At 44.3% G+C, this 71,834-nt stretch overlaps 3 protein-coding genes across 5 annotated transcripts; 2 read left to right on the plus strand and 1 right to left on the minus strand.

The window, feature by feature from the left end:
* Nucleotides 1–24,697: 24,697 nt before the first annotated feature.
* dcun1d4 (DCN1, defective in cullin neddylation 1, domain containing 4 (S. cerevisiae)) lies at nucleotides 24,698–34,974 on the plus strand. 3 transcript variants are annotated; one of them, XM_056276261.1, is made up of 11 exons: nucleotides 24,698–24,833; nucleotides 26,213–26,283; nucleotides 26,433–26,472; nucleotides 26,704–26,791; nucleotides 27,096–27,184; nucleotides 27,732–27,802; nucleotides 31,083–31,174; nucleotides 31,343–31,451; nucleotides 31,920–32,024; nucleotides 32,187–32,289; nucleotides 32,385–34,974. In XM_056276261.1, exons 1-11 carry the CDS (start codon nucleotides 24,815–24,817, stop codon nucleotides 32,438–32,440), a joined length of 843 nt encoding a protein of 280 aa, XP_056132236.1. In that variant the 5' UTR covers nucleotides 24,698–24,814; the 3' UTR covers nucleotides 32,441–34,974. The 3 variants fall into 3 exon arrangements, with proteins under 3 accessions (XP_056132236.1, XP_056132237.1, XP_056132238.1); XM_056276262.1 differs by lacking the exon at nucleotides 24,698–24,833 and adding an exon at nucleotides 25,878–25,944; XM_056276263.1 differs by lacking the exons at nucleotides 24,698–24,833; nucleotides 26,213–26,283 and having other exon boundaries at nucleotides 26,717–26,791.
* Nucleotides 34,975–45,607: 10,633 nt separating this feature from the next.
* On the minus strand, nucleotides 45,608–51,069 carry sgcb (sarcoglycan, beta (dystrophin-associated glycoprotein)). The gene is made up of 6 exons (XM_056277397.1): nucleotides 50,867–51,069; nucleotides 50,026–50,235; nucleotides 49,685–49,870; nucleotides 49,342–49,533; nucleotides 49,099–49,230; nucleotides 45,608–47,032 (listed from the first exon to the last, which is right to left on the minus strand). Exons 1-6 carry the CDS (start codon nucleotides 50,879–50,881, stop codon nucleotides 46,844–46,846), a joined length of 924 nt encoding a protein of 307 aa, XP_056133372.1. The 5' UTR covers nucleotides 50,882–51,069; the 3' UTR covers nucleotides 45,608–46,843.
* Nucleotides 51,070–51,936: 867 nt separating this feature from the next.
* Nucleotides 51,937–60,023, plus strand: spata18 (spermatogenesis associated 18). Its single transcript, XM_056277913.1, has 12 exons — nucleotides 51,937–52,023; nucleotides 53,086–53,191; nucleotides 53,307–53,422; nucleotides 55,174–55,292; nucleotides 57,517–57,612; nucleotides 57,758–57,892; nucleotides 58,001–58,232; nucleotides 58,411–58,569; nucleotides 58,712–58,887; nucleotides 59,381–59,504; nucleotides 59,620–59,691; nucleotides 59,967–60,023. Exons 1-12 carry the CDS (start codon nucleotides 51,937–51,939, stop codon nucleotides 60,021–60,023), a joined length of 1,479 nt encoding a protein of 492 aa, XP_056133888.1.
* Nucleotides 60,024–71,834: the final 11,811 nt, after the last annotated feature.

Here is a 71,834-nt window from a genome sequence, read left to right on the forward strand (position 1 = left end):
TGGTTGGGTCATACTCCCTGATCTCGGGAGATGACAGCTGCACCATCAGTAGATACGAGAGTGTGCCTGAGTTGAGGTTGGACCGCCAATCAGTTTTTTCTTAAATTTATTTCTTATTTTTCCCTTTTTCTCCCAATTTAGTGGCCAATCGATCCCTATTCTAGTTCAAACACCCACTCTCGTACTGCATGCGTTCGCCAACTGCATCTCTCCGGCCGGCCGTCTCGAAGAACACGCCACTTTCGTGACGGGGCTGTGCCTATAGTCCCCGGGTCCTATATTCCCCGGGTCACATAGGACCCTTTCGGAAAACAAAGGGTCCCATATTCCCCGTTTTCTCCTAAAAAGGTCCTATAATCCCGGTTGCAATAGACACCGGGGAACATAGAACCCTCTTTTGGAAAAAGGGTCCTATATTCCCCGCTGTTTCCAGGGGAACATAGGACCTTTTTCCAAATAAAGGGTCCTATATTCCCCGCTATTGCCAATCGAGGAACAAACCGGGGAACTTAGAACCCTTTTTGCAATTATTTCCTTAACGGGTCCAAAATAATAAAAACTGGGGTCATGGCTGAGTTGTAGGCTACGACAATCTATTCCTCCGCTGATTAAATTAGGCCGTATTTGTTGTGGTTACACCGCCCCGAGCTGCCTCCCCGGCACGTTCAAGCCACTCCCCCAGCTCGGACGTGCCGGAAACATCCGAGCGCTCGGCTCGCGCTCTGAGACGAGCGCTGCACTGCACCAGGTGTTTGCCATCATCCATCAGGGACACCTGTGGCAATCAGGCAGCCTTCTACAAAAAGCCTCCCAGAACGTCTCTCAGGGCTTCGACGTACTGAACCCTGCGGTGAAGTTCTGACAAGCCCTCCAGCGTTCCTTGCATTCTGTTTATTCCCCAGTGTCTTATCTTCGTGTCTCTGTTTCCTCCCAAGACTCTCCCTCCGCGATTTCCACGGCTCCCCGCGTCTCCCTCGTCCCCAGCGACCTTCACGTTTCTCCCCGGACCTCTCCTGCGATCTCCCCCCTTGTCCCTCTACCTGGACCCCTCCTTTCGGACTCGACTTCCCGGATCTCGGACCTGGACTTTCTCGGACAACCCCTCTTGGATCACGGACTGGACTTTCTCGCCAGGTGCACGCACATTTCTTCAACACCTCCTGGTCATTTACATACCGCACCACACATTGGCTAAAAACACTCACACATAGTTATACACGCAAACCACGGGACACCACACATAGTTTATTCACACATCCCACTAACAGAACGCCTTTTTTCACCATACATTTCCCTCCCACAATAAAACCTCCCTTTGTAGACTTAGAAGTCATCTCGTGTCTGTCTGTCTTGGGTTTCGCCACACGGGTCAGGTTCTGGTGCGCGAGCATAACAGAACGTCGAAGCCATTATGGACCCAGGCAAACCCAAGGAGCGGACGGTCCCTGTGACGCCCCTGAGCCCCGTCCCCCTAGAGGCAGTAGTAAGAAGTCACAGTTGCCAACTTGCCTCTCTCTGCTCAGAGCTTACTACTGCCTTCACCCGTGTCACCGGAGAGATCAGCGATCTTCGTTCCGGCTCCCAGGCCGCGACGAGTACGGTAGATGCCCTCACCGCGCAGATCGCTGCCCTCTCCACAGCGGTCTCCAGGATGAGCGACCACCCTGCCCTGGCCTCGGTCTCTGCCCCCAGCTCGGCCTCCGGTTTCCCCGTTCCTGGTCCCGACGTTCCCCCTCCGAGTCAACCCCCACTGGACCCCCGGTGCGAGCCTAACCTCCCCTGCCCCAAGGCCTGCGGTGGGGAGTTCGAGCTGTGCAGGGGTTTCCTTGGTCAGTGTGAGCTCCTGTTCAAACACCAGCCAGCTAGGTATAGGACAGGAGAGACCAAGGTAGCCCTTGTCATGTCCCTCCTCACCGGCAAAGCCCTCAGCTGGGCCATAGCGGCGGTAGGCCATACCGAGCAGCTCGCCTCGGACTATGGTGCCTTCCGCCGCGAGTTCAATCTGGTGTTCGACCACCCAGCTGACGGGCAGGACGCTGCCGGCCGCCTCCATTCCATCCAACAGGGAGCCAGGTCGGTGGCAGAGTATTCCCTGGAGGTAAGGATACTCGCGGCAGACAGTGGGTGGGATGACACTGCGCTCAAGAGCGCGTACAGGAGGGGGCTGAGCGAGCCCATCAAAGATCTTATCGTTCGGGACCACCCTGCCTCCTTCAACGAGCTCGTCGCCCTCCAGATGGACGAACGGCTGCGGGAGCGGCGCCAGGAACGCGCCCCGCGCGCTGGCCCCTCCCATAGACCAACCCCCGTCCGTCCTACCGGTGCCTTCCCTGGGTCAGCGTCCCGTGGGCTCTCTCCACCCTCACACTCCACCTCGCAACCCTGGGTGGCTTCTGGATCCAGGCCGGAGGAGGAGCCCATGCAGTTGGGTCGGTCACGGCTCCCGCTGGAAGTTAGGGAGCAGAGGATGCATGGCCACCTCTGCCTCTACTGCGGGAGGTCGGGCCACTATATCAAGGCCTGCCCGACTCGCCCAAAAAGACCCGGCTCACTAGTGAGGGGTGTCCTAGTGAGTCTGACGACCCTTCCTCAGCCCCAGTGTGGGGTACTTGGGATTTAGTAGCCCCCCATCTATTTTTTATTTTATATACTTACCTTCATTGACCACTCACTAATAGTAAAGAGGAGAATTGTCTGCTGTGTTGTTGTGATAGCCGGTTCTCGCCACAGGAGGGCACTGCAGGTTAATTGCTTCTAGCCTGTGTGACGTAGTGCTGGCTCTCGCCGTGCACTCTGGGACATAGAGTCGTCAGATGAGTGTTGCCGTTCGTATAGTGAGCCATGCTCTGAAAACGTGTCCTCTGTAATGTCTATTTGACAGATGGAGTAAAACAACAAAAACACCAGCCCTTGTAAGTGTCATTCTTATCAAGTGTGCTACAAATATTGGTGCCGAAACCCGGGATCAGCGCCATTGCCACCATTGTCAGGAGAAGTGGGGAGCGGAGTGAGAACACGTGACCAACAATGGAACTGGAGCTTGAGCAACTGCAAGACAGGCTGAGTGAGACCCTCCTGCAGTTAGGGCTGGACCAGTTAAAAGAGGTGTGTGTTATTGCTAAAGTCCCCACTGAAAACCAGACAAAGAGGCATGCGCTGATCAGACTTATTAGTGAAACTGTGGATGAAGCAATTGAGAAGGAGGATGAAGAGGTAGCACGTCAGTTTCTGTCCAGACTAGTGGACCTCTCTAGTGAAATGAAGCAGAGAGGGGCGGAGTCACATACTGGTGCAGGTGCAGACAGTACTAACAAGGATGCTGCTGAATTGGCAAGCTTACATGAACAATATCAGGCCTTACAGTCCAGCTTTACTGCATCCACAAAAGCGCTTGAGGAAGAGATATCACGCCTCAGTGAGAAACTAAGTCTTAAAGAACCCAGTAGACCTAGTCAACCTTCAAACCCAATCCCGTCAGTAATCCAACCCCCTGAAGTAACCATACGCAGAGACTTTAAGATAAATGGCCAAATAGGAGAACGGGGGCAGATAGACAAGTTGTCTTATATAAATCTTACGCATCAGATTGATATGGGGGTGAGAAAAGGCCACAGCGAGTTGGAGATAATAGAGGCTGTAATCCGAGCCATCAGCCCTGGGCTGACTCTCCGTGACTTGTTAGAGATCAAAACCGAACTCACCCTCCCTCAGCTGAGGACCATTCTGAAAGGCCATTTCAAAGATGATAGCTCTGTGGACCTATATCACCGACTAATCAACATCACACAGGACAGTCAGGAGTCACCACAGAACTTCCTGTTCCGAGCCATAGCATGTAAAGAGAGACTCTTAGCAGCAGCGAGAGAGCCTGGCTCTGATGAACAATACAGCCCTGAACTGATACAGAAGAAGTTCCTAAGAGCTGTGGGAACTGGGCTAGTGAGTGACCAGGTAAAATATCAGCTCAAGAGCTATCTCGATGATCAAGCAACTACTGATGATGTTCTCATTGTTAAGATGATAGAGGCCGCAAGTTTCGAGTCAGAGAGACAGCGGAAATTCAAGAAGAGCTCCCACAGTAAGGAAACCAGAGTGCGGGAAGTGCGAGCTGAGGCACATCAGTATCTAGGAGCGGAAGCTGCAGTGGTCGGGGGTCAGGAGTCGTCACCATCAACATCCGCGAGTGTGAAAGCCCTTAAGACACAGGCAGGGAACCAAAAGGAGTCTGCGTTCTACGAGATAATCCAACAGCTGAAAGGAGAAATGGAACAGATGAGAAAAGCCATGAACCACTCCTCTGGCCAAAGACCTTCTCGTCAGCAGCAGCCTGTGAGGAAGCGCGGATGCAAAGCCTGTCAAGACAGTGAAAGGGGCGACCAGTGCAACCACTGTTTCAAATGCGGACAGAGTGGCCATCTTTCAAGAGGGTGTAGAGCTCAGAGGCCTGAAAAATCGGAGCAGGTAGACACGTCTAGCTGTACTGTCACCAGCAAGCTCATCGACGACAGTATTCAGCTACTAGAAGCCAGAGTGTCTGCCCGACAGCGAGACGAGGCAGGGCGGGAACAGCAAGCACCCACAGTGAGTCATATCTCCTCAAAACGCCAGTCACAGCTGCTGAACCTAATTGGAAAGAAATACATGATAAACTGTTACATTGATGGTGTAGCCACACAGGCATTGTGGGATACCGGGTCGCAGGTCTGCCTAATCAGTGAAGAATGGAGGAGAAAACATCTCCCACACACCAAGGTGAGAAGCACAGAAGAGATCCTTGGCCCTGGCACCCTGACTGGTAAAGCAGCAAACCAGACAACCATTCCTTTCTCTGGATGGGTGGAAGTGACTGTCCAGTTAGCACCGAATAGCACCACTCAGACTCCACCAATGGAACTCACTGTGCCAATACTAGTAACCACACACCAGGGCACCGCAGAAGAACCGATCATCGGTTACAATGTAATTGAACACCTGTTAGAGTCTGGAGCTGGACAGCCATCAAGTGTAATCACAAAGGCACTAAGCATTGCGTTCGCGGTTGACTACAAGAAGGCTGAAGTCCTCGTGAAGCTGATAAACAGCCAAGATGATATGGAAGGTGAGGGGATGGTTAAAGTGGGCCGAGAAAGCATGACTATTCCGGCGGGCCAGACAAAGATTGTTAAGTGTGGTGTTAGAGCAGGGCCCCTCCAAGCAGACCAGAACGTCCTCTTTGAGCCTAATGTGAACCCAAAGTGGCCAGAGGGCCTGAAGGTGGATGAAAACATTGTATGTTTACAGAAGGGAACCTGGTCACGCATCGCTGTCCCAGTGACTAACGTCACAGCTCATGACATCACACTGCCGCCACGGACTCCCCTGGGGCAGACCCAAAGAACTAGAGCCATCTACCCTGCCGCCGTGAAGCCGTTGGATGTGGATGGGACTAGTACAGTGAACCCAGTCATCCCAGGGACCTCCACAACAGGTACAGAACGAAGACCTGTGATTAGAGACACAACAAAGCTGAAAGGGCCAGGTGATGTCAAGACGGAACACCAGGAGGAAGATCTATGGGACCCGCCTGTCCCTCTGAACCACCTGACACCTGAACAACAACTGCAGGTGAGAGAGCTACTGCGGGAGGAGAGTAGTGTGTTCGCACGCGATGACCATGATGTGGGGACTATTCCATCACTCCAGCTCAAGATCCGCCTGAGTGACACCACACCGGTGAAGCGGACATACACATCAGTCCCAAAGCCTCTTCATAAAGAAGTGAAGGAATACCTCGAGGATTTACTGAACAGAGGCTGGATAACTAAGTCAAAATCACCCTACTCAAGCCCAATCGTGTGTGTGCGGAAAAAGGATGGGAGCCTCCGCCTCTGCTGTGACTACCGTGAGTTGAACAAGAGGTCCATCCCAGACCGCCATCCAATACCACGCATCCAGGATATGCTCGACAGCCTGAAGGGGAGTGCCTGGTTTTCTGTCTTGGATCAGGGGAAGGCATATCACCAGGGGTTTCTTGAGGAGTCCAGCCGTCCACTGACTGCATTCATCACCCCGTGGGGATTATATGAATGGGTGAGAATTCCCTTCGGACTGTCCTCAGCACCAGCAGAGTTCCAGAGGTCCATGGAGGAATGTTTGATTGGGCTGAGGGACAACATTTGTCAGCCGTATTTAGATGACAACCTGGTCCACTCAACCACATTCGACGAACACCTCCAGCACCTGAGAAGAGTACTGCACCGCTACAGAAGCCATGGAATCAAGCTGACGGCAAGAAAATGTGAACTCTTCAAAAACCAAGTAAGGTTCCTGGGAAGGCTTGTGACCAAGGATGGATACACAATGGACCCCGCTGATGTGGCCCCGGTCCAGGCACTGAAGGAGAGAGAACCTACGACCATCGGAGAGCTCAGGAAGATGCTGGGATTCATCTCGTATTACCGGCCCTACATACCTAACTTCTCCCGAATCGCAAGGCCTCTCTATGACCTCACCCCAGAGAAGACAGCAGCGGGGAAGCTCAAACAAAAGAGAAAGGACAAGGGGAGGAAGGGCTCCCGAGACCATCTGCCCTCCTCTCACCCAGTTAAGTGGACAGCTGAACACCAACAGGTCCTCTGTCAGTTGATTGAATTCCTCATCCAGCCACCAGTGTTGGGCTACCCAGACTTTGAACAGCCCTTTATCCTTCACTGCGACGCGTCACGAGAGGGCCTCGGGGCAGTATTGTATCAAAGACAGTCACAGGGTGGGCTGGCAGTCATCGCGTATGGGTCTAGGACACTGACAACTCCTGAGAAGAACTACCATCTCCACTCAGGGAAGTTGGAGTTCCTCGCGATGAAATGGGCCATATGTGAGAGATTTAGAGATTACCTCTACCACGCTCCATCATTCACTGTCTACACAGACAATAATCCCCTCACCTATGTGCTCACGACAGCCAAACTGAATGCGACCACCCACAGGTGGGTAGCAGAGTTAGCCGATTTCCAGTTCTCTATCAAGTACCGGCCTGGACGAGCCAATGGGGACGCAGATGGCCTCTCACGCATGCCGATGGAGCAGTACATGCAGACCTGTTCACAAGAAGTACACCCCGAGGTCATGAACAGTGTGACCCAGGCGCTGTCAGTACAGCTGGAGAGAGCTGAGCCTTGGATGTGTCCGGTAACCATAGCCACAGCACTAGCCGAGTTTGAGAAGGAACATACATCACCTGTGGCAGAGATACCCAGTCAGACGGTGAGAGACGCCCAGAGGGAGGATGCTGTCATTGGAGAGGTGCTGTACATAACCTCCAATCAGTGGCCTCGGGGAAAAACACAGTGTGCGAGCAGGGGTGTTGCGACACTCATGAGAGAGAAGCATCGGCTGTGCCTTGATGATGATGGCATCCTGCGCCGGAAAACAGCTACCCGAACTCAGCTAGTCCTGCCGAAAAAGTTCCATGAGCTGGTATATAAAGAACTGCACAGAGACCTGGGCCATCTAGGCGTGGAGAGGGTGTTGCACCTGTTGAGGGACCGTTTCTATTGGCCTCACATGCAGAAAGATGTGGAACATTACATCACACAGGTGTGTAGCTGCCTGAAGACCAAGCGCCCCAACAAACCAACCAGAGCCCCTCTCACCAACATCGTGACCACACACCCATTTGAGATGGTCTCCATTGACTTCTTACACTTAGAGAAGTGTAAGGGAGGGTACGAGTATATACTGGTGGTTATGGACCACTTTACCCGTTTTGTTCAAGCCTATGTATGCAGAAACAAAGCTGCCAAGACCGCCGCAGAGAAGGTATTCGGGGACTTTGTGCTGAGATTTGGTTTCCCGGCGACGCTGCACCATGACCAAGGGAAGGAGTTTGACAATAAGCTCTTCGCCAAGCTGCAGGAGTACAGTGGAGTCAGGGGTTCTCACACAACACCGTATCACCCGCAAGGAAATGGTCAGGTCGAGCGTTTCAACAGAACGGTTCTGGCGATGCTGAGAAACCTGCCAGCGGTTGCGAAAACGGATTGGAAAGCGTCACTCCCAAAGGTGATACATGCATACAACTGCACCCGAAATGAAGCGACCGGATTTGCACCTTACTATCTGTTGTTCGGCAGAAATCCAAGACTTCCCATTGACCTGATGTTTGGCCTTAGAGCAAAGGACCAGGCACTATCCCCTCAAGAATATGCAGAGAAGTGGAAGGCCCGCATGAATGACGCCTATCGCCTAGCATCAGAGACAGCACGGAAGGAGGGGGCCAGAAACAAAACACTATACGACAAAAAGGCCCACGGGACAGAGCTGTATCCCGGATGCAGGGTTCTCATCCGCAACCTGAACGAGAAAGGAGGACCGGGGAAATTAAGACCATTCTGGGAGGACCAGGTGCATGTAGTAACACAGAGGAAGCACGCCGACAGCCCTGTGTATGAGCTGAAGCCGGAGAATGGAAAAGGACGAACCAGAATCATGCATAGGAACCTTCTTCTGCCATGCGACTTCCTGCCGGTGGAACCAAGAGAAGAGGACTTACCTGTGAAACCTAGACGGGAGAGAAAGAAGACAGACAGACAAATGCAGTGGAACCAGGAACAGGACAGTGACTCAGATGATGAGGATAACTGGAGATGCATCGTGGGACGACCAACAGTCAGAGCCAGTGAGCGGATCCAGAGTCAGCTGAGCCCAGATGCCTTGGAGTTCTATCCGGAGGAAAGAGACGGTCAAGATGAAGAGGATTTTGCGGAGCAGCCTGCAACAATAGAGGACAATGGGACAGTGTCAGAGAATGGCGAGACATCTGGAGCTGAAGAAGAGGATGAGCCCGATGACGACAAGAGCCTGGAAGATGCCTTGCAGCCTCCACCAGAAGATGCCTTGCAGCCTCCTCCAGGGGAAGCTGTGCAGCCTGCCAGAGAAAAAGCATATCCTTTGAGAAATAGAAAACCTACACCAGTGTTTACTTATCACAGACTAGGGCAGCCTAGTGTGTCTGGTAGATAAGCAAATCAGACAACTCAGTATAAATAAATAAATGAAAAAAAAAACAAAAAAAAACACAAAAAAAAAAAAAAACACAAAAAAACTTTTGACATGTTACAATTGTTATAGCTATGTGATTTTAGTTGTCCTGTGATCACCAGACACAGAGTTACTGTAGCATTGGGGTTTTAGAACACACCTGTTACCACCAGGGATATTACTATTACAAAGTTATTTGCTTTTAGTCAGATACTATAGCTCCCCGGCCTCAAGACGGACGAAGCAGTGGATTCAAGTGCACATTATTTACTGCAAACATATACCATTAATAGGAGATGTGTGTTATATGTTATGACTGATTACAGTACAGTATCCAGATTGACTCCTGCTTAGTAATAACCTATCTTTTCAATGAAAAGTTATGCAATGTGAACTGGTAGATTTGTTATGTCGGGACGCCATTATCTTTTTGAGGGGAGAGAGTGGGGTACTTGGGATTTAGTAGCCCCCCATCTATTTTTTATTTTATATACTTACCTTCATTGACCACTCACTAATAGTAAAGAGGAGAATTGTCTGCTGTGTTGTTGTGATAGCCGGTTCTCGCCACAGGAGGGCACTGCAGGTTAATTGCTTCTAGCCTGTGTGACGTAGTGCTGGCTCTCGCCGTGCACTCTGGGACATAGAGTCGTCAGATGAGTGTTGCCGTTCGTATAGTGAGCCATGCTCTGAAAACGTGTCCTCTGTAATGTCTATTTGACAGATGGAGTAAAACAACAAAAACACCAGCCCTTGTAAGTGTCATTCTTATCAAGTGTGCTACACCAGCCCAAGAAGGAGCACAACCACCTCTTTCCGGTCACTCTCACCTGGGGTAACCGCTCACTGTCTGTTGGTGCACTCCTGGATTCGGGGGCGGACTAGTGTTTGATGGACACCTCGCTGGCCCGGCAGGCCGGCATTCCACTCGTCCCCCTAGACACACCCCTCACAGCCCAAGCCCTAGATGGACGTTCACTAGGTAAAATCACACACAGCACTGCTTCCCTCACCCTCACTCTTTCGGGTAATCACGTGGAAGCTATCCGTTTCTTGGTTTTGCGCGCCCCTGGTGTTAGGAAGACCGTGGTTGGAACGGCACGATCCCTACATCTCTTGGTCTACTGGGCGGATTTTGGGTTGGAGCGTTGCGTGTCATGCCAACTGCCTTCGCTCCGCCCACTCCCCGTCCAGCGGCCTCAGACCCGTGCCTCCTCCCACGGATCTCACTGGTGTTCCTTCCATTTATCACGATTTAGCCCTGTTGAATGTTTTATTATAATATAATGTACGCCCTTACTTATTGTGTTCATAGTAATGGATATAACTCCTGTGCCCAGTAGAGGGCAATAATATTATTTGTCCACCAGAGGGCAATGTTTACACTAGGCAGTGCATCAGGATGTGATGTCACTGCCACTTCTTCTGTTGGTAGCCTACCAGTTCCGGTAGACTTGTTGATTCAAGATCATGCGACAACATGGTCGCATGATGAGCCTGATGGAAAATAAATATGCCAAAGACTAAAGATACTAATAGTGTCAAGTTGTATCAATCTCCACCGATACGCCGATACATCTGACAGGTTATGGGCCCAGTCATGCCAGTTTAAAGCAAGGAAAGGTAACAGAAAAACGAACTTTTGTCTGTTAGCCAAGTGAAGCTACTAGCTAGGCTAAAAGGGCTTTTGAAGACGGCGCCGAGAGACTCCGGCTGAAAATGCAGTGAAAAGCGCGCAACGAGAGTTTCTACAAGCCGCAATTCAACGTTTGGAGATTGAACTTGGAAAAGAAAGTGATAATGGCGGCTGCAGCAGGAACGGTCTCCTTGTTACAACAGCAGTTAATGAGGCCCGTGTTCGACGGAGCAGAGGATAAGTACGATCTGTGGGAGACAAGATTTCTTAGCCGGTTACACATTCTGAAATTAAAAGACACTATTTTACAAGCACCAGCCGACGGTGCCGATGCTAACGCTATAGCTACAGACGTAGCAAGAAATGCAGACTGTTATGCACAATTAGTAAATTCACTTGATAAGAGTCTGTCATTAATAAGACACGATGCTGCTGAAGATGGCCGCAAAGCTCTAAAAATATTAAGAGAGCACTATACAGGTAAAAGCAAGCCAAGGATTCTGAATCTGTACACATCCTTGACCACTATAAGTATGGAAGGAACTGAGACTGTTACAGATTACATAAGGGCAGAGAATATAACAGCTCTCCGCGATGCAGGAGAGAATATAAGTGATGGGCTACTTGCAGCCACCATCTTGAATGGACTGCCTGACTCATTCAGACCACTGGCTGTCCATGTAACACAAAATGAGGACAATGTCACATTCCAAGACTTTAAGAGAAGATTGAGGGTGTATGAAGAGTCCGAAAAGATGAGGACGTCTGGATCTGCGGACACTGTGATGAAGACTAACACTAAGCAAAGCAAACAAGGCACCAAGACACAAAGAAAAGATGGGGAAGCCACTCTGACGTGTTACCGATGTGGTGTTAAAGGACATGTCAGGACCAAGTGCACCCAGAAAGTGTGGTGCAGTCACTGCAGGAGCAACTCGCACGCTGACTCAGTGTGCAGGAAGAAGGGAAAAGGAGACGGAGCCCGAAAGATGGCAGAGGACGAAGAGGAGGAGAGCAGGAACGACAGGGACTTCCTCTTCATGACGACGAGCAACGACAGGCCACCAGCCAATGTGAAAAAGAAAGGGATCATGGTGGACGCTGGGGCGACATCTCACATTGTGACTGATATTGCCATGTTCGAGAGCTTCGATAACACTTTCCAGCCCGACGCCCATTCAATCGAGCTGGCAGATGGAACTAAGTGCACGGGGACAGCGCAACGCAGAGGGACGGCGCTGATCTCTCTACTAGACAGCGATGGACGAGAACAAACCGCACAGCTACAGGACGCATTGTATATGCCGACGTACCCGCACGACATCTTTTCAGTGGCAAGAGCAACCAATGCAGGGGCGACAGTGACTTTTAAGAGAGGGGACAGTCACATGCTCACCAAGAAGGGTACCAGGTTTGATTTCCATGAAAGTGGTAATTTGTTCTACCTACCCACTGTTGTGAAAAATGTTGATACTTGCAGTGTGTGCCATGACATGCAAACATGGCATGAGATTTTAGGGCATTGCAACTACGAGGATGTAAGCAAACTAATGGGTGTGGTAAGAGGTATGGAAATACGAGGTAGTGCTGTTAGACCAGCACAGATGTGTGAGATATGTACTAAAGGAAAGTTCACACAAACACGGAATAGAGAGGCAGATAAAAAGGATACAGAGCCTCTTCAGCTAGTCCATACGGATCTTGCTGGTCCCATGAGAACCCCAAGTCTAGAAGGTCACAAGTATGCACAGTCTTTTACAGACGATTATTCGGGTGCGATGACCATATATTTTCTCAAATCCAAAAGTGATGCCTTACAGGCCACAGAGAGGTACTTAGCAGACTCCGCCCCCTTTGGAAAGGTCAAAATAATTCGCTCAGATAATGGGAGCGAATTCACCAGTAAAGAGTTCAGAGCACTGCTAACCAAAAATGGCATAAAACATGAAACATCCGCACCCTATTCACCTCACCAGAACGGTACAGCGGAGAGAGGTTGGCGAACCCTCTTTGAGATGGGTAGGTGTATGCTGCTAGACAGCAAGTTACCAGATACACTGTGGAGTCATGCTGTGCAGACCGCAGCACACGTAAGAAATAGGTGCTATAGTAAACGCACCCAGCAAACACCATATGAGATGCTTACAGGCAAGAAACCAGACATGTCCAGACTTCAGAAATTCGGGTCTGTGTGTTTTACATACACACAAGAGAAAGGGAAGATGGACTCCAGATGTAAAGAGGGTGTTTTTGTGGGCTACGATAAGAATAGTCCTGCTTATCTTATATATTTTCCTGACACACAGAAGGTATCACGACACAGGTTGGTGAAGTTCAACAATAGGACCCCTAAAGAGAAAGAAACACAGACACAGGGACCACACAGTGAATGTCAGGACAGGGAGGTAGAACCCATGGTCTATGACAATGAGATAAATGATGATGAAAATGCATCAGGTCAAAGTGTTGGTGGTGATGTTTCTGAGGTCGAGAGTGAACAGCCAAGCAGTGGGGGAGTTAGAAGGAACCCACCTAGAAATAGGAGAATGCCAGCGCATTTACAGGAATACGACACTGATACAACAGACACACTGGTAATTTGTGTAGATGCTTGTTACAGAGCTGTTTGTGACATACCACAAACTTTTCAGGAAGCTATCAGGTCAACAAAGTCAAAACAGTGGAAAAACGCTATGGATGACGAAATGCAGTCACTGAAAGAGAATGAGACTTTTAAAATCACCCAGTTGCCACCAGGCAAAAAGACAGTGGGGGGCAGGTGGGTGTATTCCCTAAAGAGTGACGCTAATGGGTCAGAAAAATGTAAGGCTAGATATGTAGCTAAGGGCTACAGCCAAAAGGAAGGTATTGACTACGAAGAAACCTTCTCGCCGACAGCTGACATGACTACTGTTAGAGTTGTCATGCAGAAAGCAGTGCAGGACGATTTAGTTTTACATCAGATGGATGTAAAAACTGCATACCTGCATGCAAAAATAGATAAAGAGATATACCTAGAACAACCAGAAGGTTATGAGGAGGTATCAAAAACCGGAGAACGACTAGTATGCAAACTACAGAAGTCCCTTTATGGACTTAAACAGTCCGGCAGGAACTGGTATGCTCTGTTACATGCATACCTCACAGAAAATGGTTTCAAACAAAATCCTGCTGATAACTGTCAATACACAAGGGAAAAGGAAAATGAAAAAGTAATCATTATTGTATGGGTTGATGATCTAATCATTGCCGCTAACAATGAGGATGTTGTGAAAACTGTAAAAATGATGCTCACCGCTAGGTTCAAAATGAAAGACCTGGGGAAACTCAATCATTTTCTAGGGATTGATTTTCACCAGTCAGGGAGCCAAGTCACTATGTCACAAGAGAGGTATGTGAATAAAATCCTCTCCAGGTTTGGGATGCAAGACTGTAAGTCTAGAGAGACCCCATGCGAGGCAAAACTAGAATACACAGAGGATGCAGAAAAAATGGAAGATCCAAGGTTGTATCGAGAGGCAGTTGGGAGTTTGATTTATTTGGCTACTTGCACTAGGCCAGATTTAAGTTTTGTGGTCAGCAAACTTTCCCAACATTTCTCTGATCCAACTGAGGAGCACTGGAACACAGTAAAGCACGTGTTCAGGTATCTCAAGGGTACAAGTCACCGTGGTTTATGTTTTAAAAGGGATTACAAAAGTCAGCTAGGGCTTATAATCCACAGTGATGCTGACTGGGCCTCAGAGGTCTCTGATAGACGTAGCACCACGGGATATTGTGTCAGCCTAAGTGAGAGAAGCTCTCTCATTTCTTGGAAGAGTAGGAAACAACCGACAGTTGCACTATCTACCTGCGAGGCAGAATACATGGCCTTAGCGTCAGCTATTCAGGAGTGTATGTATTTACATCAGCTACTCAAGGGTATGGATAAATACAAATATGCACAAACTAAGGTTTATGATGACAACCAAGGAGCAATTGCTTTAGCAAGAAATCCAGTTAATCGCCAAAGATGTAAACACATTGATATTAAATATCACTTCATACGAGAGACTGTTAGTAGTGGTAAGATATCTCTGGAATACTGTCCTACTGACAGCATGATCGCTGACTTGATGACCAAACCAGCCACAAAGCTACAACTTAAAAAGTTTGCTCAGCACTTGTTTGGTACTTGAACTGCTAAAACGCCATGTATGGTGTGACTCATTGTATTTTTGTTATTTTGGTAACTAATCCCCAAATAGCGGGAATATTTTTGGTTATTGTTTTCTACATTGCACTGTTATACCACAATAACCTATGTGCGAGTGGGGGTGTTGAATGTTTTATTATAATATAATGTACGCCCTTACTTATTGTGTTCATAGTAATGGATATAACTCCTGTGCCCAGTAGAGGGCAATAATATTATTTGTCCACCAGAGGGCAATGTTTACACTAGGCAGTGCATCAGGATGTGATGTCACTGCCACTTCTTCTGTTGGTAGCCTACCAGTTCCGGTAGACTTGTTGATTCAAGATCATGCGACAACATGGTCGCATGATGAGCCTGATGGAAAATAAATATGCCAAAGACTAAAGATACTAATAGTGTCAAGTTGTATCAATCTCCACCGCTACGCCGATACATCTGACAAGCCCCTGTATTTAGTAAAGAAAGTGCACTTTCCCTCCCCCCTCACCGTCCCTATGATTGTGCCATAGATCTCTTTCCCGGGGCCGCCCTTCCCACCGGGCGGTTGTATAACCTCTCCGTCCCAGAGAAGGAGGCTATGCGCAATTATATCACAGAGTCCCTGGCCTCAGGAATCATAAGGCCCTCGTCTTCCCCGGTGGCGGCGGGCTTCTTTTTTGTGGCAAAGAAGGAGGGCAGCCTGAGGCCTTGCATAGATTATCGAATGTTAAATAATATCACGGTGAAAAATAAATACCCACTCCCCCTTATGAGTTCCACGTTCGAGCCACTCACTCACGCCACGGTGTTCACGAAGCTGGACCTGCGCAGCGCGTACCACCTGGTGCGCATCCGGGAAGGGGATGAATGGAAGACGGCCTTCAACACCCACCTAGGGCATTTCGAGTACCTCGTTATGCCCTTCGGCCTCACCAACGCCCCGGCCGTCTTCCAGGCATTGGTCAACGACGTGCTCCGGGACATGCTGAACACGTTCGCGGTGGTGTACCTGGATGACATACTCGTGTTCTCCAGGACTGAGGAGGAACACCACCAGCATGTCCGCCTGGTCCTCCAACGGCTGCTGGAGAACAGGCTCTTCGTGAAAGCCGAGAAGTGCGTGTTCCACTCCGCCTCCGTGGAGTTCCTTGGCCACATCGTGGAGAAGGGGCTCGTCCGCACTGACCCCAGGAAGACCCGAGCGGTGGAGGAGTGGGCACGGCCCACCAACAGGACGCAACTCCAGCGCTTCCTGGGGTTTGCAAACTTCTACCGGCGCTTCATCAGGGGGTTCAGCCGTGTGGCCGCCCCCCTCACTGCACTCACCTCCAACCTCCGCCCCTTCTCCTGGACCTCGGAGGTGGAAGCCGCCTTCTTGGCCCTGAAGAGGCTGTTCACAACGGCTCCGGTGCTCGCCCACCCGGACCCGTGCAGACAGTTCATCGTGGAGGTGGACGCATCGGACACGGGCATCGGAGCCGTCCTCTCCCAGCGGTCGGAGGAGGACCAGAAGATCCACCCGTGCGCCTTCTTCTCCCGGCGTTTCAGTCCTGCGGAGAAGAATTATGACATCGGCAACAGGGAGTTGCTGGCCGTCCACGCCGCCCTAGAGGAGTGGAGACACTGGCTGGAGGGAGCAGGGCAGCCGTTCATCGTATGGTCCGATCACAAAAATCTGACCTACGTACGGACGGCTAAGAGGCTCAACCCCAGGCAGGCGCGCTGGGCTCTCTTCTTCAGCCGGTTCGACTTCACCCTCACCTACCGCCCGGGCACCAAGAACGTCAGGGCAGACGCCCTCCCCCGTCTGTTTCCCGAGGGGTCCGCTGACGCCCCAGACACCATCCTTCCCCCGGCCCGGGTGGTGGGCGCCGTCACCTGGGCCATCGAATCAGTGGTGAGAAGGGCCCAGCGCGCCCATCCCGACCCAGGCAATGGACCCCGGAACCGGCTATTTGTGCCTCCCTCTGTCCGGCCCCAGGTGCTGGAGTGGGGCCACTCCAGCCATCTTGCCTGCCACCCCGGTGTCTACCGAACGGCGGCCTTCATCCGCAGGGGTTTCTGGTGGCCCACCATGGAGGCAGACACCAGAGAGTTCGTGGCAGCCTGCACCACCTGCGCCCGCAGCAAGGCTCTCCATCGCCCTCCAGCAGGTCTCCTGCGCCCCCTTCCTGTCCCCGGCCGACCTTGGTCCCACATTGCCTTGGACTTTGTAACTGGCCTCCCCGTGTCCCAAGGCAATGACACCATCCTGACCATTGTCGACCGGTTTTCCAAGGCCGTCCATTTTGTTGCCCTCACCAAACTCCCCTCTGCAGCCGAGACGGCAGACCTTCTCGTCTCCCACGTCGTCCGACCTCATGGGATTCCCCTGGACATTGTCTCTGACCGTGGTCCCCAGTTCACTTCGAAGGTATGGCAGGCCTTCTGTAAGGGGATTGGGGCCACGGTCAGCCTCTCCTCCGGGTATCACCCCCAGACCAATGGGCAGGCAGAGCGGGCCAATCAAGCCCTGGAGGCAGCTTTGCGTTGCGTTACCACCAGCAACCCCGCCTCCTGGAGCAAGTACCTGCCCTGGGTGGAGTACTCGCTCAACTCCATGGAGAGTTCGGCTACCGGTTTGTCCCCCTTCGAGTGTTCCCTGGGCTATCAACCCCCTCTGTTCCCCCATCAGGAGTTGGAGGTAGCGGTCCCGTCCACGAGGGCCCATCTCCGCCGATGCCGGCGCGTTTGGAAGACCGCCCGGGCCGCTATGTTGCAAGCTACAGAGCGGGCCCGGCGCAGCGCCAACCGGCGGAGAGTGCCGGCCCCAGCTTATCGACCTGGCCAGAGGGTATGGCTCCTGGCCCGGGACCTGCCCCTCCCTACCCTCAACCGGAAGCTGGCTCCCCGCTACGTCGGTCCCTACACCATCGACCGCATCGTCAACCCTTCGGCGGTGCGTCTCCATCTCCCTACCTCACTCAAGATCCATCCCGTCTTCCATGTCTCCGGCCTCAAACCGGTAGCCACCAGCCCCCTGTCTCCCCCTGTCCAAGCTCCTCCACCCCCCAGGGTCCTCGACGGTGGTGACATGGTCTGGGATGTCGACCAGCTGCTCGCCGTACGCCGCCGGGGGCGTGGGTACCAATACCTGGTGGACTGGGTTGGCTATGGGCCCGAGGACCGCAGCTGGGTTCCCCGGTCCTACCTGGCCGACCCCGCACTCCTGGAGGAGTTCTATCGGGCCCACCCCAACGCCATCGGACGGTCGCCCGGTGTCTCCCGTAGGAGGGGGGGTCCTGTTGTGGTTACACCGCCCCGAGCTGCCTCCCCGGCACGTTCAAGCCACTCCCCCAGCTCGGGCGTGCCGGAAACATCCGAGCGCTCGGCTCGCGCTCTGAGACGAGCGCTGCACTGCACCAGGTGTTTGCCATCATCCATCAGGGACACCTGTGGCAATCAGGCAGCCTTCTACAAAAAGCCCCCCAGAACGTCTCTCAGGGCTTCGACGTACTGAACCCTGCGGTGAAGTTCTGACAAGCCCTCCAGCGTTCCTTGCATTCTGTTTATTCCCCAGTGTCTTATCTTCGTGTCTCTGTTTCCTCCCAAGACTCTCCCTCCGCGATTTCCACGGCTCCCCGCGTCTCCCTCGTCCCCAGCGACCTTCACGTTTCTCCCCGGACCTCTCCTGCGATCTCCCCCCTTGTCCCTCTACCTGGACCCCTCCTTTCGGACTCGACTTCCCGGATCTCGGACCTGGACTTTCTCGGACAACCCCTCTTGGATCACGGACTGGACTTTCTCGCCAGGTGCACGCACATTTCTTCAACACCTCCTGGTCATTTACATACCGCACCACACATTGGCTAAAAACACTCACACATAGTTATACACGCAAACCACGGGACATCACACATAGTTTATTCACACATCCCACTAACAGAACGCCTTTTTTCACCATACATTTCCCTCCCACAATAAAACCTCCCTTTGTAGACTTAGAAGTCCTCTCGTGTCTGTCTGTCTTGGGTTTCGCCACACGGGTCAGGTTCTAGTGCGCGAGCATAACAGTATTACCATTGTTGGCTGTTGTATATCGCAGGCCACCTTGAGTGCGTATCCAAATTCAGCCTAGAGGAGGCTGTAATTTGCTTTATTATTTCTTACCAATATTTACTGCAGTAGGCCTAGTTAGTTGGCTCTCCGGCTCAGCATGGACAGTAGGCAATCAACGCAAGTTTGTCTTGCAGTAGGCCCACCTACCAGTATAACCTAGCCATTTCCACCTTCGCTCAAATTTCAATTTGCACAGCACTGGACACTTCAGCCACTTTCTTGTTACTTTGCAGTTCGTTTTCCATATTAAATCATTTGGCAGACTTTCTTTCAAAAAGACTTTAATGATGAACTTTTTAGGCAGAGAACTTAGACCAGGACTTGGAATTTAGGACCAGCACAAAGTATCCATCAACGGGGGCCGCCTACCTTACACAATAGGCTAATTGCCTAATAATAATATGTGCTTCTCAAAAAACTAAAGGCTTGTGGAGGTGCTAACCCAAAAACATGAATCGACGAACATCAAAGGATGTAAGGTAACACTCACCAAATGGTAAAAAAATAACAGAGGCAGTCCTCTATTTCACCATTTTGTTTGGCATCAGTCATTAAGGTTTCTGAAGAAGACCACCCGGCCAAGTTAATGACTGATGCCAAACAATGAAATGGTAAAATAGAGAATTGTGTCTTTTTTTCATTTGATGAGTGCTACCTTACATCCTTTGATGTTCTTCTTTAATAATAATAATAGTAATAATATCAATAATAATAACAGCCTAATAATAATAATTAATTATAAAAGAGGCCTAATAACAAAACAATTACAGGCATAATACTATCAATAGTAACACTGATAATAGGCTATTAATAACAAAATGCTTCTAGTAAAAGCTTGGCTGAAAAAGGGTTGGTCTATAGCAGAAGCCCCCCAGAAAAGGCATGGTCTAAAACAAAAATCTCCAAGGCCTAACTAGCCTAACGTTAAGGCTTTTTTATTCTTCAAAAAAGTAAAATGAGTAGTCCTAGTCCATTAGGCTACTCAACAAAGAGGGGCTAAAACCTCTAACGAGTTATCACCGATAACAACCGATTGTTGCAAATTGTTTCAAGTTGGCGGGCGGTTTAGACATTGGTGAATTTTGATCATATGGTTTAGAACGCCAGGAAACTTGCGTGCAGATGACCACACATCCACGACAAGTTTTAAATATTTCCAAACTCGAAATCATGTGTGCATTTGGCTATTTATAAATTATTTTTCGAGCAATATGTGTTTTGTGATTCAGCTTTAGCGTTGTTGATTAGCCTTTCATTCATATTTTGTCAAAAAGGCGTATTCATTAGCCTAGGCCTATGTCCCGTTATTTCTGTAGCATACAGCATCTTAGAATCTTAAGAGACCAGGCAGATATTATTATTTTATTGTTATGACCATGCTATATTAGCCTACTTTATAATTATAAATATTTAAATTATCCGATTTTTAGCATTTCTAATGTAAACTACTAATAAGACACGTTAGCCCCTAGCTAACGGGTCTGACCCTTTAGCCGAGCGGTTAGCGATGTCGCCTTGTGGTGCAGTACAGCCCGTTCGAATCCCGCACCGGGCAAGAAAATAACCGGTTACCCTAATATAAGCCTATATTATTATTATTATTATCATCATCATCATTATTAGGCTATTATTATTGTCATTATTATGTTGTTGTTGTTGTTATTATTATTATTACAATTATGATGCTTAAAGGGCCTTACTGAGCAGATGGGTTCTATCTAATATCTGTCAGATGCTTTTCCCAATAAGCTGGTGTGGTTATGATGGGAACGACGGCTTTCTAGGGAACATAGAAGAAGTGGGTCGGAATTGGCCTATTGTCGGTATCAGCCAGTTCACGCAAGAGTTTATCACTGGTACAATGCGCTAGACCTCTGGGAGATGGACTGCTGAGGACGGAACACAACACCTATACTCAGCTCCCAGCACTTCTCGCACAGTGTGCTACTCATACGCTGAGCTGGCGGCACCCGGGATCGAACTCACGACCTTGCGATCCATAGGTGAGGGCTCTACCGACTGAGCTATGCCCGGGTACAATTACCCAAGGAACATAGGCTTACTATATTACATTCAGACACAGACGAGCCAGCTCACCTACTCGTTGAGGCGCATTTTCCTCGATAAGTGACACATTTCACGCACAAATATCAGAGAACTCCCGTGTGGGTTATGCGCCCAAATATAGGCTATAGCCTAATAAGTTGAAATTGGTTTAGTGTCGAAAGTTTCCACATACATTAGCCAACCTGGACTTTGGGAATTCGTTTTTGTGATATAAAAATAGAAATCGTATGATTCATTGTCTTCTTAATAATCTGCCCTAAATAATGCATTATTGAAAATGCACTTTTTGCGCCAAACAGCGTCAAACCTGCTGACCGGGGAACATAGGACCCTATTTATAAAGAAAGGTCCCATGTTTCCCTGCACATACAAAACGGGGAACATAGGACCCTTTTGGGGAAAAGTGGGGAATATAGGGCCCTCTGTATACAAAAAGGTCCGATATTCCCCGGTCTCATACAAAGCGGGGAACATAGGACCCGGGGATTATAGGACCCGGGGACTGTACGGAGGACCCCTTCGTGACAAGGCGAATCCAGGCCGAACCAGTGCTTTTTCTGACACACACAGAGACGCATTCATGTGACGAACACAAGCCGACTCCGCCCCCCTCCCGAAGACAGCGTTGCCAATTATCGCTACTTCAGCGAGTCCGGACATAGTCGGATCTGACGAGACAGAGCGCGAACCCCGGTCCCAAGTGGGCAACTGCATCGACACAAAGCCGATGCTTAGACCGCTACACCACCGCGCACCCTGACCGCCAATCAGTTTTAACCTGTTTCATGGTGTTGAAGGTAGCACTCAGCTAACGTTAGTGCAAGCTAGGTGTCACATACTAGTGCTAGCTGGCTAACGTTAGCTACAGCCAGCACGTTGTTTACGCTGTACAAGGATATTTTGAGATAACTAAATTCACTTACTCGCACATCCATTCGAAGTCAGAGAGTGGTCTTGCCTTTTTGCCAATGGCATGCACAGTCCTAAACATGTTCTGCATTTGCATGCTGGTCTGCTCGGACATGGCTATTAGCGCATTTACGGAGGATGTTGCGAGGACAGGTTCCGACGGAACCCGACAGGCATGGATACAGGTAATGTGACATCTGGAGGTCTCGTGTTCCTTGATGTTTTCTACTTTTATTATCTTGTTACCGATGACAGATGAATTGCTACGGTTTTAGGCATACTGGCGACAGACGGAACAACTCATTATCACGGTCTGTGCATTATACTCCAGCCAGCCTCTCGCAGCTCTTTTATCGTCATACCTTCACTTTTCACTAAACGTTCTTTTTTCGGTTTGGTGGTGATGGTGGCTTCTTCCTCCTCTTTGGGGCATGGTTGTCTTTTTGATGGTGGTTTTGCGCCTTCCAAATATCGCCACTTAACTGGTGTTGCTCGCTAACGTTAGTTAAAAGAATAGAGTAGGCTAGTACCGAGTTGGACGGGTGCTGCTGTCGTTGTTCCTCTCGAGTGTGTGTGTAATGTTACCCGCCCGTAGCGTCTAGCCACATTCTAATGCACTTTGATTGGTTAGTTTCTGTTATTGCTATGTTATTGTTCTAATGCACTTTGGTTGGTTAATTTCTGTTATTGTTGTCGCTGTGTTATTGCTGTTGCTGAGCGAGAGAGAGATGGGGGGGATTAAGTGGTTGGATTTCACTTTTTTTGTTACTCGCCATGTGGCGGGTAGGCTTCTGAGATTTACTCGCCAGTCAGAAAATCTACTCGCATTTGGCGGGTGGCGAGTGTTAATTTCGGGCCCTGGCTACACCCCTTTCCGGAAGCACGCCCCCGCGCTTCAGCATATCAGCTCACGCCTCTGGTAGTGTAACGTGCATGGATAAGGGCTAACGTATCTACCTATCCAATGCAGCTAATACGGGGGGTACTCGGGAGCACCGCCACAGCCGGGACGCGAACCCCTATCTCCCACATCGCAAGCAACAACGTTAACCAGTCGACTAAAGGGTCCGACCCGTTAGCCAAGGGCTGACGTGTCTACTTATCCATGCACGTTACAATATACAGCTATACACGGAATAGTTGCATACCCTACATTTGCATGTAGCGCTTTCACCTCTGTGCGGATGGTGGTGATCATTTTGTCCCGAGTGTTCAGCTCCGCCAATTTAACTGTTATTTGGCTAGAACACATCCTCACTCGGTCGTCAAAACCGGAAGTCACGGCTGGTGTTTTCAGACGCAACGTGTTTACGGCCGCTAAAACAGTCCACTCCCCGGCAACACGGTGGGTAAACTGCTTATATTAAAGTTAACCGGACAAACAAGACAAAACAACTAACAAAATAATTAAAGCAGTCGTTTCAAAGACTTTGCTTGCCCGAGGTTTGAGACCCCCTCCCTTGGAGGTCTGAGCTTTAGCGCTAGTCCGGCCCCCTGTCAAAGTTAGAAGGGGGGGCACGTCGGTCCAGCGCTGAGAGGCCTCCACATGTGACAGGAGGACCCCTGAGAAGCGGCTCTCGCACTCCTAATACCCCGCTTTAATGAACCCGTCCCTGGTCCACTCAGGAACCTCGCCCGGAAACCTATGTTCACCGTCGGCGGCCCTGAACCGCACCCACCCCCAGCAATAAGTGTTGTTGGGCTTGGCTGCCAGCACCAAGCCGCTCCTCAGCACCACCTGCCCGCAACTAGCTTCCTCCCTTTTAACAGTCCCCCCCCCCCCCCCAAGTCCTCACCAGGTACAGGTGCAGCAACTTATTCCAATTAGTATCCGCAGCAGCTCCCCTCTCTGACCAGTCACTCCCTTGCAAAAGATTCAGACCAGAGCCCCATGATTCCAATCAATCTGCATGGATTTCCAAGTAGATCTACCAGCATATCTAAAAACTTAATTCTTCAATTGTATTTGTGCATCCAGGGCGGTCATCACGTTATGAGTTGTCATCTGATGTCACATTGGTAAAAAGGGAGTAGTAAAACTGCCAGTGAGTCTACGATTAGACAGCGCAAGGCCAACCACCTCGGTCAAAAGGGAAACAGTGTTGAGTAAAGACCTTATAATTTGTTGATGAACCCGAATTTATATATTAGGCGATATTTCACAAAAGATACGTGCGGAAATAAACAAATCCTGAAATACCACTCAGGGCTAAAAATGAATTACAGCAACTACAATAACTTCTATCAGCTATTTGTTCTGAACATCTCTGCTGTACAGTCTCAAAATGCAGTAGGGCCTGTTGCTTCTAAAACAGAACCAAGACAGTAAACAAAATCAAATCACGCCTAACCATTAGACAGTAAACAATCATAATTTACGACTAACGACAACGCTTTGAGCGAAGGGACCAGATTCGTTCGTTTTCTCCAATCAGAGTTTTCTCCAAGCACCTGACCGTCGCTGCTAATTTCCCGAAAGGGGGGGGGTAAAATTGTGACCCGAGTTTAAGGACGTTGCAAAGAGGTTCGGGACCGGATACGAGGAGGCGGGGGGGGGCAATGATGACCTAAATGGACCAATAGGATTCCGTCGTGGGCTGGAATCGCGCTTGCACGAGGATTTTTATGTGATTGACAGGAGTATAACAAGTTTATCAACCAATCATTTGCCGCAGAGAGAGAGCCTGTTTGGGTATTCTGACCTGTCACATTCGTCCGTGGGAGGGCCGTGTTTCTTTGTCTGCCTCTTCGGTACGTGACACTTTAGCTCGTCAATCAGCGCGGGGCTGGGGCGGGGCCACCGCGCCAGTCCTCAATCTAAAATCACCCGTAGGCATGGTCTGTGTTGAGATGTCCCGCCCACTGGCCGGTCTGCGGACTTCCCATAGACAGTTGTGTGTTTCATAAAAATGCACTCTGATGCGGCAAGTAAGTAGTAACGTTACACTGGTTTTTCCACGACAATTTCCACGCACATCGGCGATACTGCGTTTATCCGAGATAGTCAGCCAGGCGCTTTGTTTCCCCCCCCCCGTTAACGTTTGGCCCGTGGACCTGTTTAAGTTGATAACGCATGAATTCCGTACTATTGCCCGTCCTCTTTGTATTTTCCAGCGTTATCTTGGGCGACAACAAAGGAGGAATAGAGTTATTTCAGCTGCAGCGGACATAATAGGGGGTACTTATGGCTTGGCAGTTCTCCCGAAGTCCATGTTTCATGTAACGTTACCATTGTTCAGTTGAATACAGCTTACACGAGTTAAAATTGACCATATTTTCGTCCGTAATCACTGGCGCCGTTATAGTTTTTTGTGTTATATTTCCGAGGTTGCGCCATACGCTTAAACTCGAAGCAGGCAACGATATATAGCTCGGGTAAATCTGTCATTTTCCCAGTGAACTGCGGAAAATTACAGAGAATGAAAATTGTGACGCAGTTCTATGAAACATCTATCTCTGCTTGCTGCAGTAGTTTTGTCGGGCTCTACGTCACCTATATAATCTAGTGCAAAATATCTATGCATTACTTAAATGCTAATCGGCAAACAATACTACATTTTTTTAAAACAACGTAAAATGCCTTCTTCAATCAGTTGAGGTGAATGTTGGGGGAGAGGGGATCAGAATGAAATAATTATTTTTCTTAGACCTGGGAATTGTAGTTTAATTCCACAATCAGAACTACTGCTTGTATGACCCCGTTTTACGGAAATGGACTACAACGCCCATGTACCCAACTCTCCAGATACTTTGTAAACTCTGTGCAAGTTGTACGTCTGCACTGCTATTTTCGGTATGCAGCTATAGTGCTATGTAGTCGGCAGCGTGTTTGTTTGTCTCGGTTTGGCCTTTGGAAACGAACTAACAGCAGCTGTACTGGTTGGCAGTATTTGAACGCAACTGAGTAGATGACATTTGTTGACAAGTTGGCTTTGCTTGCTCAAAATCCGGTTGTCTTTGCATGCAGTTCGACGGGAGCAGGCAGACGCATGCTTACGGGATCATTTCTGTTTCAACACATCTAAAACTTAGGTTTTAGGTATGTCGATAAGAAGGGAGTAATCCGCTCATTATAGACTCTATCTTGGTTTTCGAGGAGAACTTGAAAATCTAATTATAGATGCAGTTAGTGCCATATTGATGTCACCATCCACTCGTCACAATTGCTCCGATATTACTTAAAAGAACATAGCCACTCTTTATGCTGTGTTTTTATTGTATCTGGACGAGTTTTGTGAAATGCCTGTGAAGTTTATGCACACTACTATGCTGTGAATTTTGATAAAGGAGCCTTTTTGTTGGAATAGATTTTCAGCTGAACTCCCATTTGTCAACACTGGCCAGCATCCATAAGATCTACCACACCCTGCACAGGCTGGTAAATACATCTTAACAACTTCTACATTTTAGCATGGTGTGTGTGAGGCGTGTATGTGTGTCCATGTGCATGGATGCATGAGTGTGCGCACAATGTACAGGTGTATGTTTGCCCACAAACATGGCTAACATTTTTATGTATCTTGACAGAACCTGACAGAGGACGTTGGACAGGATAGTCACCCCTCAGGTATCAGTCCAGCTGGTCTATTCATGCATTGGCTAATAGTAGTTTGCTACTTTCATTTTGGTAACATTTCTAGGACAAGTTGAAACTCCTTTCTTACAAGGGTGGCTGTTATGAATCCACTATGTACAGGATGGACAACAGGCATATATTGAGTTTAGTAAGAATAAATATAATTTATGAGCACTGCCTATGATATGGTCACTTTCTTTTTTTGTTCTCCATTCACCCTAGCTTGTTGTTCTAGAGCCATGCCCCCTAGAAAAAAGAGGAGACCCTCCTCTGGGGATGACATGTCAGCCAAGAAAAGTCGCCAGGATAGGTATGGCAGGCCTCTTGTTCATTTCACCTGTTTTAAAAGATTAGAGATTTAGAGACATATGCTGCAGTGTTTACCAATAGAACATACTTCTCTTCAGTTATACTGGGGCATTGAGAAGACCTACTATAATGTGTGTAAACTCACACTGTAGACACTTCATTGGAATACCTCCTTTAATTAATTATTTAGTTTTGATCTTCTCAAGCGTCAAAATTTGAGAAGTTAGGCAGTTGCAGCTATTGCAGTGTTATGTGAGCTGCAATGCTGTTCGGCTTGTGACTAAAACTTTTTTTTTCATCTGCAGTGTTTTCAGAAAACATGAGACACCACAAATCCGAGAGGAGGAGACGTTTTCCAGTAAAAGATGTCTGGAATGGTTCTATGAGTATGCAGGTGATGTATTAGCATATTCGTTAATATCTACATCAGTGAACTGCTCCCTCAAAAGCATTGTATGTTCTTTAGCACTCATACTCATTTAGTGCCTCTGAGTGCTTATTGTAAATCTCTAACTGCTTATCTACTCTGTCCGCTCGGCATCTATTGCATGCCTAGCCGTCCTGGAAGAAGAATCCTTCCTTTGATGCTCTTCCTGAGGTTTCTCCCATTTTTTTTTTTCCTGTTAGGGTTTTTTCTGTGGCGTCTCTCATCAAGGGCCAAAAGATAGAGGGTGTCATACATTGGCACCTATTGTATTAAAATCTGTTGGAGAATGTAATGCAATTGTAAAGCCCTGTAGGACTGAACTTTGATTTAGGGCTATACAAATAAAATTTGACTTGACTTCTTTGTTTTCTCTTTAAAACTATGTTTCAGAAAGTATATTATATGGTTTGCATGCCGTCATGAATCTGCTGGTAGATTCAGTAGGTGATTTAGTCTCAGACATTGATCAGTATTTTATAGGGTTGTTGTCATCATGGTTGTCTGTCTAAAACAGGTTGTGATGATGTGGTGGGGCCAGAGGGTATGGAGAAGTTCTGTGAAGACATTGGAGTGGAACCAGAGAATGTAAGCAGTGTACTTATGTCTCAGTTTTTATACCGGTGAAGTTTGTTTTACAGTTGTATGGTTTCCATGCTTCTGGGATAACTTGGAAATTTAGACTAGTTTTCCAGTCAGGGAAAACCCCTGGAAAATTCTAGATCTAGGATTTATCAATGTCCTGGAAATATTGGGGTCATGGAAAATTGCAAAGTGGGTTTGTAAGATCGTATTTACCCGCTCAGATGACATATTTTTGGCATAATTCTTAGTGAGATCACATAATTTTAGCCCTATTTTTAGTTGCTGAGACTGCGCATCAGTCTTGAAGTTTGGGGGTATGTTGAGTAACCAGATAAGTTACACCGGTGACCTGCGGTGAGGTCAGTGGCTGGGTAGGCAGTGGGCATTCGCAAATCCAAATTACATTCTTTTGTGCTCTCTAATGTTTTATAACAATCTGATCCTTCTTCATTCTTCCAACTGCCACAGAATTCTAGAATGTTATGCCCCCCTGGCTGAACTACATTCCAAATGAAAACCTAAACAAAAATATTGCCAAAATATATATGGAGTACTTCTTTCTTTTTTCTTGTTTTATATGGTTTTTGATAGCTGTGAAATGACCGAGTAGCATCATGGCCTCTCCTTAGAGCTCCTAAACCATTGTGGATTTCATTGCGGTCGCTACAAACAGCAGTTATGAGATACTATTTGTAAATATTGTTGAAATATTACCTGAAAAGAAGAACACACCACAAAGTAACAACATTTGTGGTAAAAATATGTAATTTAACATATATAAAATATACAAATACATTTAAATTATGTACCATTTCATTAATTCATTTTCAGTATTATGATGTATAATAAAACTACTACTAGTAGAACTGAGAGTGAATTCATACAAATAAACTGGGTGCTGAGGTGACAGATCGTTGAGATCATATGTATTGAGGTCACCTATAGATCAATTAGAAACACCAATTTTTGGGCAATACATGTGAAAATAGCAGTTAGTCACTTAGGGCATGCTTTTACCCTAACGATTTAGAAGCAAACGTATAAGATACAAAGTGACATCCGCATATTAGGTGACAAATGGTGAGATAGTAAACATATAATATCATGTATCCCATCATTCATGCTACGCCTGTGCAGTTGGATCCCAGTCCAGTTCAACTACGTAATATCACAACTTGTAATCATTTTAAAAAGTGAATGAACATAATCACAAAAATTGTATAGTGAAAGTGAACAGTAAATATTTGTAACTGCACTGATTTGTAGAAATGGAAGACAAACTGATCTGTAAACTTTAAAATGGTTGACAACTTTCAGGGCAGTTTTTGATGTATTAGTGGGAGATGAATTGTCAGTCAATGAAAAGAAAATGTGGCATGATGCCTTGAGCCAACCTGAAAAAAAAAAGATGAAGAAAAAAACACGGCAAAACAAGATAAACAAAAAGGTGTGACTTGGAAAGCCATGTATGACCCATGTACTCAAGTTCACATTTAGCCAGTATCGTAGAAAACACAGTGACAAGGGCATAATAAATGATATTGGCTGCAAAGCGTGCATGCAAGCATCCACTGCAGCTTAACACTTCAGTTCAGCTACACAATTGCAAAAGCGCGTGAATGTTAGAACAGTGGCATACCTTTGTGGACTCTACATTTGTATAGGTTTGTAAAAATGAATAGTAAATATCAATGCAAAGTAGAGGTCTAAAAATGAACAATGAATATCAATTCAAATGTTTTATAGATTTGTAAAATCCATTACTAAACACTTGAGCCACACAAACAGTTGCATACCTTTGTGACCTCTACATTTGTATAGATTTACCTCAGCTTGACTGTTCTGTCGAAGAGTGTCACTTAGCCAAGATAAGGTCGTTTTGAATACGGTTTGTTGTTCCGATAAACACCGAGGAAACTCCAAGATGCGTCGCCAACTGCTGGTCTTTCTCCACAGTGAGGTTTAAGAGCTCCACATAGTTTCCCCGGTTTGATGACCCAGTGCTTTCCTTGTTTCCTCTGAAGGCTAATTCCTGTTTCCCTAAGTAGCATGTATCAAGTCCTTCAGAATCTCACGATTTTCCTTCACCTTTGTGTTGTGCGCGGAGACTTGCCGTTTGTTAGCCTCGTTTAAAGCTAGGTTGATCAGCGTGCCATTTCCAAAGGTTTTCAGTGCTAGTTGATGTTGAATGTGTGAACTGGATGGACCACTCAATGCTTGACTAGCACTGCAGGCAGGTTGTTCAGGTCACAGTACCTGGCACCTACCCATGCATTGTCCCGCTTTCTGGAAAACGGCAAACAAGGGAAGCAGTGCAGCCTGCTGGTAGTAGCATCAGAGCCGTAGCCACATAACCACTCATTCCTTATGTACCACTCTGGCTGGAATGATCAGATGATTTTCTGCCCATTACTTTGTTGGAGGTCAGGGAGAGCTGGTGTAGGCCTGCCTTGCTTGATGACAAGTAATTTCTGCTGGTAATCCAGTTTATTAAAACTGAAGACGTACGATGGTTGACATTACTGATTTCTGAAGTGTAGCTAAGCCGCTCAAATTCAAATGAGCTTGCTTGCTTTATTGATAGCACAAATATCTATGACATTGTAGCAATTTAGCACCTTGATGGCTCTGATTGGCTCGCGCTCCCACCATAAGCAATGCCTTTCCAACTCCATTGAGTTCGCCTTAATTTAAACAATACGCATGGGCATTACCCTTCCCATTGAAAAAGTAAGCGAACTTGTGTGCTATATGGCATTTCGCTCTTAGAAGTTTAAGGACTTAAAAAGGACAAGGACATAAAAATATCATTAAAATATGTTACAACACAGCATACTTGTAAATAGAGTGAGATTTTGATATGTTGGTATGAATGTGTTGTAGGGTTATTTTGATTAAGTTATGCCTACCCTGACTGCACATGTATGAGTTACACAGTCCATTTAGTGACTGCTGAGACTTCCATAGATATTGAATACTGAATAATACAATTTTCCATGAGCACCGGCTATAATGTTTATTGAGGGGAAATTCATGCAAAATGTTCTTGAAAAGTCCTGGAAAATGATTTCCTAAAAAGAGTGGGGTCCCTTCATTTCCATACCTTTTATCCCTCTACTTCATTACAGCCTCTTGTTTTTGAAGTCGGCACTTGGAAAAACTCTCTTCTCTGTCTGATTTTATGGGCTTTTGTGCTTCTTTTTTTATACTAATCATCTGAGTTGACAGTGTCATCTCTGCACATGGGCTATCTGTGGGCTTAAAGGATATTGTTTGTGCCCAGGTGGTGATGTTGGTTCTGGCCTGGAAGCTGGATGCCCAGAGTATGGGATATTTCACTCTCCAGGAGTGGCTCAGAGGAATGGGCTCACTTCAGTAAGTCAACCTCCCATGTTTCTTTTGTTAATATACTGCCGAGTTTTGCTTTGCTCTCCATCTCTGCTTTTCTGTTGCATGTGTGTTGTGTGTAATACTGCTTTAGTGCTCAGTAGACCAGCTGGTGAAGTGTAAAGTGTGGCTAAGTCTGTTTTCTGTTGTTGTCAGGTGTGACTCCACGGAGAGGCTGAGGAACTCCCTTGAATATTTAAGATCTGTCCTAAATGACACTACCAGTTTTAAACTCATTTACAGATATGCCTTTGATTTTGCTCGGGTGAGTCATGCAAAGCCTTTTCAACAAAAGTTCACACCTACTCAGTTTGCTTTGAATAATATTCTCTTGACTAATAGAATTCATGTAAGAAATGATGCTTTGCAAACTAGGGCTACTGTTCACAAAATTTAAGCATGTCGATAATTTTCCACTTTGACTTCTAGAGAAAAAAGCTTGTCAAGGGTGTAAGTCTGGTCTGTTTATACAATCTGACTTGTGCTAAAGCTAACATAATGCATGTTTTCGTTCAAATCAACTGAGACTGAAAACAAGCAGACTTTTGTAGTTGCTATAACAATGCCATGCTTGGTTAACACAACTGGACATAAAGCCAAATCTTTAGGGTTTTAATCTGTTATGTGTAAGGCATCTCTTGGTTATATTTGAAATACTGAAATGTCTCTGTTTTGTAGCTGGTCGACATTTCACATTGATCTCATGACTCACTTGGTGTTTTTGATTGGACAGGAAAAGGATCAGAGGAGTTTGGATTTGAATACAGCCAAGTGCATGCTGGGTCTTCTTCTGGGAAAGACGTGGCCTCTTTTTCCTGTTTTTAATCAGTTTTTAGAGGTAAATGCCTGATAATTTACAGCTCCTACATCCATTTCAGTAATTTAAATTGGCGGGTATCTTAATTACTAAAGACTGTAATAGTTTCAGTTTGTTGGATTGGGTCATGTTCATGATTGCAGTCGTTTTGCTGTGTTGAACTGAAACATTTGTGTCCCTCAGCAATCGAAGTACAAAGTCATCAACAAAGACCAATGGTGCAATGTTTTAGAGTTCAGCAGGACAATCAACCTGGACCTCAGTAACTATGATGAGGATGGTGCCTGTGAGTCAGCCCACACACATACATACACATGATTGTAGCACCTGAGAATAGTGTGGTACATATAACCATTTTTTTTATTGCTTTCCTTTCGTCAGGGCCGGTTTTGCTTGATGAATTTGTGGAATGGTACAAGGAGAGAGAGATGTCATAGCTGCAGAGCAGAAACAGCCAGCTAGAAGACTTAGAAAAAAGACGTCTATGACAACAACGGCTATGAGAATCGACAACTAATAAGTATACAATATTAAAAAATGGTTAAGGTGTATGTCAGCAATGACAGTGGGTGCTTCTTGGCAATAGTGGGGTTTGGGGTGTGGGTGGACTTGGGTCGATGGGCCATGTCCCAGCCTGGGTGCATGCTACCCAGAGTGATGAGGCTGAGGGTTCTCATTGTGGAGTAACTTCCCCTAAGAATGTTTCATAGTTGGTAAACTTGTGGCAAGCTCCAGTGGCATTGCTGTCCCTCACTGTGACGTGTCATATTGCTGTCTGTGTTTGGATAACATTGTATCATAAATGGATGATGGAAGCAAAATGGTATTGTGTGAGAGAATCACTCCTCACCCCTTATCTCCAGCACAGTAAAATCAAGAGAAGTGACCATTCAAGCATTTTGTCTAAGTCTTAAATAAGGGTCACTTTGACCTGGGCACATTTGAATATTGTATATCTGTTCATTGAACTTGAATCTGTCTTGAGATTAAGCATCTTTTCTCCTCTTTTGAGTTGAATAGGAATTCCTGAAGAAGCACACTGTGTCAAATGGTTGAGTGCAGGCCTCAGATTCCTGCAGTTTACTATTGAGTTGTGCCAGTGAGAGCTTTTTTTTTGGGGGGGGGGGGAGGAGTCCCAGGTTTTCTCTTCTCATCCTGTTGCTCCAGCTTGTGCTACATTTGGTTAACCCCCTGCAAAGGATTCAGACCTCATACCCTTAAAATAAATCAGCATTGCTGCTTATTCACTCTTATTAAAGCACAGTGGTCAGTCACCAGTAATATGACCAGGATTTATTGGTCATTTGGCCAATTTATGTAGCTACGCTGTGTCGGTAAGAGTATTTTTGTGCCTCAGTCCATGGAAGTCACTTTGTGCGTCTCATACACGCTTACCAACAAATCCACTTTTGTACAAACAAAGACGCACACTAACACACTGAGTGGCCAGGGATTATTTCAAGATGAACTCTGACTGTTGGTTCTATATTTTGAGTTGAAATAAAGTTAGTTTGTGTCCATTTTGTCCTTTTGTAATGTGGCATCTGTTGTGTTTTCCTTTGTCCACTGATGGTATCAGGTCTCCCAATACTAGTAGCATCTTTCCTTATCGCCAACAGTGTTAATAGATGAAGAGTGGAAGACCAGTGACCCTCTCAGGATGAGATCCTTGAAGTTTAAGTTGAAAGCTAAGTTTGCCGAATGCATTGCTTTGTGTCACCCCTGAGGTCTAATGGAGACCATGGACACTGAGTTTGGAACTGTGTAATGATGCTATGCTGTTCTTTTTGCCCAGTATAATGGTCTTGTAACACATGTATAAACTTTTATCTCCGGCTGTGGTGTGATGCTGAATTGTCAGAAGATTTAATATTTGCATGCATGCTCCATCAGAGCCTTTTGTGAATGGATGAGTTTTCTTAAAAAAATTTTTTTTTGTACAGGAATTTGTGAGTGTTTTTGTGCTTCATTTGATATTCACGGTCACGTTACCTTAACTCTCTTCAGAAAATCATCGTACCTGGGGCGCCCCGGTGGCTCACCTGGTAGAGCGCGTACCACATAAGGCTAAGTCCTTACCGCAGCGGCCTGGGTTCGAATCCGGTCCGGGCTCTTTGCTGCATGTCATCCCCTCTCTCTCCCTTGCCTTTCCTGTCTCTCTATTGCTATCAAATAAAGGCAAAAAATGCCACAAAAAAAAAAAAAAATCTTAGAAAAAAGAAAGAAAATGATCGTACCTGACCTGGAAAACGCCTGTAACCTCATGTTGGAACAGGAGTTCCCTCCTGCATATCCCCTCACTCCACATCCTCATACACGCACTGTAAAGGCATAGGAAGCAGCTCTAGCACAGCAGTTCTCAATTTGGTCCTCAGGGACCCGCGGTACTGCAGGTTCTCTATTATGCCAAGTAGTTTGGTTCACCTGTTGCATCAGGCATTCTGGATATCTAAACAGTTTTTTTTAGACCTGGTACTACAGGTGAATGTAATTAACCTATGTGGCAGAATAGAAAACCAGCAGTACTGGTGGTACTCAAACTTACTTGAGAACCACTGCTCTAGTGTACAGGTTCTGAATTTTTTCTCTCAAAGGCCATAACTTGTATTACAAATTTTTCAACCGCATTGTTACTGTACCACGTGTAATTGACATTAGAATTAATACTGAAAGTAATAGAAAACTGAACTATACTGTCATGTCAGTGGATACCGTTGCAGTCAAAATTAAAAGCTGTTGCCATAATGCTACAGTACATCAGCCATCAGTATAAAATAATTTGTTAGGAGATGGACCTAGTTGTTAGACTGTTCAATAAAATAGCTGTGTATGAACTATTTGAAATAGTATTCTTCCATGAGAATGCAGGGGGATGAACAACCTTGTCCTGACTGTATATATGTATGTAAACTATGTATGTATTTGTGTATATGTCTGTTTTCACTATAACCTATGTCTCTACACAAAAATAAAGGGGTTTATTAACTTAATGACATGGCTCTTCAACAGTTTATCCACAACCAAATGAGAAATGGCTTCTGCTCCATATTCTGTGTTTTTGTCATCTTGATAGATTTACACTTTTTTGGATATGCAAGGTTGGCATCATATTAGGTCAGGGTATCTTCAAATAATTTATTTTCAGTAATCCACACTGGATTTTTATTTCAAAATGAATTTAAAGTAGATGGATGCATGATCAAATAAACAGAACTTCAAGTTGTCCGAACAGTTATATGTAAAAAAGAAAAAAGATTTTAAACATACTAGCATTACAACTCAATTTAGGTTTAAACGGACAAAAACAAAATAATAATTGACAAAATTTGTCAATAGGTTGTTATTCAATGATTGAATTGAGATCAGCAAACTGGCAGTCATCAGCTGGACTAATTTTACTGGTTGATAGGTCACATTTTTAAGCATCACTAACACTTTTGTTGTAGGAGTCAAAATAGAGTGTGGAATGTTTTGAGGTGGTGGTGGAAGTTGTATTGCTACTATTGTGATCTAATGTGACTATCTCTGGTGAAGCGGATGTCACACTTTGATACTGTTTTGCTGCCTGATAAGGAGTAGCACTAAGTAGACCTATATGGTCTGAAAAATTTTCTCTCCCATCTCCCCTTGAAATGGGAAATTGTGAAAAAGGGCCAAATCTATCCATAGTGCTTTCTTCTTGCGCATAGGAACTCATACTTTCCCAGGTTTGTTTGTCACTGTTCTGTAGTATCCATCTGGACCCTGCTGCTGTTTCCTCCTCCTCGTCTGGTGGTGGCAGTTCTGGGGCAGGAGGGGGACTCTCTTGAGGTGGCTGAATCTCTCGAAATATACGCCTACGGTACTGGGGAAAGTGAGAAAGTGAATCTCTAGCTCTTGACTGATCTGCTGAGGAAGAGTTTGAAAGGAGGGATTTAGGCAGTGGTAGTTTGGCAAGTGGCTTGATTTCCTCTCCATAACTATGATAATTTGAAGTGGTGACACCTTGGAAAAAGAGATCCGTGTTACTCCATGGAGTAGGGCGCCCCCTCTCTGGCTCAATTCCTGCATCCCAACTTTTTCTCTCCAATGACAAGGCTTTCAGGGCATTCAGGCCCTGCCTCCTACTGTTGTCCACTGATGTGTCCCTGTGCTCTATCTCATCTGTGGTGCTCGATGAGTTGTCAAACTTAATGTCAAGAGCTCGCCGGGGTGCAAGAGAAACACTAACAGGACTGAACAGTGATTTGGTTTCTGCTCTGTTACGCTCTTGCTTCATCTCATCACCACTGTCACTGCTGGAGGAGGAAGAGTCAGGTGAGCGACCTCTTTGGACCACAGCTGGAGCTTCCTGTGATGGTTGATCAACTTCATCCATATATCTTGTGATGGGGAAGTCTGACAAATGGTCACCACTAGTCAACCTTATCTCAGAGTACAGGTCCTCATCTGGGCTATGTTTGTCCTGCTTATTTCTCATTGGAGCTGCATCATCAAAACTGATAGTAGGTGGTCTCGGGGCAAGAGAAAAATTTTTGCCTTCTACACTGACAGGCAAACCTTTTTGCATGACAGATATCTTTTCAGCCTGTTTTTTCTCTTGTTTCTCACTGTCAGTAGTCTCACTTTCACTACTGGATGCTGAAACATTACTGGATGGGAGTGCTGGTGCTTTGATATCTAAACGCCTCTTCAAACTGGGGATGCCACTCAAATTCAGTTCAGGCCATTTTCTCTCCAGATTTTGATTTGCTGTTGATGAGTCTTTGTATGTAATTTCTGAGGAATCCATTTGTTTTGCTGTGTGGCCAGACATATCTTCTTCACTTTCTTCCCTTGAATTGGGGGGATTGGCTTGTTTTGGTGATTGTACTTTGATGTTCGGATGCCTCTTATTTCGAAGCACACCCAGACTGAAGTCCATCAAGTTTGCCTCTCCTTCATGACCTGTGGTCCCCATATCAGCTCTGTCTCTTTCTAGGCTTTGGTCTGTTGTCTCATCCTCACTCTCATTGCTGGAGGATGATTTACTCTGTGGTGGTGACTGTACTATATACAACCTCCTCTTGATCTGGGGGATACCGCTGCTCGGGTTCAGATCAGGCCACTTTGATTCAAGCTCTGTCTCCATCTTTGATGTTTGGTTGTTGAGATCTGGGTTGATGTTGACAGTTCCCACTGGATAGAAATTGGATACAGGACTCTGAGGTGACACCTTGTTCATGACATCTGTCAGCTGAGCTGTCTCCCTCCCCCCATGACTTTCGAGGCTTGTTGCCTTGTCTTCACTATCACTGCTGGAGGGGGAAGAATCAGGTGGCTGTGGATTTAGTGATAATGGTGCAGGTAGAGCCTCCTCAGGGGCTTTAACATATAGGCGTCTCTTAAGATGAGGAACACTGAAACCAGCCAACGCTTTTCCTTGGCCTGACTTCATTTCAGTTGTCAGGAAGCCATAGTCCTTTACTGGTTCATCTTCAGGGTTCAGGTATGATTCCTGATATGAAACCCCTTCCAGCTCAACCCTCTCTGTCTTCTGTCTCTCGCTAGAGCATTTACCTTCATCCTCACTTTCACTGCTGGAAGAGGATAACTCAGGTTCTGGTAATGACGGTACCTTGGGTGGTGTGTCCTTGTCAGATGATGTGATTTCCAGGCGCTTTCTAAAGCGGGAGAAACCAAGACTTGGCCCCGCCCACCTTAACTCAAGTTCTAGGTTTACCTTTGCTTCTGGGCTCATGTTCTTTACTGTGGATTTGTCCTCAAGTTCATCTGTAATACTAGCATAGTTTTCTAATCCTATGTCATGATCTCGCTTGGGAGTGATAGATATGTTCTTCAGTATGTCTTTGGTACTCAAAGCTGCCTCCTTTTTGGGAGTCCTTGATTCTATAGGTACCTCCTGTTCCAGTCTATCTGAATGGTTTTTCTTCTCATCCTCACTCTCACTATCGAAAGAATTTGATTCAGGTGGTGCAGGACCTGGGGCTACACCACTGAGATCTAAGGCTGGTTGTGGTGATGGTGCTGTGATATCCAGACGCCTCTTGATGCGAGGGACACCTTTATCCAGGTTGGGCCACTTTTTCTCTGGCTCATAACTCGTGATTCCCACATCAGCTTGAATTCTTTCTTGTTTCACTGTTTGTTTTGTGAAGTCATTCTTACTCTCACTACTGGAAGAGGGTGATTCAGCTTGTATTGACAATAATGCTTTGATATCTAAATGCCTCTTGACTTTGGGGATGCTGAGACTCAGGTCAGACTTCTTTGTCTCTGGTTCATAACTTCTGATCACCACATCAACTTTGTCTCTCTCCAGTTTTTCTATGGACCCAGTATACCCATTCTCTCTCTCGCTACCACTGAGTGATAAATCAGGTAGTGATGGTGCTTTGATATCTAGATGCCGCTTGATATGAGGAACGCTCCTGAGATTTAAATCAGGCCATCTTGACTCAGACTCTAGTTGCATTTTGATAGAGGAGCTGCTGAAGTCTTGCCTGGGGTCCTCCTCTTCATTATCTGTGCTGTTTGCTGACTCATCAGAGTCAGTTCTAACAGCTTTCGTGGGAGAAAGAGAGACAACGTTTGGAGGGGATTGCTCGTGTGTTACATCTGAAATCAAGGTTTCTTCCATAAGTTCCTTGGTCTCCTCATCACTCTCACCACTAGAGGAAGAACCGGGTGGCAGAGATAGTGCTTTAATATCCAAACGCTTCTTGATGCGGGGAATGTTGCTGAGATCGAATTTGGGCCACCTTGTCTTTGGCTCATGACTACTTACAATTACAGATTTCTCAAATGGGAACTTGGCCTTATCCAGTTTCCCTTTCTCCTGCTTCCCTACATCTTCTTTTGTATCCCCACTATTAGAAGATGAATCTGTTGGTGGTGATGGTGCTTTGAAATCAATACGTCTCTTGATTTTGGGGATACTTTGGTTTTCCAGGTCAGGCCAACATGTGTTTTGCTCAAGGCCTGATATCGTCACCTTAGTTCTGTTTCTCTTTTGTCTCCCTTCATGATCTATTGGTTCTGCTTCGTTCTCACTGCTGGAGGAGGATGAATTAGCTTTGAGTGATGATGAAGTTCTGATATCCAGATGCTTGGTGATGTAAGGGGCACCCAAACTGAAGCCAGGGAACTTTCCTTTAGGCTCCAGATCCTTCTGTGCCATTGGGCAGATTTCCTTTGCTCTGTCTCTCTCTATTGTCACCATGCTGCTGACTGGCTTTTCAAATTTGCTGTCCTCCCATTCCTTTTCATCTTCCTCAACCTTTTCTTGGTTTACTGTGTACCGTATGGGTTCATCGTCACTGTCACTGGAATGAAAGAAATCTGACTGCTCTTGTCCAACCTGAGGCCTTTCAATATAATGACTGTAGTCAGTCTGAGTAAACCTCTCCAGAGGAGGCCTTGTCTGGTCTTCACCATGGGCCTGGTGTTCAAAACTGACATCCTTTTCAAAGCAAAGACTTAATTTTTTTGGGGCAGTATCATTTGTAAGCTTTGTATTATGGATCACCGCAACATCCTCCTCTTCCTTTCCCTCTGGGTTCACAATGTATTGTGTAGGTTCATCTCCACTGACATTTGAGCTGGAACTGGAACTATCAGAACGTTTCAAATCATGTGATGAGGGAAGAACTTCCTGATTTGAATGCTTAAAAGAACCAAAGAGACTGCTGGACCTTGCTGAACTACCTTGAATGGAATCAGTGAACTCAAAATTCTCTCCACTGTCATTCCACAAATCAGGGTCCATTTGTTGGGCTTTATTTGTGTGTGGTGACCAATCCATGAATGGCTCGCAGACAAATTCAGGGATTTTGTTTTTGTCTTCTATGGAAATTTGTGGTACTTCTGTTGGCCTGATTTGAGATTTAGATGTCTGCTTGAAGGGATCCTTTTCCAGAGTAGACCAAGGGCTCTGGAGTTCCTCCTGGCTTATTTCATCCCCTTTGGACTCCTTGCCAGAGTGTGAAGTACTTGAGTGTGAAGACAGGCTTCTGCTTTCTTCCACATCAACAGTGTCTGGGATGTGTTCAAACCCCATGCTGTTGGTTTGGGTTGGATTAGTGGTGACTGAGAGGTCTCTCTCTCCTCTTGGGTTATCTTCTGGATTGGCCTGCTGTGAGCTTCTGACACTTCCTGAGTCCCCAGCGTTAGACTTATACTTCTGTTGATTGGCATCAGTTAACTCACATTCCATCACTAATTTTTCACTTATGATCCCCTGATTGCTACCTGCTATGGTATCATAATAATGCCCATTATTGGGTTCTCTTACATCTACACTGCTAAATGTCACTCTTCTTTCCCTGTGAGTACTTATCTCCTTGTGTTCTTCTCCATCAGAGTAGGCCTCATTGACATATGGTCTTTGTTCTACAGAGGACACTGAGGAAGTTGACGAGGACCTTTTTTTGGTGCATACCCTTCTCCAGAGAACATCAATAAGGGGTCTGGCCAAGACACCAAGGATAAAAGCTACCAGAAAAGTGATGACAACAGACAGACTCACTGCCAGAGCCAAGTCTGACTGATTGTTCTTCCTGGTTTGGCCCATTCTCTGCATGATGCCTTCTGGGATTATCAATTGAGAATCTCTGGGTAAACTCCTGGGGGGTCTACTTGTCCTCTTTGTTTCTCCTATGTTCCTGACTTTCAAGTTGAATACAGAAACAGATTCTTGCTGTGATTCAGGCACACACATATACAGTCCTGTATCTCTCTCTGTGGTATTACTGATCAGCAGACCAGCCTGAGAGCCCCTCACAGACACTTGTCCATTGGGTGTCCACCATGTTGATTCTGCAACATACCCAAGACATTACAATATTTAAGAGCAGGTGAAGTGGTTGTATAGCACACGTGTCATGTCTTATCTTTTCTGTCAGTTATATCAATAGATACATGAGCAATTGATAACAACATATAGCACTGTTATGCTATAGAAAAAAGCTGTCTATCTTATCTAGGTTATTACCTTGTTGTGTGGAACAGGGCAGCAGTATCTCAGAGCCCTTGTCAACTGTCACATCTTGGTGGACCCCTGACTCTCTATCGGCATTAAAACAAAGAAGGTCATCCTCCTCCAGCTGTAGCAGGTCTCTACCTGAGACAATGGAGGGAGAAGCACAAACCAAGCTCCAAGTCTGCTTGCCTCTGTCAGTGTCGTAGGCCATCAGTCTCCTCACACTCCTAATGCTGCAGTCACACTGCCACCTGTTCCCATGCAGCTTGACCTCTGCCCCAATGTCACGCAGGAAGAGGTACGTTAAGGGAGGGAGTGTGATCAATAAGTTGAAGCTCAAATCAAGGACCTTGAAGGAGAACACAAGGAAAATTTTGATGTTAAAAGATGTGATTTGATTGGTAAAGCTACCTTGACAGACAATTGCATTCACCTTTATTAGGGGAATTTTCAATAATAATAATGACCAATATACAAAATATTGTATTGACAAAGTCTCGTAATTGACTACCAAATATGACACACTGTATGATTAGGTTACCAAATGGCTAAATAACTTATCAAATACAAAGTGTAGTATTACTGATTTTTTTAGGCCAATCCAACTGATGAAGTGATGAGGAGACATTGGATGCATCAAACCCTGACCAACAAAGGGTGATAACTTCACAGTGTGCTAAATCAAGTATAGAAAGATCCCCACTAGCCTAAGAAATTGGCGGTGTTACCGAGAGCTGGGATAAATCCTTAATTGTCTCTGGATGGAGAGTAGTAATGAAGTTATGTTGCAGGTGGAGCTCTGTCAGCTGCTGAAGGTGACTCAGGTCTCCTGGTTGCAGGGTTGAGATCCTGTTGTAGGACAGCTGCAGAACCTGAAGAGACTCACTACCTTTAAGACCTGGTGACAGAATACCAAGAGGTTTCACAATGAGCACCTGGCAATAAGAATGAGGGCGGCTCCAGAGAATAACAAAACAAGTAATACCTTTTACAGGAATGTGAAAATGAGACAAGGGTCGCCAATTCACTTTTTGTCCCATCCTCGCATATCCTGACATTGCTCTCTTAGTTTTATATCGTACAATTTTCTTCATGTGCTCAATGTTATGTATATGTGTACAATGGCTGCAGAACATAACAGAAAACTAATTTTCAGATGCTGGAACTGAATAATATACGTTATGAACCTCTCTGCATGTAAAATTGTAGCTGATATGGATTATGTTTATGTATTTATGTATTTTATACATGCACTTGTCCCAAGTCAATTATTAATCCATCTCTGAAACACATTTTTTCCTGGTTATTTTTCAGCATGCATATTATCGGAGTCTTACTAATTAGGGTAAAGAATTTTTCCTCGGTGCCCAGCCTCTCTTGCTATCTCCCTCTTTTCACCCACCGGCAGTTTCACAGACTGCTGAGCTGAAGTAAGCCACAGTGGCTCTGTGCTGCTTTAAAGAGGCACTCAGGCTTCTGTGAGGTGAATACCAAACAGCGAAGAAATCTATGACTGTCAACTTGAGTTCTAAGAAAGTGGGCTAGCCACACATGCATGTAAAAAAAAATCTCCGTAAACACTCCTTGAAAACTTTTATGTTCATATCAGAGGGGCTTATGTCTAACAAGATAATAATGAAAGAAAAATACGGCATGGCTGAGTCACTTTAAAATTGACATGTGCAGATTTTATTTGCCCTGAGTCTGAGTCAAGTACAGTCATTACATTTACACCCTCTTCCACCCTCTTATGGTCCATTGGAATGCTTGTGCACAAGCTCTGTGATTGGCTGGATGTTGTAATTTATTTGCTAAAATGTACTTTGGCATGTTGTTCCTTTCAGAAATGAGAGGTTTAATCATTTCTGAATAGAGCAAAGTCCTACAGATAATGGACAACAATTACTCAGTGTTTATTTACATGGTCAGTTCATAACAAAGGAAGTGTAACTAAAACCATATAATGGCACAGCCAACAGAATCCTTCTACCATCACAGTATTCATAGACCACTACCCTTATTCATATCTTTTACAGAATGAGCGTGAAGAACACAATATTTTCTTGAAATGTGATCAAACCAGCAGGCGAGAAATGCCATGAAGCCCATGAAATGGATCAATATCTGTTGAGGAGTGGCACCTGGAAACATCAACTGATGTGGAAGTGATAGAGACAGAGCTGACTGCTAATTTGAATCTGTGAGGATGCTACATCCTCATGGAGGACACTTGTGCAGAGGACTTAACTCTTGTCCACACCAGTGGCATCTGTTCTGAGACCCATGCAGTGACTTATGCTCAATAATCCATGTAAGAAAAACAAAGTTGAATCAGTTCATCTGGACACAACGTTTATTGACAGATATGTTTCATCACACATCTAAGTGACCTCTTCAGTCTCAACTGACAGCAGGTATCCTCACTCTTATCAACAATACAGTTGCATAACGACCAAAACCAACAATCAGTTTCACATGCGAATAGGTGTGACCAACAACTAGAGTTTCAATGGCCATGTGTACTATTCACAGAGGAGTTGGGAATGTTTGCAACCACAGCATTGTAAGATGGTGACAGATGTACTCTTTGCCCCCTCCCCCGCCCCCCGGTTCAGGGATGGTTGTTCCCTCTTCTGAACCGGGGGGGGGGGGGGGGCTAAGAGTACATCTGTCACCACTTTACAATGCAGGAATTGCAAACATTCCCAAATTGTCTGTGAATAGTACACATGGCCATTGTTGCTCTAGTTAATGGTCATGCCTATTTGCGTATAAAACTGATTGTTGGTTTCAGTCATTGCCATTGTATTGTTTATAAGGGTGGGGATACCTGCAGTCAGTTGAGACTGAAGAGGTCACTTAGATGAGTGATGAAACATTTCTGTCAATAAACGTTGTGTCCAGATGAACTGATTCAACTTTCTGTGACTTACATCAAATTGTATTCTTACAATGACTTTTGCATCTGACCCATCCTATTGTACAGGAGCAGTGGGCAGCTGCAGCACCTGGGGACCCACGCCAGTTCTTTCCATTGTCTTGTTCAGGGACACAGACAGGAGTATTAACCCTAAAATGCATGTCTTTTTGATGGTGGGAGGAAACCCCGAGGAAACCCACGCAGACATGGGGAGAACATGCAAACGCCACACAGGGATGGCCTGGGGTTCAAACCCAGGTTCTTGCTGTGAGGCAACATTGCTAACAACTGGGTCACCGTTATTTGTAGTCTAAATATGTAAACAAAATAGCTACATTCCTAATACTATATTTTTTCCCCCCTGACCTGTAAAGATAGTGTTGGCTTGTACTTAACATGTGTTCATGCTGAGATGTTGTTCATGTCTTGATTCATGCTCAATAAAATGTTGTTTAATTTGTTGATATATGACTGACTTACCCTCAGGGAGTTGTATAAGTTGATTCCTCTCAACAGATAGCAGTTGCAGGGCGGGGGCCCAAGATACACATCCTTTTCCAATCCATGGTTCAAAGAGATGTGGCTGTCCACCTCTGTCATACTGGCTTCTGTTGGTGCTCTCTATGCAGAGAGACAGGTCTGCGATTCTGTTGTTTCCCAGCCACAATTTCCTGAGGTTATGATTTGGTTGAGGTAGTATGAAAGACTTCAGGAGATTATGCGATACATCTAGTTCAGTGACTATGGATTGGATTTGTGGAGGCAGGGAAAGGCCGGAGGAGGAGCAGTTCAACAGGGGGCCCTTCTGACGGAGGCAGGTCATGGGCCAGGCAGGGAGAGGAGGTGTGCAATGGATCCCTTGGTAGACCAGGAGCAGCACAGTAGCCAAGAGCCGCTGTGGTGCTGCCATCCCAATCTGCCCAGTAAGCACACATAGATCATGAACATGAGCTAAGAGTGCTGGAGTGAAAATGCTGCAGTAAAACACGTTTCCTACTCCATTGCATGCAAACATACTATATGCGGTCAACACTGACGGTAGCAAAACATTCTTTAAAGAAAACAAATGATGAGAAAATCTATGAAATAAGACATTATGTACAATTAGACAAGTGAAATGGAAGGGTGTCTTTATGCATGCTCAATAATCCAGGTAAGAAAATTAAAGAAGGTTGAACTGCAATGTTGATGAACTGATTCAACTTTCTTTGAAATGGAAGAAGTCACATACACAAATACAAAAAAGCTAATTTATGCAGATAAATCCTTCAAACTTACCCTGTGTCACTACCATGAGCTGAAAGAAGCCACAGGACTCTCCCTCTTTCCTACCTTGAGCGCTTACAAGTTTACCAGCCGAGTTCGTTTCTCTGTATGCTCCGCTCAAAGTCTGGAGCATGTATGTCCTGCCAAATATGCACATACCAAAGGATGACATGAAGTCTTGTGGGGATTCCTTCAATCATTCATGTGGCTAGTTAATGTGTTACGTTCATTGCCTTTATCATATTTGGTAGATAACAACAGGCCTAGAAGAATCAGTGACAGAAGGAACGCTCCACTGTATTTTTAGTGGATGGTAAACAGTTGATCATTACTTAGTGTGTCATTCACTATATTCATGATTCACTTTGTAAATACTGGATACTTTGACTCCCGCCATGGCAAATGCAGTAATCATCAAAAACCAAATCTTAAAAAAATTGACCAAAACAGACATTCAAACATATTTATTTATTGAAACAAACAGCGATGAAATCCTTGACAGGGTTATTTAAATAAGGCCCATTGCAACAGTTTTCCTTTCAAGAGCCTAAATTCAACATAGCTGACCGAAGAAATTCAGTACGTTTCTTCACAACTGGTGCTACAGACAAATTCTTCACTTTTTTTTAACAGACATTCTAACACTTTCTTAAATGTTGTGTTATAAAACAAAAAAAACACTCCAAGGCAAAATAAAAATTTAAACTCAAACTTGATAGCACTGAAACAGAGCTATGCGGTATTGCACAAAATTCATTCCACTTAGTGATTTAGGCCTCAAACTAAGTTGTTCAAAACACACACATGACCTTCATGATTGTTAACAGTGAAAAAAAAACCATTTCAATTAATCTGTATTGAAATTTAGTGCATGCACCTTCCTGTTCATTTTTCAAACAATGCAATAACACAATTAAATATGAAAATAGGCTTTTTAAACATAATTTGATTATCACAATATAATCCCTTGTAAATCCATTGGCACAAGGCAAGATGGAAAGCCCGAGATGCATGGGAATAGATCCACTCTAGATCTGCTAATACTGGTTGGCTTACACTGTTTTTATTCAGTCTTTATTTAACCCAAATCATCATAAATCTGCGCATTTCAGTACCTATTATTAAGCAACAACCACAGTTTCCCACAGTTTCACCAATTTCAGATGTCTATAATGGGGAAAATGCATCACACACAACTGCCAGAAAAGGCAAACAACAGCAAATAAATTTTTAGACAACTTTCCCTTGAGGGTTTGTCTATTAATATTACTGGATGGTAAGGGGAAAAAAACTACTGTAACTAGTAATCCCTACCAACTGGTAGTGTAAAGCACAGTAAAATAAAGAGATATATAGCAGTGCAAAGAGTTGCTATGGTAACTTTCATGTATCTCAGATTTAGTTAACAAAATCTATAGAACAATGAAAATACGTTTGCACTTAAATACACACCTTTAGCTAAATGGAAATGATTGATAACACAATCCTTGTTTGGCAAAAAAAAAGAAAAAGAAGGCAGGCAAAAAACAAAGTATTTGCAAGGGTTTTTACAAGAGATTTGCAGTGGCATCATTATGAGTGAGTCATGTGAGATGTCCTGTGGTTTTCATATGCAAGTGGTCTAGCAGACTTCAGTGATGGCTGATTGGAGGCCATTTTAACAGCATATGCTGTTCCAGTCTCTTAGTGAACAGTTCAACAGGGGTTGTCTGATGTCTGGCAGCCCATGTTATGATACTTCACCTGGACACGAAACAGGGTCCCATCTGCGCACATGCATAACTTGTACCTCTCCTCACCCTTATCCAAATACGCATCGCCTGCAGACTTTGGGATGCGTGAGGCGTTGAACATGACTGAACCATTCAGGACAATGCTGTTCTCCTGCAGACAGAAAAATCTTCATCAATCCAAGTTTTTCCATCTTCATAATTAATATTCATAAGGCCACAATTTGTGGGATGAAATGAGACAACAGTTCCATGTTTTTGGTCATAATTTCTCCAAAAATTGTCAAGGCATGCAGTGAGCCTTGTGAGCTACAGCAATCTTGTGAGTGAATCACACTGATCCTTCTTGGGAAGCTATGCAGTTGTGACTTGATGCAGCAGAAGTGTAAACAGCTATGATGGTAGTGGCGAATGGGTAGAGTCTGTTAAGTCGAGGGAGCCTTATTTATAGAATGAGTCAAAAGACACAGGCACAATACAAACTGTGGAAGTGTGTCAGCAGCTTCACGGAAATCACTCCACACTGTAAAATCTGTGATTTTGTCTCTGCCACAATTGTTTACAATTCTGATGTACTACATCATTACTACATTAGTCCGCTTAGATCACTTTCCAAACTTGTAATTGGACCATCTACTTTTTGGAAGGAAACACCTTTTTAAAAATCGCTCTGAATGAGAGGGAAGCAAAACCCCATTACCCAAGCAATACGACTAATTCATGAGTTTGGTCTTGCTAATGAGACTAATTACATCTTATTACACATTACTTCATCTCCAAAGTTAACAACACAAGCCCAGTAAAATGTACCGAAACACTGTTAATAGACACTGATCACTGCGCCATCTACAGCTGTGAAGTGTCTCAATTTTTTCCTGGAATTACGAATCATTTAATCCCCATAAACTTGTTAGTGTAAACTCAACACCTCAACACCATCAATACTGAGATTTTGTTACAAAGTGAAAGCACATATTGCTTCAATGTCAATTACAGTCTCAAGCAAGTAGGGATGCATGATATTTGATTTTTGCAGATATCCGATATGCTGATATTTTCCAAGTCATTTTGGGAGATTGCCGATAACCAATATATTTTTTCCCACCTAATTGCAGAGAACGTCAAGTCTCTCCAGTAGTGGACTGAACCCAAGCTGCTACACTGACCACGGAAGCCACGGACGCTGATCTCTATGGCTGGTCTAGTTTTTTTTTCTCTACGCGGCCCTCCAACAGGTAAAAACTACATAGAACTGTATAAAAAAAAAAAGAGTACAATCTGTTTAAAAATGATTAAAATACCTCATTGTACCAGAGGCAATGCAACGCAGCAATGCAACCTTGTGCTTTTTTTTCCATTGTACATTAAAATAAATCAATCAAAGAAATGTGTATCTATGATCATGTAGTTATAACGATCGAGTTAATTCAGTACCAGTAACAAAATTTGCCACTTACCCATTTTCCAAAGTAGCCTACTTCAAATCTCCTCAGGAAACTCCTCAGAAAACACGGCTGGCATGCAACCACATGCAACAACTCGCACACTGATCTTGTGGGTGCTCAAGCACCCACCAAAAATATTAACCACCCACGGGGAAGGCCGATCAAAAAAAAAAAAAAAAAAAAAAAAAGACTGTGTGCTGGTATGGTGTAGCCTGTTATAATTTGTAGCAAGGAGTGTCACATTTCGTTGTGGTTTGTGTCTATGTCCGACAGACGACAGTGGCCTAGTAAGCCTGCACCATAGTAATTACTAAAGCAAGCGCAAGAAAAGTGATTTTGTGGCAATCATCACCTTGGTGGTATTCACTTAACTTGAACACCCATGGGCAAAAACATAAATTGGCACATATGCGCCCCGCCTACACGACGCGCTACATCTGTGCCTGGTCTACAGTTCGCATCGCATGAGCTACTTAAAGCATCATCTTATCGGCCTGTCATATCGTCATTTTGGGTCTATGCCAATATTTAATTTTAAAGCCTTTATCATCCGATACCAATTACTTGCTGATATCATCATGCATCCCTACACACAAGCATAGGCATGTTCAGACTTAGTCATTACGCAACATTATTACAGGAAGTTTGCACTACAAGGGAGCCCAAGACCCCCTCTAGCAGTGAAAGGTGGTAATACTGATTATTAACTGTTATTAAGGGTAGTAACATCAGAGTAATAATTATGAACTGGGCAAGAGGATGCACCCCAACTTACAGCCCTGAGCTCAACGTCGCCTCCCATTTTAAACTCCACAGTCCGGCCCATGATGTAGACTCCCTCATTTCCTCGAATAATAGCCTTGTTGTTTCCTTTAATATTCAGGTCAGAGTATGGATTACTTGTAATCTGAAAACAGGGAAAAATGTGTGAAAGACTCATCAACCAACCCCTGATTTGCATTCACACTGACTTTTTTTTTATTAGGCTGTACAACATATATTTTACAAATAAACACACCCTTTCTGTGGAGGCCTTTTTTACGTTGAGCACATTAACTCCTTTGGGCAGGTGGAACTCATGGTTTTCAAAGTCAGTGCTGAAGAATGTGGTCTGCGTGCGGGGGTCAGTAAAAGATATGCCCACATCACTGACGATAGAGGTCTTGTCTTTCTCCACACTCAGCTTAGTGTTGCCTTGCTGGAACACAACCTTAAACAACACATGAACAACAAAAAGAAAAGACGATGTGGGAAATTCAAAACAGTTTTCATTACTTGTGTCATTCTCAATGAATATTTTTGCATGTTTTTAATTTCCTCAGAAAGTGTTATTTTGAAATGAGCATTCTGCATTTTCTTACTGGGTTGTTATTGCCAGTAATGACAAGGTCCTGGTCCTTTCTGCCTCCTACTGTGCTCTTGTGTAGTGGATGGACGATGCCCATGTCTGCCTTCTGTTTGAAACGCAGCAGTCCATTCTCATGGAATTCCATACTGTCACAACCATTCGGGCCAATGCGGATGACTGTCCATATCACCAAAGTGATCTAAGAGGTGGGAACACCATGATTGACTTGGAAAGATGGATTAGATTCAAAAATACAATGTGACCAAATCCATTAGCACCTTTGCAATATGTTTGGGAGGGCCAAGTCACAAACAGCCTCTGGACATAAGTGCCCTCAGGTATTGCTGTACTCACTATCAGATTGATGAGAGCGAGGAGGAAGAGGAGGACGATGACACAAACAGCAATGTTTCCCTTGCGACCTCTTAACCCCGTTTTGTGAAGACGTTCTTCTTCTATCGGTACATAACCTGCTTTGAAATTACTGTTGTGTTCCTTGTTGATGTTTCGTCTTTCAATGGCCTTCTCTCGCATAGACTTCTTCACAGGCCCATTAGAACTCTCCTGGAATACAGAGAAGGGGGGTGGGGGTGGGGATCAACTCTCACTCCAAAAACGGATTTTTGACATAACACAAGGAATCAATGTGGGCTCTAATCCTGATATTGTGCGAAGAACAAAGTGGGCTCTGATCCTGATAACGTGGTGAGAAGGCGGAGCAATAATAATAATCATAATAACAATAATTGTAGTAGTAGTAGTTCAAAATTAGGGGTTGTGTTGGCAGATTTTACCTGTCTTACACTGAGGAATGCAAACAAGTTAATCGCCCGCGTCTATGTGTCTGTGGCCATTACTAAAAATAAATCGGACATTTTCACCAGTATTTTAGTACTAATAAACCGAATCCACATACAGCAGGATACCATCTTCCTCGTCATATACTAACCATATTAAATTAAAGCGGTGAGGGAGCTCAGCCGCCGCAATTGTTCAGTTTTTCGTGTAACTGAGTTGAGCGAAGGCCAGCTCGCATTTATCCCCCCTTAGACACCAAACGATGCAAAACGCCTTTGATTTTCATTCATTTAAGTTATCAACAACAGCAGAATTTAGTGCTATCTTTAATATACGCAATATTACGAAGATAGGGAAATGCGAAAAATACAAGAAATAGAGCTTGGGCAAAACAGACCTGCTCAGACGCCATGTTGACCCTCCCTCTCCTGCCTTCGTTTGACAACTTGGGGAATGACAGCGGAAGAAACCACTTCACATTTTGTCACAGAGGAAAGACGTTATTTCGACGGCTATTAATCGGACGATAACTATAATGTTTAAATACGCGAAATAAAAGAGAGCACTGTACTGAATGAGTTTCCCCCGTATGTTTCACCACTTCAAACAGCGTTAAATTCCCATGGCTGGAAATAGTGGTCCATTCGAAGTCCAGCCAGCCAATGACGGAGCAAAGCAGGAAAATCCTAAAATAGGAAAGTTTGCTTTTCCATTCATATTTTCCATAGATAACTTTACAGGCGGGGCAATGGGGCATATTAAACGCCAAAAATATGCCTTAACCCTTTTTCATGGTTGTTCATCGGCGATTGATGCCTTAAAATCTCACTAGCTGTCTAATCTACAAGACAATTACTTTCAAGTATTTTGACTATAAGTACAGCGACTTGATAATCAGTTCAGAACGCTGTCATTTGATAGAATATATTTTATTGAAACTTATTGAGAAATGCATATGCAAATGTTCATGCGTATCTCACACACAAGTCTATGTCAACTGTAGATCTTCATTCTGGCTGGATTTTAAAAACAGGATTTAATCATGCATTAATTATAGTTTGTTTAGATTTACTACCAACTGGTGTGTGTGTGTGTGTGGGGGGGGGGGGCAATTTAAACCGGTTGTCGGTGTGCTCGGGGTAACACTGTGGACCTGGTATCATTTGTCAGTGTGACATTACAATGCTCACATTTACACCAGAAGGGGAAGCTGCAGAAAACGGTCTAAACGTTGTTCTTTGCATGTACCTTCATAAATGTTTTTGTTTTTTTTCCCCCGAGGCCATGTTAATCAGTTGTCGGTTTGCTTCCTGACTGCGTTGCCACAACTGAGGCGGTGCTTGGCGCCTCCGTCGAAGGTGGAGAAAACGCTAAGGACAAGAATTTTAACTGTGGTCAATAAAACACGGCAGCTCTCCCAACAGACTAAAACCCTCAGAGGATTAGCTTAGTCGGGTTGGGAAGGACATGGCCGATGCCTTGAGAAGACTGGTGAACATATCTTCCTTCAGCCATTTACAAGACAAACTTGAGAGCTGGCACAAAGACTATCATGTAAGTCATCGATAAGTGATCAATCTGACCAACCCACTTAATGTAGTATGGCTTGACCATTCAATTTGAAAGACTTCAGAAGTATTAGCGTGAAATAATAGCCTACGTCGAAATTTCCATCCAGACTCAAAAGATGGAGCTTTTAGCCGGTAGATTTCACCTTAAAAGTGAAGAATTGCTCTGTGTATTTAAGGAGAGGGAGGATTCTTTTGTCGCCTGTCATGAACTTAAGATATTTCAGATTTGATTTAATTTACGGCTACTAGCAACTTTAATGAGCTGGATATGCTTGAAAATACGGAAATACATTGTGCAGGAAAAACATAACAGTAAAGGAATGTACTTATTTTGATTGGATCGATTTCCCAGCAAAGTTTGGTTGCTACGGACGCTAGTCGCCATGGCGACCGTGTTCCTTCCGCCCCTGGACTGATAGACTGCCCCCGTCAGTTTATGGAGGAATGAACAGGTCCTGCTAATGAAATCGAGGGGGGAAAAAAAACAAAAAACGATTTCTCGACTAGAGCACACTAGAGAACAATTTAAGGAGCAAACTTCAACTTAATTAAGCATTGTAGATTTTAGTGCACCGTTTAGACTTTTGATCAGAGTTAATTTTTGGGGAGTGCAATGGAAAACAGACGGTTTATAACTTTCTTGACTCATCACAAGTCAACATATGGCAAAATGTGTTTTTAATCTACCACAATCATTTCTTTGTTTCTTAAAGAATAAAAAGATATTAAAATATGTGAAAGGCCCTTGGCAAATTGCCTATTCAGGCTACAGAGATCTAATTATTCATGGATCTTTTGTTTCAAAAGCTCCATCAATAAATTCCAGAGTGAAAAAATGTCTGCAATCAAATAAATGATCTTAAAAGAAACTACTAGGTGTGAATGTGTTTTGACAGAAAACACCTCATTGCAATTACAGATCGGGGCTTTATTGTGAAAAATGATGAGCCTATTTAACACAGAAACACCCTAACCCCCCCCCCCACACACACACACAAAAGTTTGCATGTTCATCATTGCTTCCTTCTCATGTTCACCCTCCCAGGTAATTTCCTGTGACCAAAATCTGAACAAATGTTGTGAGTTGATTGAGCTCACTGCCAAGATTCAGGGCCAACTGTTCACCATCCTCAACTACACTGCTACCGAAGGTAGGTTCAGGCCTAATGTTTCAATGTAGAGCCCTGTTTTCATCAGGATCCTCCCTATTGGGAACTACTGGTCACAAACTCACAAACTCTTCTAACATGTGACCCCATGGATCAGGTGGACACTATGCCGGGGTGGACACCCTGAAAACACGCCTGCTACCATGGCTGGGAACCTGCTTCTCCATGGCAAAGCCCTCTGTCAATGATGACACTAGTCTACAACTCATTCAGGTGACATTGTCTATCTTTAGGCTTATATTTACATGATGTGCGCTACATTACTATGGATGGGATGTTGCAAATAAATGCCGAAGAGAAGCAAACAGCAGTAACATCTTGTACAGCTTGTATTTCTAATTCAAAAAAGTAGGATTAGATTTTGTATCAACAAAAATTCTGCCCATAAATGTTGTTTAACCATATATGATAGAAACAATCTTTTTGTTTGAACAGGAAGTTAACTGTAAAGTCATTGCAGTTTCATTTGTCACACAGTATAGCTCTCAACGAATTTATAACTGTAAATATCCCATGAAAATATTCATTGAAAAATCATATTCTAAGACTTGGCTCAGGTCTTATCCACATCAACAAAACCAATCCAAAATGTTTAAGTCATGCAACACCTAAATGATGAAAATAGCTGACGCGAAACATGGATGGATTGTATCGTATCTCTGTCACTGATGACTACTATACAGTGATGATATCTGGTCTATATTCTATTCTCATCTCATCATCAACTGCTTCTCCGGGGTCGGGTCGCGGTGGCAGCAAGCTAAGTAGGGCACTCCAGACGTCCCTCTCCCCAGCAATGCCCTCCAGCTCCCCTGGGGGATCCCAAGGTGTTCCCAGGGCCAGATTGGACATGTAGTCCCTCAAGCGAGTTCTGGGTCTAGCCGAGGATCTCCGCCCAGTTGGACATGCCTGAGAAACCTTCAAAGGAAGGCAACCAGGAGGCATCCTAATCAGATGCCCGAACCACCTCAACTGGCTCCGTATGGCGTGAAGGAGCAACTGCTCTGCTCTGAGCTCCCTCCGGATGTCTGAGCTCCTCACCCTATCTCTAAGGCTAAGCCCAGACACCCTGCGGAGGAAACTCACTTCAGCCACTTGTATCCGCAATGTCACCCTTTTTGTCACTACCCAAAGCTCATGACCATAGGTGAGGGTTGGAACGAAGATTGACTGGTAAATTGAGAGCTTTGCCTTCCAACTCAGCCCCGTCTTCACCACAACAGTCCAGTACAACATCCACATTACTGCTGATGCAGCACCAATCCACCTGTCAATTTCCTGCTCCATCTTACCCTCTCTCGTGAACAAGATACTGAGATACTTGAACTCCTTCACTTGAGACAACAACTCATCCCCAACCCAGAGGGAGCAATCCACCATTTTCCAGTAAAGAACCATGGCCTCAGACTTGGCGGTGCTGACTCTCATCCCGGCCATTTCACACTCAGCTGCAAATCGCTCCAGTGTGCGCTGGAGGTCATGTTCTGATGAAGCCAACAAAACTACATTACATTACAGTCATTTAGCCAACACGTTTATCTAAAGCGACTTACAATATGTGCATTTAACATAGGAAATCAGAAGAACTACAAGATGATGTGAAGATCAGAATTGCATCTCTGCTCTTCACATTATCTGCGAAGAGCAGAGATGCAATTCTGAGGTTCCCAGAACAGACTCACTCCTCACATTGGCTGCACCTTGAGATCCTGTCCATGAATATCACAAACAGAATCGGAGACAAGGGACAACTTTGGCATAGTCTGACACACACCAAAAATGTGTTTGACTTTGTGCTGAGAATGCGGACACAGCTCTCATTTTTTTGATTATATATTCTATTCTATTCTATTCTATTCTATTCTATTCTATTCTATTCTATTCTATTCTTAATCTCTCATGGCAGTATGATGCCAAGATAATCTGACTATGTTGAAAACACTGATGAAACGTTTTATTTTCAGGAGTCAGTGGAGAAGGATAGGAAGATCAGGGAGCTCTCTGCCTCCCATGACAGTGATATACAGAAGATGGAGACTCAGCTGTGCGCCACTCGCTTGCAGCTGGACTCCGTCAAAGCAGAGTAAGTCTCTTACAGGCATAGACAAGCCATCTAGGGTACAACTAACTCACTAGCCATGCAATCAGTCTTTCCTCATGCATGCTATTACAAAGTTAGCTGTTGTTGCAAAGATTTGAATTCTCAGCCCCATCTGTAAAATTTTCTATGTTAATTAGTGTGACGGGCTAATGCAATCAGACAAGATTACGACACTGAGTACAGATTACGATGTAAAATGGATGGATTCTATTAGTGAGGGTCTGTGTGTTTTTACTTTTGTACACCCCAAGCCATATATCTATAAATTCATGATTGATTTTTCTCTGTTCCACTCCTTTGCAGTTGGAGTCACATGCTAATATACCATAACATATTAACATATATATATATATATATATATATATATATATATATATATATATATATATATATATATATATATATATCAACACGGATACAAGAGAAAGATTTTAATACATTGCAGTACAAGCCTGTTTCGTGCGTCTCGCACTCATCAGCTGCTCTGTTGATATCCCGCTCCTCATTAGTTGAGCACTCACAACACCATTGACGGTTTTGGAAAAAAACGCTATACATATACACTACCGTTCAAAAGTTTGGGATCACCCAAACAATTTTGTGTTTTCCATGAAAAGTCACACTTATTCACCACCATATGTTGTGAAATGAATAGAAAATAGAGTCAAGACATTGACAAGGTTAGAAATAATGATTTGTATTTGAAATAAGATTTTTTTTACATCAAACTTTGCTTTCGTCAAAGAATCCTCCATTTGCAGCAATTACAGCATTGCAGACCTTTGGCATTCTAGCTGTTAATTTGTTGAGGTAATCTGGAGAAATTGCACCCCACGCTTCCAGAAGCAGCTCCCACAAGTTGGATTGGTTGGATGGGCACTTCTTGCGTACCATACGGTCAAGCTGCTCCCACAACAGCTCAATGGGGTTCAGATCTGGTGACTGCGCTGGCCACTCCATTACCGATAGAATACCAGCTGCCTGCTTCTGCTCTAAATAGTTCTTGCACAATTTGGAGGTGTGTTTAGGGTCATTGTCCTGTTGTAGGATGAAATTGGCTCCAATCAAGCGCTGTCCACTGGGTATGGCATGGCGTTGCAAAATGGAGTGATAGCCTTCCTTATTCAGAATCCCTTTTACCCTGTACAAATCTCCCACCTTACCAGCACCAAAGCAACCCCAGACCATCACATTACCTCCACCATGCTTAACAGATGGCGTCAGGCATTCTTCCAGCATCTTTTCATTTGTTCTGCGTCTCACAAACGTTCTTCTTTGTGATCCAAACACCTCAAACTTGGATTCATCCGTCCACAACACTTTTTTCCAGTCTTCCTCTGTCCAATGTCTGTGTTCTTTTGCCCATCTTAATCTTTTTCTTTTATTGGTCAGTCTCAGATATGGCTTTTTCTTTGCCACTCTGCCCTGAAGCCCAGAATCCCGCAGCCGCCTCTTCACTGTAGATGTTGACACTGGTGTTTTGCGGGTACTATTTAATGAAGATGCCAGTTGGGGACCTGTGAGGCGTCTGTTTCTCAAACTAGAGACTCTAATGTACTTATCTTCTTGCTCAGTTGTGCAACGCGGCCTCCCACTTCTTTTTCTACTCTGGTTAGAGCCTGTTTGTGCTGTCCTCTGAAGGGAGTAGTACACACCGGTGTAGGAAATCGTCAATTTCTTAGCAATTTCTCGCATGGAATAGCCTTCATTTCTAAGAACAAGAATAGACTGTCGAGTTTCAGATGAAAGTTCTCTTTTTCTGGCCATTTTGAGCGTTTAATTGACCCCACAAATGTGATGCTCCAGAAACTCAATCTGCTCAAAGGAAGGTCAGTTTTGTAGCTTCTGTAACGAGCTAAACTGTTTTCAGATGTGTGAACATGATTGCACAAGGGTTTTCTAATCATCAATTAGCCTTCTGAGCCAATGAGCAAACACATTGTACCATTAGAACACTGGAGTGATAGTTGCTTGAAATGGGCCTCTATACACCTATGTAGATATTGCACCAAAAACCAGACATTTGCAGCTAGAATAGTCATTTACCACATTAGCAATGTATAGAGTGTATTTCTTTAAAGTTAAGACTAGTTTAAAGTTATCTTCATTGAAAAGTACAGTGCTTTTCCTTCAAAAATATGGACATTTCAATGTGATCCCAAACTTTTGAACGGTAGTGTATATATATATATATTTCTTTTTACAGACTGGCTGATGCAAAGATAGAACTGGATGAGACAAAGAACAAGTCAGCAACCTCTCTCTTGGCTACAGAAGATGAAATTTTACAACTGAGAGCAGAGTGAGTGACATAGAAATAATGCAAAATATCCCATTTCAAAAACATATCCCACATTTTAATAACTCTGTGTGTGTGTGTGTGTGTGTGTGTGTGTGTGTGTGTGTGTGTGTGTGTGTGTGTGTGTGTGTGTGTGTGTGTGCATCAGTTTGCATGCTGCACATGAGATGGTGGATATTTATAAGAGGAAACTTGATGTAATTGATGACTATGAGCAGCAGATTCGCTTGCTGAGAGAGGAGGTGTCTTATCTGACCACAGAAAAGGCAATGCTGCAGGAGAGGTGAGGACACATACACTCACAAACACACACGTGTACACTGGGAAAAGATTGGTCAGAACCGATGAATTGATTTGATTTTTTTTTTGTCTTACTCTCCCTCTCTTTCAGGTTGGTGAGAAGTTGTTCTCCGAGCCCTGTGCTGAGGCGCAGCCGCACTTCCAGCCCCCTGAGGAGTGAGTCCCCAACTAGAGCGCAGCTCACCAACTCCTCCCGCTACGCACGCCTTGTGTCCCGCTTCAGTGACCTGTATGCTGTAGACCGTCTGGAGGCCCAGAGCCTTCTGCGACGCTACATCGATGACCTAGAGATGGTCCAGAAAATCATCTTCATTTCTGTTGTGGTAAGGCTGAAGTCACTTTCTTCTAGTTTTTGAAGATACGCACATCATCAGATGACCTGCACTTGTACAATCAATGATACATTGCCTAGCTTCTGCCCACCTTTCGAAATATTTCAAAACATTTTGCATATACCTTTCTCGTGGATGAACAACTTATAACCATGTTTTCACCTCTTAGGAATCCTTCCAGGTGGCAAAGCTAGCTTACCGTCAATTCAAGCTTCGTGTGAGGAAGACGTTGTCACCATCCCACATGGGACCGGAGAGCCTGGAGGATGCAGCAGTAGACTACATTGTCAGAAACCTGGATCTCTATGATGTGCAGGCCAGTGTCAATGTAGGACTCATATTTGCTCTGATTTCTGTGAGCGAACACAGATATTCTAACAGTAACAATATCCATTGCCAATATTATGGAGTGTGACGCCATATGTTGATCTTAAGACAGCATGTGATGCTGTATTATCATATTTTGCCAGGATGTGATCAATGCCATGAATGTCAACCCATGGATCTCCTTCCCACCGGAGGTGGACTTTGTCCTCATCAGTACCTTGATCAGGGAGACATGCAAAGTGGCCTTTGCCATGCAGACACTGGACCTCACTCTGGATTTGGCATTTGCCAGTGAAGGAGAACTCTACAATGATAGCAAGTTAGTTCTGTGTTCCTTTTTTGCCTGACTTGTATCAAGGCTGATCAAAGGAGGGTCAATGAGCCAAATGTTTTTAATCTTTAAAGGTCATATAGACTTATGAAAAGCTGTGTTTAGTTGATTTTATTCATTATGGTTTTATTTGAGAGTTTAATTTGAGTTCAGTTTATTCATTTTTTTCAACAAGATTTTGAGATAACCTGCCCACCATAATTCACATTTGCATGAGACTTAAGAGGTTAACGGTTACTTGAAACATTGCCAGGTGATTATTTTTTCAATTTTCATTTTTTACCGACACTTACTATTCTTGCTAAATTTCAGTTCGACTCTTGGCTGCCAGTCCAAGAAAATTTGTGCGCCGTGTGTGCTAAATGTTCATTGCTATGCTTATACTCTTGGGCGGAGGCCTCAACGATTTGGTGACAATTACTTGCACAAACAGCCATGCCCTCCCTTTCTCACTGTGTTCCTCACTCTTTCTGTCTTGCAGGTATCGGCGTAGCTATGAATCTGAGTTTACTGCACCTCTGGTGGCGTATCACGTGTGGCCAGCCCTGATAGAGGGGGACGCTGTGATAGTGAAGGGAGAGGCTGTGACCAGGAGGGGTGCTCTGGTACAGACTCTTTTATTCTTCCAAAGATATGACCATGAATTGCCATGCACATTTTTTTTCCATAGCTAACAGAACAATGCATTAAAACATATGGGTAATATGTCTGATTTTCTAGTGGAGAAGTAGAACCAGGAGCCGGAGTGCCAGCCCCGTGCGTTCTCACTCCGTCAGCCCAACACGCACTCTTGTAAGTTTCCACGGTGTTTGATAAACCAACCACAAAGCTGGATAGAAACAACAATTATCTTTACTACTCATGTAATTCAGAGTTAAGAATCTTATCACTCTCCCTGCCAAACAACAAGCATTCACACCCGTGGCCCTCAGGGTAAGTGCTGTACCACAACCTTGGCTGTGTTTCACTGCAAGTGTGTTTACTTATTGACTTAGTCAAAGGAAAGCACGCAGCTTTGTTATTTCTTTTTCCCACCTCTCCCCTATATATATATATCTCATTTCCAGGCATTTAGCAGCTGCAGAAGCCTCTCTCCAGGACGCCTTACAGCTAGCCGACTGTAAACTTATCTCGAGTTGCAGAAAAGTACAACAGTGAAGACTCCTTTACAAGTTGGTCTGTTTTTAATCACAATCTGATGATTATGTCTCTTTTTGCCTGTTGTTGTTACTTGAAGTAAAGCATTTACATAGAAATTCCAAAGGCTATTCAGTGCAGGGACGTTTTATGGGATCATATCAGTGACACAGGGTAGGTGTAGCATGTATTAACCACATAGGTGTTGGATAGTGTGGCAACTAACAAATCAGCTCTGATACTGTAGTTTAGCATATTTTGTTTGTAACTTGATGCAAGAGAGAAGTGAATTGTAAGATACACAGTGTTTGAGTGACTGACAGGAGTGTCCGTTAATTTCAATATTAGACCTGCACATTAGCACTTTCTTGGTCTGATAGTTAATCGCTGTAGCTGATTATAACAGCCATACTGAATCTTCATTCCTACTTGACCTTTTTTCCCTCTTTACATTTCACTAAAGTAAAGCCCACATGTGAGCAGCAGATTCCTTAGACAGCTCGCTATAAACCATGGTGCTATGATCAGTGACTGAACTTCAACACTACAAACGCTGGAGTGACACTGACCCCAATGATTCTTGGAATGACTGATTGCTGTGTTTTACGTGTATGTTTGGTACTGTGGTTTTATATGTCTTGAGATCATTTAAGACCCATTGTGCTATGGGAAATTCAAGCGCAAACATCTTAGCCAGTTTACAAAATGGGTAACCAAGATGCTGATTATGCTTTACATTAATTTTTTTTGTAAGTTTATTTAAGATATTGCAAAAATAAATGTACAAGAGAATGATCAGAAGCTACTCATTTTCTTGTAACATCTTGATGTGTTCAACACAATGCAAAGTCGGTTGTATTAAGTTTTCCGACGCTCAAAATAGTTCCAACTACATGTACTGTATAGCACTACTGAATTCATTATAAATCATGTCGTATTTCTTAATTCATCCTGAAATGGCTTGGAGTAATGCTAAATTTGATGAAGATGACATCACATTGATTTAACATTGATGTGAATTGCATTTACTGTTACTGAGTGTTGCATCTATTCTTTGTGCCTTCTGATTTTTTTTTCTCCAAAAAATAATAATAAAAATAAAAAATCATTCACTCCAGCCATCATGGATATTAATGAGAAACATCAGTAAAATAAAAGACTGTTTTCCTCACCAATAAATAAAGGCAACAACAGTAAAGTCTTGAACTCAACTTGTGGTCCATACACCTAACTCAACATTGCATTTATAGAATGACTTGGGACTGAGTCCAAGACAAAAAACAAGGAAGTACTTGCCTGATAATGTCATGAGGGGGCTTTACAGAACCACAAAGAACCCTTTTTCCACCATGAATGCTGCGCTCTATTTTGAACATTTTGAGCTCTGTGAACCCCATTGAAGTTATTATTTGCACCAAATGAATGCAAAGCCCAAATAGCTCTTCCGCATTGAATTTAATTAGTCGCAGCATTATAATTATGGCTTTAACTTTGGACTCTGTGATGTGATATGAATACTAGAGAGTAGCGTCAGTCAACTGACTTCACATCAGTAGAGCTGTGTACTTTAACGGACCCTTCCCCGCGTGGGGGCGTATCAGCTTGCGTGTGTCTGATACTTATCAAAACAGTAGATGGCGATGTTGATCCATCATAAAGATGAATCCAGACTAATTTCAATTCGTTGGTCACCACAACAAAGTTTGTCTGCAGTACCAAGTTTCTCTGTAGAAAAACCTTTGTGGCATGTCCTTGAATTCTTAAGGTCACTGCTGGTCAGAATTTCTTAGATAATCTACATATAAGTGTTTAATTAGGACCTTGACTGACTGCAGGGAGGGAGGAAGGGGAGACTAAAGTTTAGTAAAACAGAAAAAAACGTGTGCGTGTGCATGTATGTGCATGTCTGCTTGAATGCATTTGCAGCAGTGCATGACTGTGCTTTAACTTGAATTAACATTTAAACGAAGAAAAAAAAACAAAAAAACCAACAGTATCTCTGTGGTGATGCCTTCCTCGCGGTGATCAAGCATTCTCAGCCATCAACTGAGATGGGCTAATTTGCCCTCTTTCCTCTCAGGCCATGCCCAGTGCTGCACCAGCTCTCTTCTCAGCAGGCAATCCCAAGACACTGTTGGCCTTTCAAACGCCATGCCCCAAATCAAGGAGCAGCGTTGCAGAGCAGAAACTAAACTGAAACATGCCTCGCAACCTCTAGGGCCTGTGGATGATTAAAAAGACTTTCAATAGTTTAGCGCACATTCTACTTTTCTAGTGTAGATGAGATTGTGTTGATTTGTTGAGATTCCTTGATCCTGGATGTAACTGATGAGAACAACAGAACTTCTTCATACTTTGATGATTAGATGGACATTTGGTCCAGTAGTAATTGCAGTTTGTTGAATGGTGATCTTCTTTGTGGGGTGTAGATACTGATTGGAGATTAGATGGAGGTTTTGTAGCTGCAGTGATTAAAATCCCACATCAAAGGATGTTAGCTGCGCTGTAATTTTGTGTCAGGGCACAGGAACAAAACGCATATTCTTTGTTCTTGAATAAAAAGTATGCAAGTGAAAGCTAAGAATAGAACAGCCTACATAACGCCAGTTTATGTTTTTAACTTCAGAAGGAAGGCAACGTATGTGCTGCGGTTCCAATGCCGTTCCAATATAAATATATATCCAAGTCTACTTTGATATATACCAAAACTCAGCAGACAAAACTATTTAAGGCATATCCTCTATAAGATATTAAAGAATCCTTAGTTAACCCTCCCATGAGGGAGCTGATAGCTGCTGAGTGACCTGGGGAATATGTAGTATAGAGAGACAAAATCCATATCATGGAAACTTCTGTCAATTCTCCTCAAATTCCCACACTGAGCATCTTGTCTCATCATAGTGGTTGAGAGAGGTCAGAGTTTGAGGCCATCAGTCTGCACTAGAAATGGGACTGGGTCTGTAGAGCCTCTCCTAGTCCAGTTGCCTCTCTGTGAGCCTGTGAAATGTTTATTCAGATGTGCTGTGGTCATACGTGACAACAGAGGACGCATCCACAGACCCTGGAAACACTGGAGATCTGCACAGACGGAGATGGGAGAGAAGTTCTAAATTGGTTATCGCCGATGTCTACTGGGGACAATAAAAAAACAAAAAACTAAACAAAACATATCAATGAAAAAATCTCCACAAACAAACGAAAGTCATCAGGACATTGTCTACTCCTGCCAAAAACAAATCAAAAATAATATCCTCATGTCAGATTCCAGTATTCTTAACTGAGTTATTGGGAAAATGCAAAGACTAACTGAACTTTACAGCTATTGCTATCTAGAAGATTTTGGCATTAAAAATGGTGCAGAAAGGGCAGATGAACAGATATTTGTTACCATTTTGATGTTCCAAAGTCAATTGAATCAGAATCCAATGGTCAAAAGTCACATGTGGTCTATCACCAAGCATTTGTCATTCTGATACTGTGGTCATGGGCACATGCATAGAATCACATTCTACTCGGTTAAAAATGTAAAAAATTAAAAATAAAAAAAAGAGAAAGAAGGGAAAGAGAAGAAGAGAGAATGTATATATTCCATATCTGGATAGAGACATTTTCTGGTAGCAAACAATAAAAGAGTTGTTTCCCTCCCAACCACGGTGATGACAACACAGGTTCATACCACTAAAAGTGACATATAAATCCATGACCCAAGTTGGAGAGATTTTGTTTGAGTTGGAGCCTCCGCCACATGGACTCAGAGCCTCGAATCCAACCGAGGCCTCTAGTGAAGCCTCAGAGCTCCGCTTCAACACTATCCGACCGTATGATGTTTCCTCTCAAACGCCTGTTGGCCTTATGAATGTGCTCAGCCTTGGCTGGCCTTGAGTTTCTGGAGCTGGAGCCAAAGTGTCCACCCTGGCCCTGCAGCCAGAGCAGAAGGGGAAGAGTAATGGGGCTGTATATCACCGGACATGATGACATGGTTATGGATGACCAGACCACGGTGTGTAAATCAAAGATAGAATATGAAAATGGACAGAGGATAGAAGAAAGGGGGAATGCACAGAGACAGGAGAGATACAGTAAATATTAAAACACAGAAGAGGGTAGTTGTTAGGACCAGAAGAGCTCAATCTTTCACTAATGGCCGGTAAACATGAACTGTATTTATGTCTTGTATATGCTTACTAGTCCATCATTTCACTGTACCTTGCTTTGCAGGAACACAAGCAGAGGTTCAGGACTGTGTTGCTGGATGGTTTCTTGAAGAGGCAAGGATGGAAAGGGCAGGTCAGGGCGCTTTGCTGTTTTTGCATGGTTTAAAGGCCACTGTATCTCCAGGACTCTTTCTGTGGCTGTTAAACTCATCTGGATCGGAGCAGGATGCAGACTGACCACTGAGAACAATTTATGACAGGAGGGACGAGGCAAAGACAGGGTGAAAAGCATAGGGAGTGACAGCGCACATGATACTGTGACTTCATACATAGGTGTGTTGTTGTGTGAGAATATTGCAAAAAGTACCACACTGTCACCGGGACCCTGCCCTTCCTCTTCCTCCCACTCGGTCCGCGGTGGAACACCCAAAGAGTGGTCCCTTGTCATTTAAAATGTGAAGACATAGCGGGGGCCAGTCAGATCCATCAGCGCGATTGGCCCGATTAAGGCCCTCGTGAATCCTTAAGACAAGAGCCCAAACACCCATGACAACAAATCACCTCAGGTTCCGAGCTCAGAGGCTGTGTCTGTGTCTCCATACTCTACCAAAGGAGCCATAGCTAAATGTTTCCTTCCTCTCCCTCCGAAGACTATTGCATGTCCAAAAAAAAAAAGATTTCAAATTTGGCAGCTCTATTTAACACTTTGGCAGCTCTTTTTCACAACATAAGACATTTGTGCAACCCCCCCACCCCCAACTCTGTTCTCTCATCAATTTCACATCTGGACTCTCGTAAGCAAAGACTGATTAAACATCTTTGAAGGGCAAATGATTTTCTGATCTCTCTCTTCACGAAGTTCATTCCCGAAGCCAAACTCCTGTGTTGATGGACTTGAGACTTTATCGAATTCTGTCATCAGCATCAGTGAATGGTGGCACCTGGGGCTGTCGTCAGATTTCTCGGCATGGATTTGAAATGATAGATTTTGGACAAATTCCAATATACATTAGAAGCAAAAAGCGCAATGTGAACTTTCTGGCTCACTCAAACATTTTCCACAATGAAATCAGTAGATCTAGTTTCCAATGAGCTGTCTGGACCTGGCACTTGGACTTGTTAGCAAATATGTTTTCTCTTATGATCTTAGAAACACGATGGCACACAAGGGGTTTATTTGGCTCATGTGTTTTTGACACAATAGTTTTTAACACATTATTAAAGCCTCAAGGGCTGTCATGACCTTTCTTCTTTATGTTTCTGAGGGAGGGGTAGATGTTTTGAGTTTAGATGGATTTCGGCACCCTCCCCTGAAGTAAGCAGTTGCCTCAATCCTTACACACTGCCGATGGAAAACAGGTATATTGTAAGTACCAGCCCATACCTTACACTTTCTACATGGGAATGTCAACCTAATGAATGAAGAAACATGTGAAGTTTACCTTTATTTTCTCATGTGCGTTGATTTAGTTAGTGCACCGACACACTGCAGAAAAACGTAATCCTTTAACTGTCAGTGTCCTTCTACATTGCTTTGAGTTCTGTGGGCTGCAGTTCTGGGAGTTGTGCCTGGACCATGAAATGCTCAATATATGGGGAGAAAAAAACCCCCAAAACATCTGCGTGTTTTGTTTAATGAGAATAGCAGCCATCCATTATAATACAGAGCACTGCTGGCCAAGCGGTGTGCCGTTTTTGCAGGTGTGAGTTTTGAGAGGTTAAGACTCCATTGGGACTTGTTACGTTGAGCATGATTTGATACTCTCACGGAAACAAGCGATTGAACCCGGCACCAATCTCGCATGGAAACCCACACCCTATTGAATGGTGGGGGGGGGGCAGACTACAAGAGAGAAAGAAAGAAAAAAAGAAAGAATATAAGGCTCATCTGTAGGAAATCAAATGTTTGCCATTGGTGAATATCAGGGATGAAGTAACATGCCCCACATGGGGTGGAGTGGGGGTGGGGGGCATGTGTAAAAAGGTCATGTCACATGAAATAAATAGAAAGTCTTTCATGGCGGTGACATCCTATTGCCCTAAGTCTTTTAGGCTTTATGGTGCAGCTGCTTAATCTCTTATACTGACAGTGTCGCTGTTGCTCTGTCTTCATGTATCTCTCTCTCAGACTTTTTATAGGGGTGAGACTGTCATTGGTGGGAAGTGGAAAGAAACTGGAGGGGAAAAAAAAACGCATTTTCTCCAATATGAACAGTGTAGCAGTAAAAGTACATTGTCTCTGCCAAAACGGGAGCAGACATTGAGAACATCATTATATGTCTATGAAGGTGATGTCCATTTCAACTATGGATATTCATATTCTCCTAGTTTTCTTTCATATTAAACATTAAGATATACACTCACTGGCCACTTTATTAGGTACACCTTGCTAGTACCGGATTGGAGCCCCTTTTGCCTTCAGAAGTGCCTTAATCCTTCGTGGCATAGATTCAACAAGGTACTGGAAACATTCCTCAGAGAGTTTGGTCCATATTGACATGATAGCATCACGTAGTTGCTGCAAATTTGTCGGCTGCACATCCATGATGCGAATCTCCCGGTCCACCACATCCCAAAGGTGCTCTATTGGATTGAGATCTGGTGACTGTGGAGGCCATTTGAGTACAGTGAACTCATTGTCATGTTCAAGAAACCAGTCTGAGATGATTCGAGCTTTATGACATGGCGCGTTATCCTGCTGGAAGTAGCCATCAGAAGATCGGAACACTGTGGTCATAAAGGGATGGACATGGTCAGCAACAATACTCAGGTAGGCTGTGGCGTTGACACGATGCTCAATTGGTACTAAGGGGCCCAAAGTGTGCCAAGAAAATATCCCCCACACCATTACACCACCACCACCAGCCTGAACCGTTGATACAAGGCAGGATGGATCCATGCTTTCATGTTGTTGACGCCAAATTCTAACCCTACCATCCGAATGTCGCAGCAGAAATCGAGACTCATCAGACCAGGCAACGTTTTTCCAATCTTCTATTGTTCAATTTTGTTGAGCCTGTGCGAATTGTAGCCTCAGTTTCCTGTTCTTAGCTGACAGGAGTGGCACCCGGTGTGGTCTTCTGCTGCTGTAGCCCATCTGCCTCAAGGTTCGACGTGTTGTGCGTTTAGAGATGCTCTTCTGCATACCTCGGTTGTAATGAGTGGTTATTTGAGTTACTGTTGCCTTTCTATCAGCTCGAACCAGTCTGGCCATTCTCCTCTGACCTCTGGCATCAACAAGGCATTTTCGCCCACAGAGCTGCCGCTCACTGGATATTTTCTCTTTTTTGGACCATTCTCTGTAAACCCTAGAGATGGTTGTGCGTGAAAATCCCAGTAGATCAGCAGTTTCTGAAATACTCAGACCAGCCCGTCTGGCACCAACAACCATGCCACGTTCAAAGTCACTTAAATCACCTTTCTTCCCCATTCTGATGCTCGGTTTGAACTGCAGCAGATCGTCTTGACCATGTCTACATGCCTAAATGCATTGAGTTGCTGCCATGTGATTGGCTGATTAGAAATTTGTGTTAACGAGCAGTTGGACAGGTGTGCCTAATAAAGTGGCCGGTGAGTGTAGGTTTGAATTGACACCCTGGAAGACACCCGAAGTGTTTTGCTCCTATCCAGTAGCATAATAAATTATATTTTATTTAACTTCAGTAGATATGTTTGATATGCATGTATTCTTGTTGCTATCTTTTCTAAATGCAGTATTTTTTGTTGTAAATACTGTGTAAATACTGATGATCCACTATTTCATCTTTCTTTTGCTAAAGTAAACTTATCATACTACTACCTCTTATAGGCAGTATTACAAAGACTTCCAGATTATGTAATACTTGCATTAATTTCAGGTACAAAGTTACACAAGTTTTTCATGTACAGAGAATTTCAAACTTAGGATTATTAATATATTCCCTTTAGCTTTGCAATTTGGTGTTATTTCTAAGCGTGCCATGTGAACAACCCATTGACTTGAATCATGGCATGTGTCAAAACATAACTGGCAAATAAAACCGATTCAGATAGGCATTGCTTTTATTAAAGAAAAACAACCCTATAACTCCAGGGGATGTGGATGTTTTTGTTTGCGTTTAGATGATGAAGTGGGGTTGATGGAAGAAGTTGGGATGATGGGTTGGAGGAGGGAGGTGTGAGTGGGGTTGGACACAGACCTGGCGTGTTTCACGTTCGTCTTACTCCGGCGTATAGTGACAAAATATAACCACTAGATGGCAGGTTAAGCCAATCATTTAGCTAGTTTTTTTTCGTCCTTGTCCTGTTTAACAAAGTTATGGCAGTTAGTCCTCCCCTCTTCATGATTCATCATGTCTACTCAGCTATAGTGAACCTTCCTGAACTCGAACTTGATAACTGCAGTACTGGAATAGGAGGGTTTCAGCTGACTTCCTCTGATGTATGCATGTCTGCCCTGCCTTTGGGCCCCTGAGTTAACATGGGGATGTCTGGGGACATGCAGGACTCATGTCCTGCCAGTTGCTCTTCTCCTCTGCCCTCCAGTCTGTCCCCAGTTGGGACAGGAAGGTAAATATTTCTTCTGGGAAGGAGCGGTAAGGCAAAGGGGAGGTGGAGGGAGTATGAAGGGCAGGAGGCCTGCTCTAACGTCCACTGAACCAGGCAAAAGTCATGGTCACCGGTTATGACTTTGGTCATCAATAACAAACTTGACCAAGCAGGTCTGATATTGTGCAACTGGGAGATGGGCACAAGGGATCCTTTGTCTCTCTTAGCTGGAAACCTTCATGGAGGCCATAAAAGGATGGGTATGATGCATGATTAAAGGATGTAGTTGTTGTTCTTGAAAATGTTTGATATTTGCACATTATTGTCTTATCTAAAATGTCAGAAGGGCTCATCTGTAAGAGAACATAACAGTGTGTGTTTGGGGCAGATACAATCTTTATTTGCTTAGCTGCACCGCTAATCCAGATTTTGTGCCTAGAAGAAAAATGATCTTACTCTGCCGTAAAACTTGTTTCCAGACATGTGATAATAAACGCCTGGTTTTTTTGCATGTGTGGTGCTTCTATTTGTTCAAGTGCCTTGAGTTTCTTCCTTTTAGCATTGTGTGCGTGTCATGCACACATGCATGTGTGCATGACACGTGTTGAAAGTTCATGCTCACATTAATTCTTATTGCCTCTCCCTAAAACCCTCAACATTAAGCAACGTTTTTAAACTGCAGGTGTGAACCCAAAGTGGATTCCATGCCAATTTCTGCTGTGACATACATGACAAAACAAGACTACTTATATGTTTTATCCTGAGCCAGGAAACCACATTTACCCAGGGGTCCTGTAGTAAAATAGTTGAAGATCACCCGTGTAAAAATATGATCAAGACTCGGCTGAAGTAATCCACTCACCCTCAAAGCCAGCTGTGGACAGCATACTGAGGGAGTCTGGCTACTAAGGGAGAGGAAGCAGTGCAGGTGGACTGTCAGGATTTGGACTGGCTGCACTGCTCACCTGCCAAGAGGAAAAGTGAGAGTACATGTGGAATGTACACATGATGAGTACATGAGACAACACTGGCACACCTGCAGGACTGTTGAGGCCTATGTATACAGAGCAACCAATGTGCATTAACTTTTTTATGTCCATTAACCCCATTGGTACAATTGTTTTTTCTACTCAAGTCAGGTAAATTGTATATTTAGAGACAGTGCAGTGCAAAGCTTTTTGTAATCTTTGGCTTGCACACAGTGTCAAAATTAGTTATATCGATAACCGTACCAATAAAAAATGAGCCTCTGTTTTTAATGCTTCTTAAGATTTCATTGCTTCCCATATACTCTGTTGACTCACTTCTGAGACCACAACAAATGCCGGATGATGGGAAATTGAGTTGATTTAGCAGTGGTATAGTCTTGTAATGTGAGTTACAGGTTTTAGAGTTGGGGTTGTATGAATGTCCAAGGTGGATTGTTGATCGCAGGTCCACCTCAGTCATTCTAAGCTGAAAGTCATATAGTCATACTTAATTCATATGAATGCATGTGTTGAGTTAATTCATATGAGGTCATATAGTCATAATTAATTAGTCATATATTCATATTTAATTCAATAAGTCATATAGTCATAATTAATTCATGTCAATAAGTCATATAGTCATAATTAATTCATATGAATGCATGTGTGAATTAATTCATATGAATGCATGTGTAGAGTTTGCACGCAGCATGCCCATATTCATCAGTTTTCTACCCCGACAAGCTTTTGGTTGTAGAGTCTGCACAGTGCACTTTGGGAAGTTTCACATTGACATGGCGTGTTGCTCTATTGGGGTATTGAGAGCAGTTGTCCTTTAGAGGGCAGCCAATGCTAGAAAATGACCCTTAACATACCTGCTTTCATCACTTTTTTTCTCAGTTTTACGAAGGCACGTTATATAGGTTATATAAGACAAAAATACGTCCTTCACACAGATGATAGTCAAATGGTAAATGTAGAGTGAGCCATCTGTTGCACTGAGACAGAGGTGTGAATGAGTTGGTTCCTCCTAGGTGATGTGACATCAACCATTAGGTGTTATATCCTCTTCTTATACAACTTGGTCCACTTTTTTTTTTTTTAGCTCTAATGGTCTAGTTTCTTGAGAAAGGCAGACAATTTGCACAGACAGCTCTTTGTCTGCTGCTGACACGTAACAGCACAGAGTCCGATGCAAACAGTGGAGAGGAATCTAGATCAGCTCAGATCAGAAAACACTTCCTAAAAGAGACAATAGTGACATACTTGAGTCAGTGTGTATAAGCAAGGACGGCATCTGGTATTGTTCAAGAGCTTATATAAATGCCATTGTTAATACTAGAGAACGATTGAAGATTTGTAGTAAACTTTTTAACTATTGCAGTGGTGACATGTTAGATTTGTATTTAGGCCTACATGGGTCACAACAGTTTTGCATTTAACAGAGCCTGGGATGTCAGAATCATATGGCTGTCAGTGCTAGTCACTTATTTTATTTTGGCATGATACTGATGACCTAAATATGGGCTATCATGGTGTATAATGAAATTTTTATAACTGAATTGATGTGTTAGTTTAAAGTACATATGAATTTATATAGTTGAGCTAATATCAGACCATAGGTAACTGAAGGCCTGGGGACTGGAGAGTGGCTCATAGCGACAATGGGAAAGCTGGTCATCAACTGAAAATGGGGCATTAACTGAAAGTTATCAACCCCTCCTTTCTGGGAAATTTGCAAAGGAATTTACACCAAGTAGCTATTTTTAGAGCTCTGTTCCAAGAAATAGTAAGAACTAGAGGGTTTGTTTTGGCCCTTTCTCAAAGACTGTCACCAAAATAGCCCTGACTAACATCTCAAGATTGTGCTGTACAGTTAAATTTAACATAATCACAACAGATTACTGTTTCACTCAAGCTCTTATATTTTTGCAAATGGATATGAAACAACCCTGTTGAATTGTTCTGATCTTTTCTAAAGCAATTTGATTCACAAACTGTATTCCCTTGGCCCATTTGAAGTCTTTGGATCGATTCAAAGACCCGTTCCCCCTTTGTAATTTTGTTGCTAGGTCAGACAAGCTTGACAAAAAGAAACATGGCGACGCGGTCAACACCTGTTCTGTTTAGCCAGGTGCCGCAGTGTGTA

Source organism: Lampris incognitus, chromosome 3 (assembly GCF_029633865.1).
Source record: "Lampris incognitus isolate fLamInc1 chromosome 3, fLamInc1.hap2, whole genome shotgun sequence".
Lineage (NCBI taxonomy): Eukaryota > Metazoa > Chordata > Actinopteri > Lampriformes > Lampridae > Lampris > Lampris incognitus.

Excerpts from the sequence above, each read along its gene's own strand:
- dcun1d4 (XM_056276261.1), top strand. Across the intron at positions 27,185-27,731 it reads ATGGTTCTATGAGTATGCAG|GTTGTGATGATGTGGTGGGG; the intron begins GTGATGTATTAG and ends TGTCTAAAACAG. Across the intron at positions 32,025-32,186 it reads TTTTTAATCAGTTTTTAGAG|CAATCGAAGTACAAAGTCAT; the intron begins GTAAATGCCTGA and ends TGTGTCCCTCAG.
- sgcb (XM_056277397.1), bottom strand. Across the intron at positions 49,871-50,025 it reads TCGCTCTCATCAATCTGATA|ATCACTTTGGTGATATGGAC; the intron begins GTGAGTACAGCA and ends CCCACCTCTTAG. Across the intron at positions 49,231-49,341 it reads AAAAGGCCTCCACAGAAAGG|ATTACAAGTAATCCATACTC; the intron begins GTGTGTTTATTT and ends CCCTGTTTTCAG.
- spata18 (XM_056277913.1), top strand. The coding sequence starts at position 51,937 with ATGGCCGATGCCTTGAGAAGACTGGTGAACATATCTTCCTTCAGCCAT. Across the intron at positions 52,024-53,085 it reads GCTGGCACAAAGACTATCAT|GTAATTTCCTGTGACCAAAA; the intron begins GTAAGTCATCGA and ends TCACCCTCCCAG. Across the intron at positions 57,893-58,000 it reads AAGGCAATGCTGCAGGAGAG|GTTGGTGAGAAGTTGTTCTC; the intron begins GTGAGGACACAT and ends CCTCTCTTTCAG.